Genomic DNA, 72,089 nt, shown 5'->3' with positions numbered 1-72,089 from the left:
CTTTAGAGTTTTATCCTTTTAAACCATACAAAACCCACATTTTCCTTCCCTTTAGGACTAGTAATCCCAAATGCCTCCGGGACTGAATGGATTGGGGTGGGTACTAGCATGCAATAAGTAACGAAACCATTCCTCGTTTAAATACCTCAACAGAGTGGGAAAGGGTAGATATGGATATGATGACCGGTGCGCTAATACCACGTGTAACCCCTCTTCTGAGGAGTGATTACCGGGTATTGCATTGATGTGATCCATATTATTTATAAACCTAGGACCCCCTTCCCTTTACTTGTTTATTTTATTACTTTCAAAATTTCAAACTCCTTTTTTCTCAAATTTCAAACTCCTTTTTTCTCAAATTTCAACTTCCTTGTTTCTTCAAACTTTAATTTATTTGCAATCACCATGTGACAACCCCTCATATTTGAAAGCCTTAATTGCTTATTTATTGTTTGTACTTAAGTCACCATTGTAGCATGACCGGGAACCACACTAGTGGATCTTGAGGGGTGCCTAACACCTTCCCTTCGAGATAATTTCTAGCCCTTACCCAAACTCTGGTTTTTCTAAACAAGTTCTTCCTAGTGTCCTAATGCACTTAATCATTAGGTGGCGACTCTTCAAATAAAAAAACCCAATTCCCAAAAGGGAACGAGTTGTCCTCCCAAATGTCATAAACCCGATTTCGCGAGAAAAAGGGGGCGCGACAATGTGGCGACTCTGCTGGGGATTTCTTTAAGGCTTTTACCATTTCATGTTATTTGTGACGTTATGCTTCCTTGAATGTCTTTAATGCCTTTAAATATTATTTTGCTCTCCTACTTCGAAAACTGACTTGGCTCTTCGTTTCTTCTCTTTATTTCTCTTAATGCTTTCTTTTACCGCTTTCCTTTAATACTGTTATAATTTTGAGCAATTATTGTAATTATTACCTTATGAATGTGCAAATACATGACAATTTGTTTAGTTATTGTAACTGCATATTCAACATCATATTCCACTCGTGCCAAACAAAATATCATAGCAACGCTTATAATGAGTGGTTGCACCCTTCCGATATTATTACCCCTTAAATTAGGCAAAGGCGTATTTGCGGTAAAACTAGTCGATCAACGGTGTAGTCGACAGTTCTGTGTCTTTCCCTCTTGAGTTGTCCACTCAAAGGTACCAGTCTAATACCCCATAGAAACCCTACTCTGTTTAATTGTGCATGCATCACTGTCAAAACCTCGTTGAGTCAGTTATGTTGTCCACATAATGACTCTTTAAGATAGCCTTGTCCAAAGTCCACTGGGTTTCCTTGGAACCCAAACGGACATTACCATGTTCTGTGCATTTATTTGGAGAACTAAATGCTGCTTATACCAATTATTGATAGTTAAATAGTCAAGTCCGGCGGGGGTAAGGGCCTAACCCTTTTGTCTTGCAGAAACATGAGGCACGAGGTCCCCAACTTCGGTATGGTTAACACACCCTCACTCTTGCGGGACTGGTGGAGGAGTCTTCCATCAAATGACCAAATCAACGAGTGAAAATAGAGGGCCGCCAAAGCTAGCGAAAAGTTGGAATATCTGGAGTACAGTCTGCTGGAATTGGAAGGGAAAGTGAGGAAGAGAGTCACTGACTGCCAGAACGCTGAAGGAAAGGAAGGAGAATACATAGCAAATGCATTTCTACTGGTGAACCTACGCGAGCTGGAGGATTTGATTAACGAAAGCATTCAACCTAAGGAAGGTCCTTCTGGGACCAAATAGATAGGAGTTTTCTTTTACTTTATGAAATGTAATAAGACCAATGGCCACTAGTGACATTTTATTCCTTGTTACTTAGTGTCCTTTTAGGATTCGTCTGCTTTTTATCAATAAAATGAGGCATTTGGCATTCTAAGTTCTCCAAATCAATTTGTCTCTAGGCCTACCTCGGGCACAACGAGGCTCCCAAATTAGGACACGATTTATATTCTCGCACTATGTGTTTAAATATCGCAACATCTTTTCCTTATAATCCGCACTAACTTGCTACCTTTTTATTTTTATTTTTGTTTATTTCCCTCCCCAAAGGTTAGTTCGTGCACTCTGGCATCGTCATCATACTCCACAAGATCCAAGGGCCCTCCACCCACTCCTCCTCCTAGTCCTGTCAGAAACAGGAACAAGGGAAAAATGAAAGATTGAGCAACATCAGAAAGGAGAACTCGGTTGAGCGGGTAGAAATCACTCAGGGTACTCATGTCTCCAAAGAAGGTGCATCCCAACTCGAGCAGAAACTGCTAAAATTTCAGGAGGAACTTGATCAAGTCCAGAATCTGGCAAGCTTGTCGTTTTCCCTCACCACCCCATATGTCAACTTTCCTAACACTCAAAACCCCACACTTCCACAAAACATCCCGAAACCACAAAACCATCTCGCTCCCCATCACCACTGTAACACTTGCCACACTTCCAACAACACCCCGCTACTCATCCCTGAACCACTGAACTCCGCAAATAATCATCTCCACACTCACCATAACACTCCATCTATGTGGAAACCATGCTACCCTTCACCCAACCTGTCTCGAGCACACCCGAGTCTGATGATAAAGACTCCCTCATCAGGAACCTGGCCGCAGAACTCAAAAAGTTGACTAGCCGAGTTCAAGGTGTTGAAGGAAGCAAGGGAATTAAGGGATTGAACTATGAAGACCTCTGCATACAACCCGATGTCAAACTGTCCGAGGGATACAAATCTCCTAAGTTCGAAATGTTTGATGGTACAGGGGATCCCAGAGTCCATTTAAGAACATATTGCGACAAGCTGGTCGGAGTAGGGAAGGACGAAAAGATTCGCATGAAGCTTTTTATGAGAAGTCTGAAAGGATATGCTCTGTCTTGGTACATTAACCAAGACCCGAAGAAGTGGTCGAATTGGGTAAGTACGGCATCCGATTTCATGGACAGGTTCAGGTTCAACACGGAGAATGCGCCAGATGTGTTCTACATCCAGAACCTAAAGAAGCAACCCACAAAACCTTTCCGCGAGTATGGCACTCATTGGAGATCAAAGGCTGCTAAGGTCAGACCGACTTTACAAGAAGAACAAATGAACAGGTTTTTCGTCCGAGCTCAAGACCCACAGTACTACGAAAGGTTTATGCTGATTGAAAGACAGAAATTTTCCGACATCATCAAGCTGGGGGAGAGGATCGAGGAAGGTATCAAAAGTGGCATGGTCACAAACCTTAAAGCTTTGTAGGCTACCAACAAGGCTCTACAGTCTGGTGGCACGTCCAAGAAAAGGGATGTAAGTGCCGTGATGGATGCATAGAGAACAAAATCCTCAATCAAATATCAAACCTACCCAATACCTCCACTCGCATATAAACCTACCCCAAATTACCAAGCACCCTCGCTCTCTTACCAAGCTCCACCACCTACTTACCAATCACTTCCACTGCCCACATATCAACCTATTTCACCCAGATACTCCCAACCCGCACACGTCTACCAAGCCTACAACACCCAACAAGCCCACTATCAATCACCTCCCCCCAGCCAAAACTTTCCTAGACCCCGACCAAATTTCGACCGCAGACCTCCCAAACAGTATACTGTCATTGCCGAACCAATTGACCAGCTGTATGAAAGGCTCAAAGCTGCTGGTTATGTTACCCATATCCCTTCCATAACTCCCGAAAACCCCTCCCAATAGGTCAACCCAAACAAAACTTGTGCATACCATTCCTGCATGAAAGGTCATACCATTGATGAGTGCCGCTCTATGAAGGATAAGATCCAAGCTTTGATTGACAACAAGATCATCGTGGCAAAAGAGCCTGCTCCGAACGTCCACAGCAACCCTCTACCAGACCATAAGGGTGGAGGCGTTCACATGATTGAGACAGAGGATGATTGGGACCCCAAAGGATCGATCAGACTAATCGCAGAGGGTGACGAGCCAAAGAAATCAAAAGTCACCCTTAACCTGATTGTGGTCTAGATTCAGCCTTCTAGGGACGCCGAGGTGAATATGTCTGTACCACTTGAGTTTGAAGCACCACCCCCTGTAATGACGCCAACACCAATTGAGGTCAAGTTTGGGTCCCCAAAGGCACCTGTACCATTTGAGGTTGTTGTATTACTTTCCAAAGCAAGGGTGCCCATTCCGGTAGCAATGGCAGCCATAACATCATTCCACACAAAAGCCATACCATGGAATTACATAGCCGAGGCAAGAAGGAAAGGGAAAACTAAGTTCGGAGAAGCAGTTGCGGCACAGGGTATGACAAGGACCGGCAGGGTTTATACTCCAGAACACTTGGCTGAGTCAAGTAAGTAGGCATCTGGACGGCCGGCCATCACTGAAGTTGGGCCCGACAACCTCTGGAGGAAGATACAGGCCAAAGAGTATTTAGTCATTGATTAGTTGAACAAAACGTCAACCCAGATCTCTATCTTAGCTCTGATACAAAGCTCTGACGCACATAAGAATGCCTTATTGAAGGTGCTGAGTGAGGCGTATGTACCAAGCAACATCCCCGGAGGAGAAATGGCAAATATGGTAGGACAGGTATTAGAGAGTCACAAAATCACTTTTCATGAAGATGAGTTGCCACCAGAAGGGCTGAGCCACAACAAGGCATTACACATCACCGTGCAATGCGAGGATTATTTTATCACTAGGGTCCTGATCGATGGAGGGTCCAGCCTCAACATTTGTCCGCTGATAACACTCAGAACATTAAGGAAAGGGCTGCATGAGATCAAAGACGGGGCCATTAACGTCAAAGCCTTCGACGGTTCCCAAAGGTCCACTATTGGGGAAATCAGCCTGTGTTTACAGATGGGGCCTACTTGGTTTGATGTCGACTTTCAAGTAATAGACGTGCCGGCATCTTACAACTTGCTCTTGGGACGACCATGGATTCATGCCGCTGGAGCTATAGTATCAACCCTACATCAGGCAGTGAAATTTGAGTGGAATTACCAAGATGTGATCATCCACGGCGCCGGTAGAAATCCCATATACAGTCGTCAGACCATCCCAACGATCAAAGGAAGAAGGAAGATAGGCGGAGAAACCTATCACCACATCGAGCGATTCAACGTCGTTGACAAGGATAAATGGTGGGAAAACAAAATCGAAAGTATATTGAACTGGTGCGGATATGAGCCAGGCAAAGGACTTGGCAACAACCTACAAGGGATCGTTAAGACTGTCAAGCTAAAGAAACATGGTACCACCTTCGGTCTGGGATACAACTACACCTGGAAAGAGTTCAATGAAGGGTCGCCGCCATGGCGTGGGCTTTATTATCCACTAGAGCACTCGATACCTCGCTTGGAGCAGATTTTCCATCCAGCTGATGTTATATATGGGTCAAAAGAAGAGGAAGCACTGGCAGCGATGAGGGATTTGTTTTTGGACGAGGGTGACATAGATTGCTGTGTCATTTTCGAGGATGAGGGGGAGGAAGGCCCTTCCATACAAGCCGTAAGCCGAGGAGCGCGCCTCAACAATTGGTCCATCAGAACCACCAGAGCCTGGAAAGCCTCGGGGTAGCAAGGCTGAACAAGCATCATGCACTATTTTTTCATTTTTACTAGTTGACTTTCCTTTTGCCTTTTAATTTCGCAATAAGATCTTCAATGTTCAAAACAATTATGGAATTTTTCAAAGCATTTCGATTTTTCTTATGAATCTTACTCTTATTACTTTCTTTCATTCACTTTATTTACAGTATTACTATTACTTATCTTGATGAACCAATGATTGTGGCATGTAACGAGACAACGCGACAAACGGACTCAGAGGAAGATGATATACCAGAAGAGGTTGTTAAAGAGGTTGAGGATTTTGAGAACAGACCTAAGTCCAACCTGGACGAGACCGATCAGTGTTCATTTGTCACCGACAGAAAGGGAAGAATACACAGAATTTCTAAAGCAATATGAGGACATACTTGTCTGGTTGTATGACGACATGACTGGTTTGAGTACATCTATTGTGGGGTACAAGTTGCCAACTGATCTGACATGCCTACCGGTAAAGCAGAAGCTCAGGAAGTTCAAGCCTGACATGAGTTTGAAAATTAAGGAAGAAATCACCAATCAAGTCAAAGCTAAGGTTCTCAGAGTAGTAGAGTATCCAACATGGTTAGCCAACATCATGCCAGTACCAAAGAAGGACGGGAAGGTCAGAGTCTGTGTCGACTACCGGGACCTCAACCGGGCCAGTCCCAAAGACGACTTCCCCTTGCCAAACATACATATTCTAATTAACAATTGCGCCAAGCACGAGCTGCAGTTGTTTGTTGATTGTTTTGCTAGGTATCATCGGATCTAGATGGATGAAGAAGATGTTGAGAAAACGGCATTCATTATGCCGTGGGGAATGTATTGTTACACGATGATGCCGTTTAGATTAAAGAATGTTGGGTCCACCTACATGAGGGCCATGATATGATACACAAGGAGATCGAGGTATATGTAGATGACGTCATCATCAAGTCCAAGAAATCCACTAATCACATGGAAGATTTGAGGAAGTTCTTCAATAGACTAAGAAGGTACAATTTGAAGCTGAATCTCACAAAATGTGCATTCGAGGTTCCTGCCGGAAAACTACTTGGGTTCATTGTGAGTTGCCGAGGAATAGAACTGGACCCGTCAAAGGTCAAAGCCATTCAAGAGTTTCCACCACCAAAGAACAAGAAGGACATAATGAGTTTCTTGGGAAGACTCAACTACATCAGCCGGTTCATAGCTCAATCTATTGTCATCTGTGAGCCAATCTTTAAGATGTTGAAGAAGGACGCCGCTGCCAAATGGACTGATGACTGTCAAAAAGCCTTCAACAGAATCAAGGAGTACCTGTCCACACTGCCAATCTTGGTCCCGCTCGAGCCAGGTAGACCTCTATTGCTCTACCTTGTAGTATTGGATGGAGCATTCGGTTGTGTTCTGGGACAACATGATGAAACGGGAAGGAAGGAGCAGGCCATCTATTATCTCAGCAAGAAGTTCACCCCATACGAGGCCCGGTATTCTCTGTTGGAATGCACCTATTGTGCTCTGACTTGGGTAGCTCAAAAGTTAAGGCATTATTTCTAGGCCTATACTACGTATCTCATATCAAGGATGGATCTGTTGAAGTACATCTTTCAGAAGCCCATGCTCACTGGCAAGCTAGCCAAGTGGCAAATCTTGCTGAGTGAATTCAACATTGTCTACGTGACTCAGAAAGCGGTCAAGGGACAGGCTTTGGCAGATCATCTTGCTGAGAATCCCGTGGACGGAGAATACGAATCCTTAAAGACGTATTTTCCCGACGAGGAGGTATCCTTCATAAGAGAAGACATTGAAGAATCTTATGATGGTTGGAGAATGTTTTTCGATGGAGTAGCAAATTTCAAAGGAGTTGGCATAGGAGCAGTTCTAGTATCAGAAACTGGTTAGCATTATCCGGTGTTTGCCAAACTCAGGTTCCCGTGCACCAACAACATGGCCGAGTACGAAGCCTGCATCTTGGGACTCAAGATGGCCATTGACATGAACATCCAAGAGTTGCTAGTAATCGGGGATTCAGACTTGCTTATACATCAGGTCCGAGAAAAATGGGCAACCAAGAACTCCAAGATACGCCCTTATCTGTATCATGTACAGGAGTTGAGAAAGAGATTCACAAAGACAGAATTCTAGCATGTTCCCAGAGTCCAGAATGAGTTTGTTGATGCATTGGCTACCCTGTCCTCTATGATACAACATCCAGATAAGAACTTCAATGATCATATTCCGGTGAAGATTCATGATCAGCCAGCCTACTTTGCTCATGTCGAGGAAGAAGCGGACAGAAAACCTTGGTTTCATGATATCAAGGAATACCTGGCAAAAGGAGAATACCCAGAGCTTGACAATACCACTCAGAAGCGCACACTTTGGAGGTTATCTAACAGTTCCTTCCACAACGGAGGAATCCTGTATAGGAGGACTCCTGATTTGGGATTATTAAGGTGTGTCAACGCAAGGGAAGCATCCAGGCTACTAGAGGAAATCCATGTTGAGACCTGCGGTCCACATATGAACGGTTTTGTCATAGCTAAGAAGATACTCCGGGTTGGTTATTTTTGGATGACTATGGAAATGGACTGCGTCCAGTATATCCGAAAATGCCATCGCTGTCAGATACATGCAGACATGATAAAGGTGCCCACAAATGAGCTTAATGCAACAAGCTCGCCATGGTCGTTCGCCACTTAGGGACTGGATGTCATCGGACCTATCGAGCCCACCGCATCAAACGGGAACAGGTTCATTCTAGTGGCAATTGATTATTTCACCAAATGGGTTAAAGCAACATCATACAAAGTAGTGACTAAGAAAGTTGTGGCGGAATTTGTCCATGACCGCATCATTTGTCGATTCGGGATCCCAGAATCAATCATTACTGATGATGGTTCCAATCTGAACAGTGACTTGATGAAGACCATGTGTGAAACCTTCAAGATCAAACACAAGAATTCTACAACTTACAGACCTCAGATGAACGGAGCCGTAGAAGCTGCCAACAAGAATATCAAGAAGATACTAAGGAAAATGATAGAGAAGCATAAGCAGTGCCACGAGAAGCTCTCATTTGCTTTATTGGGATACCGCACTACAGTCCGCACATGAACTGGGGCAATTCCCTACATGTTGGTATATGGTATAGAAGCAGTCATACCCTCTGAGGTAGAAATTCCTTCCTTAAGGATCATACAGGAAGTAGAGCTCGATAACGCAGAATAGGTGAAGAGTCGTTACGAGCAACTAGCTCTTATAGACGGAAAGAGAATGAATGCAGTTTGTCATGGTCAGCTCTATCAGAACAGAATGTCCAGAGCCTTCAAAAAAAGAGTCAAGCCGAGACAATTCGCAATGGGGCAGCTGGTGTTAAAGAAAATTTTTCCGCATGAAGAGGAAGCGAAAGGGAAATTCTCTCCCAACTGGCAGGGTCCGTACATGGTTCACCGGGTTCTGACAGTAGGAGCCCTCATTCTTGCAGAAATGGACGGAGAAGTATGGCCAAAGCCGATCAATTCAGACGCAGTCAAGCGATACTATGTGTAACCTTTATGCTTTCTTTATGATGCAATTTGAACTACGCCTGACCCGATTAAGAGGGGATACGTAGGCAGCCCTATGGGTTCGGTCACAATTCAATAAAATTTCCATTTTCCCCGCTATTGGAAACTAGGTCAGAATTTTGAGGAGGACCCTCAAAATTCCGAAGTCGATTCCAGCCATTTATCATTAACAGCCGTCAGGAGCAGCAACCCGGTAAACTGGGGCAGAATTTTGAGGAGGATCCTCAAAATTCCGGAGCAAGCGAAGTTGCAATGTTTTGAACCACGTTGCAGTCATCGGTTCATCTAAAGAAAATTATTCTTAATTATGCACTTATATTATGCTTTTACTAAATCATGCATGTCTGTTACCAAAATTGCTTTGTTTAGCAACGCTACCCCAATGATACACACAGTATCACCGAAACATAGCCGAGCAGGTCAAGCAAAGTCAGCGGGGATACGAACTAACCTTTCCCTTTTACAAAACTCACAATTTTTCTTTGCAGGCACCTGAGTTGGAAAATCATCGAATATACTATACACTCATACTGATCAGGAATACAACTCTCAGAACCGTCACCTACTCACAGTTGTTGTACGCATACAATATCCCCAGCAGCCACAATATCGAAATCAGATATCAGCTAAGAAAACTCTACTGCCACCTGCCTTTTACTTCTTGCATAAGGCTACCATTCTGCCTTCCGAGACTAAGCTTTGTCTCCATCTGCATTATTTGCATTGCATAAGGCTACCATTCTGCCTTCCGAGACTAAGCACTGTCTCAATCTGCATTCTTTGCATTGCATAAGGCTACCATTCTGCCTTCCGAGACTAAGCACTGTCTCCATCTGCATTCTTTGCATTGCATAAGGCTACCATTCTGCCTTCTGAGACTAAGCTCTATCTCCATCTGCATTCTTTGCATTGCATAAGGCTACCATTCTGCCTTCCGAGGTTAAGCTCTACCTCCATCTGCATTTCGCCTGCGTTGCATGAGGCTACCATTCTGCCTTCCGAGGTTAAGCTCTACCTCCATCTGCATTTCGCCACATTGCATAAGGCTATCATTCTGCCTTCCGAGACTAAGCTCTGTCTCCATCTACATTCTCCGCATTGCATAAGGCTACCATTCTGCCTTTCGAGGTTAAGCTCTACCTCCATCTGCATTTCGTTGCATCGCATAAGGCTACCATTTTGCCTTTCGAGACTAAGCCTTGTCTCCACCTACATGGCTGAAATATCGCCACTTTATTTATGTGTTGCATGGCTGAAAGATTGCCACCTTCATCTACATCTTGCACGACTGAAATATCGCCACTTTATTTTTCTTGCATGGCTGAGATATCGCCACTTTCTATCTTGCATCGGCTGAAATACTGCCACCTCATTTACATTTTTTGCATGGCTGAAATATCGCCATTTTCTATTTACATCTTGCATCAGCTGAAATAGCGCCACCGCGTTTACATTTTTTGCATTGGCTGAAAGATCGCCTCCTTCTTCATCTCATGGGCTGAAAGATCGCCAAATTGTCAGAAGGCATCATTGTTCGGAGGCACCATTTTCATAGCCCGAGAACGCCATGCCATGGCCTGAGGATCCCATTTTATCTTCTGCATATCATTATTCAAAGGCATCATAGCTCGGAGGCATCATCTTCATAGCCCGAGAGCATCATTTCATGTCCTGCAAATCTTTTATTATACGCTTCATGGCCCAAGACATCATGGTCTGAGGACATCATCTTAACCGTCCAAAGACAACATTCATAGTCTAACGGAACTTGCATCACGTTTAAAATTATGCACAATATATGTTCGTATTGCTCATTTGCAGGTAAACCGGCTAGCAATGACCGTCTCAGCAGGAGTGATCTCGCTCTAGTTCCCGCAGCCCGGATTAGACCTTAACTATCCTTCCTGACCTGAATACCGCGTCTGTTCTTGTAAAACCTCCGTCAGTATATTCCGCCAATGGATCCTGAACTACATATGGCTTGATTCCTGTAAGACCAGGGATATGTAGACAGCTCAGGAACCAGAGCACGATCAAATTCTTCAAACCATCTCGTACGGTCAAAATTGACCATCACATCATTACCCGACAACTCTTTCATCCTTCCCGGGTAAAGAGGGGCAGCTGTTGATACCCAATTTTTTCCCTATGTATTTTTCATATACAAAATACTTTCAAAATAACATATGTACGCATATATAAGCATGCCCAAGTATTTTAGTATTTTTCACAATTTTTAAAGATTTTTTTAATCAATTTATTGCTCATTTTAGCATTATTAAAACCAATAATTATTCCCAAAATTATCATTTTGGTGGATAATTTATTTTATTTCTCATATTTATACCAAAATATAGTTAAGGTAATTTTTATTTATTTTTAAAAATTTAATTGGTATTTTTAAAGCTAAATTGCATATAATTACAATTCTAGCCTACTTTAAGATTTAATAGCATTTTTATAATTATAAAATTGGTTCCAACATTTTTAAATCAATATTTATATATTATTAACCGATCCAGTACTCTTAATTTACTTTCAAAATCATTTTACTATTTTTTATAAAATAAAAAGGGAAAAACTGGCTATTTAAAATCTTGCCCATTTTTATTTCAATCCTTGCCAAATTGACCCCCCGAATTGACCCAATTTTGAAACTCAATTGGACCGGCCCAATTCTAATCTAACCCGACCCCCGACCCAACCAATTAACCCGCCTGGCCCTTTCTTTCAATCCAGGTCGTTGATCATTTAGATCAACAGCCACGATTACCCCTTACCTTTTTTAATTCACTAACCCTACCCTAATCCGCTCATTTCCATCTCTCAGCCGCCTTTGAATACTCTCCCTCTCTCAAACTCACTCGAAGGTTCCTAAAACCCTAGCGTCTCTCTCCCCTTCAACCGCAATCTCACTGGAACCCATGGCTTCTCAGGACATGGATGACCTGTACTCACCCTCCTCCACCATTAAACCCTGGGTGTTCAAAGTTTCGAGGTCTGACCTCGATGGTGTCCTTTCAGATCTCTACAGATCCAAGGTTCTATGGCCTCTCCGGCCTGGCTCCGGCGTATTCAAGCATCAGAAGCCTATTTCTGACCTCTCTGACTCAAGATCGGACCTTCTTCCAAGCCTTTCTCATTTCTAGGGTTTCTCTGAAACCCTAAGCTATTCGAGGTTTTCTCTAGTTGTTTTCTTATATCTATGCTATGTTTGTGCTCTACTTGAGTTCTTAAACGTTTTCCCTAATTTTCTTTCAAAAATTACTTCTCTTCGATTTAGGGTCTCTAAAAAGGCTTAATATGTTTTCTGACTCCTCTTCTTCTCCTCTTTGTGTGAATCTGTTTATGCTACATTTTTATGTTCTCTTTTCTACCTCGCATGTCCTTCTCCTGTGTTATTATGTTTGCCTTATTTTGCATGTCCTTCTATTGTGCTCTGTTCTTTCTTCTACTGGTTTCTATATCATACTTTCACATGTTTATCTTATGTGTTCGTTTACCCTATGTTCCTTTACTGTATTTTCTACTAAGCTTTTAGGTCTTTAGTTGCCTTCTTCTGGATTTTGTTTGAGTTCTTTGTTAAACATGTTTCCTCTACTATTCACTTAAGTGCTATACTATCTCGTTTCTCTTCTGAAACTTGTTTAAGTTCCAAGCTTTCTTAAAACGTGTTCTTTATGCTTCAAATTAGTTCTTCATTCTGTTTGCCTTGAACCTGCTATTTTATCTGTTTGTTTTCACATGAATCCCTGAAAGAGACCTCTGAGCCTGTTTCAATTATTTGTCTTCTCTTCTCTGTATCTGACTCGAGTTGAAAACCCTGGGATTTGGGGGTGTTTTGGCGAGTTTGATGTTGTGTTTTGGACTAGGGTTCTATTTGGGTCCCTGGACACTCTCAAACTCATTCTGAGTCTATGTACTGGATTTGAGCCTCTTTGTTATAACCCGGAACTCTTCTATACTATGCTTTTTTGCATGATAGTTCTTTCTTGTTCGATATGTCTGTATGCTTTATATATGAGGAATTTTGCCTTCAAAAGGTTTTGTCAATTTGTGATTAATTCGGAATTCCTCTTAATAAGGTTTGATTGATTGTTACTAATTTTCCTTAAGTAAAACCCTTTCCTCATCTTTCCTGACTTGGTTCATTCGAACAAAGCCTGCAATTTTGATTTTACTGGCTGTAGAGTGATAGCCTTTCCTTATTTGCACGAACCATGTACCACTGGATTTTTGCCTTAAATAACTTCTGTGTATTTACCCTTCTTTTGCTACTTTGGAAAAGATTTTGATCAAACTCTTTCCTTAATTATCTTGCCCGTTTGAAATCAGAATCCCTTAATTGAAGGGAGACCTTATGTGATTGATTTCGAAACTATTTTCTTACCTTTTCTTACTTGCTTTCTGCACTATAAAGGGCACGACCCTTCTGCACTTTTACACACTTCCAATTCAATACTCTTTATAACCTTGAGTTCAATACTCTGACAACACTTATTGAACACCTTCAATTTCAATACTCCTACATTCTCAATTTAACACTCTACTCTCTTCTGAAATCTTCTAGGTGTGTGTTTGCAATTTGGCTTTACTACTGCTCTTCTCTTCTTATTTCCCTGAAACTGGTATGTTCTAATTTAACTTTCAGCTTCATCCCTATGTGTTTGCTTTACAGTTTTAACAATCTTGTCTACTTTGTTGTTCATGTTCTGTATCGAATATGTTGTCTCTTTGCATCTGTTGCTGTGTGAATTCCCCATACCCTTATTCCCTTCTATGTGTTTGAGTTAAAGTTCAAAGCATGGCAACATCCAAATTGTTGCTCATGTCTGGACTTGATCCTTTAATGGATCCTAACTCCCAAACAATGTGGCTAACAGGCTGGTTGGGGTGTGCCAGCACTTCCAATTGCTGGGTACGACCACCAGCCTGTCTTGGCTTTCCCCAAAATCTCCTCTATGCACTTGCACTCTCTCTTAGATTCTAAATTCTGCCCCCTTCCTATGAGCCTTGCTTTGGGACCTTGAGCTCCCTCTAAACTTGGACATTTGAGAGCTGGCCCTTCCACACTGCACGATAATCCAATTCTGCAATATATTTGGGTGTAAGCACTGCCCGGAGTCTACTTGATACTCTTAGGGAACTCTGACACATCCCAAATAAGAGAAAGGCTTTGAAATTTGATCTTTGGAGTCGGTTTACTTCATGATTTAGACAGAAGTCTGAATAAGGCTCTCCTTGGTTGGGATTTTTAGCTTTCTGATGTAATTTTATTTTACTTTTCTTTATTCATTATGGGCTGTAATAATTTGTAATAACTTATGGGGTTTTAGTGAAAGGGGAGGGTCACTCATGTATGCATAAGGGTAGATATCATGTTCATAGGTATTTACTGCTACAATCATGTCCTGTTTTCACTTCTGCATTTTTCATATAGAAATCATGTTTACAAGTCCTGCACTTCTGCATTTTTTCATATAGAAACCATGCCTACAGGTTCTGCATTTTATATAAAAATCCTCTTGTCTATAGGTTCTGCATTTCATACGTAGATACCATGTCTATAGCCTCTGCATTTCATACATAGATACCATGTCTATAAGTTTCTGCGCTTCTACCTATCACCTAGAGAACATATCTATAGAGTTTCCTGAATTCTGCATATGCATCTATCACTAGGCAAATGCATTTATAGGCTTAAATAATAAAAATCAGCGTTTTAAACACCATGCCTATAGGATTTCTGCATTTTCGTAAAGGTTAAACTCAATAACGCTTAGAAAGCATGTCTATAGGAGTAACCAGCTGATCTGAATCGTTTACAAGTCTAAAATCAGTAGTAACGTTACTCAATGTCTGTAGAACTTATGTTTTCTATAATCAACAGGCCTTCTTCTTGTAAAAATCAGTACACTTCTGCATTATTAGATGTCATGCCTGTAGGTTTCACTTAGGCAAGCTATAAGGTAAAATTAGCTAATTGAATCAGACTCTGTTAATTCCAATTAGCAGGAAAGTCTGATTCCGATTTCTTATCAGAAATGTGTAATAGACCAGTCTGCCTCCTTATCGTTTAAGTTTAATTTAGACCATAACCAGTATCTGCAAGACATGTTAAACAATCTGTCTTTAAGTGAGGAGGCCCATCTGAGCCTTTTAAATTATTATGTGTTTCCCATAATCCGCCTTATATATTTTTATTTGTCACTTTAGAATTTTATCCTTTTAAACCACACAAAACCCACATTTCCCTTCCCTTTAGGACTAGTAGTCCCAAATGCCTCCAGGACTAATAGGATTGGGGTGGGTACTAGCATGCAATAAGTAACGAAACCATTCCGCGTTTAAATACCTCAACGGGGTGGGAAAGGGTAGATATGGATATGATGGCCGGTGCGCTAATACCACGTGTAACCCCTCTTATGAGGAGTGATTACCAGATATTGCATTGATGTGATTCATATTATTTATAAACCTAGGACCCCACTTCCCTTTACTTGTTTATTTTATTACTTTCAAAATTTAAAACTCCTTTTTCTCAAATTTCAACTTCCTTGTTTCTTCAAACTTTAATTTATTTGCAATCACCATGTGACAACCCCTCATATTTAAAACCCTTAATTGCTTATTTATTGTTTGTACTTAAGTCACAATTGTAGCATGGTCGGGAACCACACTAGTGGATCTTGAGGGGTGCCTAATACCTTCCCCTCGAGATAATTTCTAGACCTTACCCAAACTCTGGTTTTTCTAAACAAGTTCTATCTAGTGTCCTAGTGCACTTAATCATTAGGCGGCGACTCTTCAAATCAAAAAACCCAATTCCCAAAAGGGAACGAGTTGTCCTCCCAAATGTCATAAATCCGATTTCGCGAGAAAGGGGGCGCGACAGGATATTGTGACAGATTCTCTTCAATAATATTCGAAAGATCTTTCTTTGATTGTCTAGCGGGAACACCATATTTTTGGCAAAACGAACTTCTTATTTGATTTGCCAAAGATGTCATTGTTCCAAGATTTGCATATGTCGCACTTGTCTTTATTTTGGGCTTTAAAGGTCTTTCTTGACTCATGTCTATCAGAATCTGATGAAGAATACAAAAACAAATTATCTCTAATAAGTATTATATAAAAGACAACAGTAGGATTTAAAGAAAAATTCTAGGAGTTGATCTTAGAAAGCTGAAATCTGCCTTGTTTACTTATTATATTAAACTGTGTGACTATTGCTAAGGTAAAAAAAACTATCCACTTGATTTACAAAATAACAACATAGAGACTTATAATCTACTTTACCTGAACTTATAGCAGTAAACAACCACAACTTCAAGACTTCTGTAGTAGGAAGAATAATAGTCTGGTTTCCACGTTAACATATCTTACATGATATACATGTTGCCTGTTAGAGAATAAACTATAAGCCTTTATAGTTGTTAGGCATAATGTATCAAACCAAGGCAGGTTTAAATCAGGTAAAGGGAAAAACCTCAAAGCACAGATTTTCAAAGTCATGCAATTTTCAGTCTAGATTAAGTTCAAGATAAATGTTCAAATTATGGATCTGGCAGAAATCAGTGATAGAAGCACTAATTGGATAAGAATAATTTCCGTAATTGAGAAAACTATCATTCACAATCTGGATGAGCGAATTGCTGTTGGTTATTTGTAATTTGATGGTATTACACTTACTATGGATGTCCTGCATCAACTGATAGTATCAGGCTATTACCTCCACAATAGACCTCTTCTTATGAGTTTCCTCTTTTTCTATTCAGCTGCCAAAGATAAATAAGATAGAATACTTATGAGACTACACAGTAGATGTAGATTTATGTGGAGTTCAAACGCCAACGTCATACGCAAGAACAGAAAATTTAAAACAAAAGACGTCACGTATCACGACTTACTGTTCTAGATATATAATATATTACTGAATTTTAAGTCTACTCAATCATTCACTAATCAACCTCTGCTCTTTCTTTGCCTTTTTATATTTCATAAAAACTTGTTGTAAATTGAAATGCTATAGTGGAAGTGGTAAATAGAACTTAAGTGCTTGGATATTATAAAAGCTTGAAAGGAAACAAACTAAACTTGAACTAAAACATATTAAAACAGCTCCATATATCAGACTCAAGTTTCAATTACTTAGCATATTACAAAAGCTTGAAATAGAAACAAACTTAAAAGTCCAAGAGCATATACAAGAACAAAAAATTGTTCGAAAGAAGACAATAAAGTTTAACAATACAAATAAAAATCAGATGTTCCTTCTTCAATCATCAGCCTCCATCCAATCCCAATCCGTGTCATCTAACTCATCCTCCTCATCTGATATTTCCATATATGTATCTTGAGAATGTTGAGCATTAATTGGCATATCAATAACATCAAGAGGTACATCTTCTCTAGACCATCTAATATCAATATCGGCTAATCTATTTGATGGACCGGCATCATCATTAGGCTCCCTCCAAAATGTCTCCCCAACATTAGGAATATGTTCTTCCTCCAAATCATACAAATCAACAGGGACTTTATTCCTTGCATAGTAAACATCTTTCTCAATTGGATCCTCCACATAAAAAACTTGGTGGACTTGAGATACCAATACAAAAGAGTCATCAGTACTACATAATCCGTTAAAGTATACCCGAGTTAACCCATATTCATCAACTTCATTACGAAACCAATCACATCTAAACAATACAACACTAAAGCGACCCTAATAATCAATCTCAATTATATCCTAAATAGCTCCATAGTACTGAACTTCTCCATCAATGGTATTTTGGTCCCTAGCACTAGCAAAACTATCAGTTGTTGCTGACAAAGTCACTCCACTATTTTGTGTCTTCAACGGGGCATCCCACGTCATTGTATGAAATAAGTAGTCATTGATAAAATATCCAGTATATCGTTTGGCCAATGTATTAGGCCCTTTAGCTAGCCATCACAAATGATTGGGAACGTCAATGCTTTTTACTTTCTTTTTAAACCAGTCGGCGAAGTTTCGACTATGATTTCTTGCTCTCACCCATGCATTTGATCTAGTTTGATTATCAATTAAATTCTTATGTTTCCTGCAAGACATATGTTTCAAATTTAATCATTAGGCCTTTATCAATTAAATTTAAAAATCTTAAAATATAAAATAAATAAAGCTTATAATACAAGTGATGGTAGTATATTTTATCTTACATGATAAATGCCTCTACTTGTTCATCTTCAGTATTGAACAGAGCATATCTATGTGCCTCAGAACATAACTGCAAATCCATAGCAAAAATCTTTCCTTTTCTCTTTTTCTTACTTCCAATTGGATGGCCTATTTTAGAAAAAATAGGTGACAAATTTGCTCCTCCAATGTCCCCATCATACTCAGTTTGGTACCTACTGAATCTTGTCTTCATCCCATCATGTAGGTATCTCGAACAAAAGATCAAGCACTCTTCGGCCAGAAACCCCTCTGCAATTGATGCTTCTGGATAAGCTCGATTACGAACAAACGCCTTATATTTGCACAAATTTCTTTCGGTGGAATACATCCAGCGACAATGAGTCGGACCTCCGAGCTTAATTTCATTTACTAAATGAACAGGCAAATAAGGCATTATATCAAAATAGGTTGGAGTGAAAATCATTTTAAGCTCACATGTAATATCATTGATTACAGTCTGCAATCTATCAAGATCCTCTCGCCTTATAACCTTGGCACATATATAGCTTTAAAGAAGTTACCCAACTTAATCAATGCCAAAGAAACATTCTTGGGTAATTATTTTCTAACAGCAACTTGGAGCAAGTAATGCATTATAAAATGTGCATCATGACTCTTGTACCCGAATATTTTCATCTCTTTCTCATGCACACAACGTGATACATTTGAGGCACACCCTTTTGGCAATTTGGCATTTTTAAAGACGGTGCAAAATCGCTTCTTCTCTTCTGGATTCATGTAGAAACAAGCTTTAGCCAAAGATATTGTTCCACTTACAACATCTTGTATTGGTTGAAGCTCTTTTCGTATTCCCATTTCTTGCAAATCGTAACGAGAATTTACATGATCTTTTTACTTTCCATCTATCTCCAATAATGTCCCAAGAATACTATCACAAATATTCTTCTCAATATGCATCGGATCAAGATTGTGCCTCAATTTGTTAGTTTTTCAATATGGTAATTCAAAGAAGATGGATCTTTTTTTCCATGGTGTCACGATCCCGGTTCGCCCTCCGTGAACCATCGTGACAGCACCTAGTCTCTACGACTAGGTAAGCCTAATTTGCGGAAGAAAAACCAAAATTTTGCGGAAGTAAACAATTTAAAACATAAATAAAATAGCAATAGTGTTTAAATGTGCCGCTCGGCTTACACCATGTTTAACTCTCAATACCAAACATAAATCCAAGACCCGAAAACCCATGAATCACAAGCTAAGAAAAAGAAATACTACATAGCTCTAACTCCGGAATTTGTCTAATAAGAACAGAAAGTACAGAAGGGCTAAATACTAAAAGGCAGGAATAGAAAGGGACTCCTCGGTCTGCGAATGCGGCAGATGTACCTCGAAGTCTCTAAGTAGTCGCCTCCATCAAGGATGGTAGACCTAAGTAGAAGTACCTGGATCTGCACATGAAAAACATGCACAGAAGAGGCATGAGTACACCACAGCAGTACTCAGTAAGTGCCAAGCCTAACCTCGGTTGGGTAGTGACGAGGAAGGTCAGGGCCCTACTGAGGTTAAATACAATATAAGGGTTAATAGTGTGGAATAAAATAGTATAAATAAGTGCAACAATAAGAAATAACATAGAATTGACAGAACAACAACAACTAGAACAGAGACAAAACAAACCACGGAAAGAAATACAGCTCAACACAGAGACGACAATCGGGGCACCTTCCAGGATATCGTCCTATAGTCCCAATTACCACTGTCTAGTGGATCTCCCGGGATACCATCTCGTAGTCCATCATATATATGTCCGAAGGATCTCCCGGGATCCCGTCCCATAGTCCAACTATCAATGCGCGGGGATGTACCGAAATTCCGATCCGTAGTCCTAAATGTAAATACCCAGTACTAGGGGAATCTACCGGGTGCATTCCCGTAGTTCCATATAACTGTGCAGTGGAATCCACCGGGAATCTAACCTGTAGTCCCAAAGTAAATGTGCAGGGGGATCTACCGGGAATCTAACCCGTAGTCCCAAAGTAAACAGACAAGGGAGAGCTACCGGAATCCCATATTCGTAGTCCCAAAATAAATACACAGCAGCAGCAGGAAGATAAACAGAAATGACAAAATTTCATATTAAGGAAATAAGTGATTCTAGCCTAGCATGCTGCACAAAATTCAAGTAAGGTAGGTTGAATCAAATAAAGCAATTAAGTCACTTAGACACGCTTTCCTAAGCTAACAACATGCTTAATAGTGCAAGAAATAGAAACAGGAAAGGAAACATACTAGCATTTACTTAAGGAAAATCGGATTTCCAACAATTAGAACAAGTACGCACTCGTCACCTCACGTACAAGGAATTTCAATTACCAAATATACCAATCCTAAGGGGAAGGTACCCCACACAAGGTTAGACAAGCCACTTACCTCGAACCAACTCAAAATCAACCCAACACCACGTCTTTACCACGAGTACTCGACTGTAAACGGCCCAAATCTATTCAATTCAATTGCATAATATAAATAACACTTCAAGTAACTGATTCTACAATTAAATTCTAAGCTAATACGCGTAATTATGTAAAATGACCAAAATGCCCCTCGGGCCCACATCTAGGAATCGGGTAAAATTCACATTTTCAGTATCCTCATACCCTCACGAGTCTAACTATACCAAAATTATCCAATTCCGATATCATTTGGTCCTTCAAATCATCATTTTACATTTTTGAAAGATTTCACAAGTTTTTTTCCCAAATTCCATCCCAAATCACGAATTAAATGATGAATTCAATGGTGGATTCATATACTCTAGCCAAATCTGAGTTAGAATCACTTACCCCGATGAATTTCTTGAAAACCCTTCGAAAAATCGCCAAAATCCGAGCTCTCTAGGTCAAAATATGAAACAAAACCCAAAACCTCGTATTTATAGGGCACCCCCCGGATTTCCACCACTGCGGACCGCACAAAAACAAGTGTTGTTCGCACAAAACAAGTGTTGTCCGCACAGGTTTTGACTGCAGTAATAGGCTTTAGTATTTTGGCCATAACTTTCTCTACAAATGTCCAAATTGTGATTTCGTTACCTTTCTGGAAACTAGGCACAAAGGGCTACAACGTTCGTTTTTGAATCATTCCAAAATTCCTTGTAGATCAAAAGATATAAGCTTCTGAGGTAGGACCAGTGAAATTTTCCTCACCGCGGAACGCACTACATTTTGTGCGGCCGCACAGCCCCCACCGCCGACGCACTGGACTTTGTGCGGACCGCACTGGTGGGTTCCGAGGCCTGTAACTCTTCTGGACCTGCAACAACTATGATTTTTGGCCTAAAACATCCCGGAACCTACCCGGAACTCACCCGAGTCCTCGGGGCTTCAAACCAATTGTACCAACATGTCTCATGACATCGTTCAAACTTGTTGAAAACTTCGGAATGCTCACAACAACATCAATTCACCAATTTAACATAGGATTCAAGCCTAAGAACTCCAAGAACTCTTAACTTATGCTTTCGATCAAAAGGTCTATCAAATCTCGTCCGAATGACCTAAAATTTTTCAAGCACGTCACATTCAACACTATGGAGCTACTCCAATTTTCGGAATTCCATTCCGACCCTTAGATCAAAATCTCACTATCGGACCAGAAACTTCAAAAATTCGACTCTCGCCATTTCAAGCCTAAATTAGATATGAACCTCCAAAACACAATCTGATCACGCCCCTAAGCCCGAAATCACCCAACGGAGCTAACGAAACCGTCAGATTTCCATTCCGAGGCCGTCTTTACACTATTCCGACTACAGTCAACTTTCCAACACTTAAGCTCTCATTTTGGGACTAAGTATCCCAAAACTCTCCGAAACTCAAAACCGAACATCCCGGCAAATCAAAATAGCAGAAATAAACTCTGGAAAGTAATTAATAGGGGATCGGGGCGTTAATTCTTAAGACGACCGGTCAGGTCATCACACATGGACCCTTGTTAACCCGAGACCTTTTCTTTTGGCCCTTTCCAAAGACACTCTTGAATTCGCGCAACTCTTCGAGCACTTCTGTAGCCGACAAAGGAGTGGGTACAAGTCTATGATCCTCCTTACCATCAAATGATTTCTTATCTCTTCGAAATGGATGTTCAGAAGGCAAAAATGCCCGATGACCCATGTAGCACATCTTACGACTATGCTTGAGATATTGAGAGCATGTGCCATTGTTACAAGTGGGGCATGCAAATTTTCCCTTTGTACTCCAACCAGAAAGCATTGATAGTGCAGGAAAATCATTAATTATCCGCATTAAGGCTGCACGCATTTGGAACATCTGGTTAGATTCGGCATCAAATGTTTCTACACTGAATTCCCATAGCTCTTTTAATTCAGCAATTAGTGGTTGTAGATACACATCTATATCATATCCCGGAGATGAAGGACCTGGGATGATCATTGACAACATTATATACTCTGGCTTCATGCAAATCCAAGGCGATAGATTATAGTTCATTAACATAACATGCCACATGCTATAGGAAATACTCATTGTTCGAAACGGGTTGAAACCATCACTTGAAAGACCCAATCTAATATTACAAGGGTCGCTAGAGAATTTAGGGTGCAAGGAGTCGAACTTCTTCTAAGCATCACCATCAGCATGATGTCTTATATTTCTATCATTCGGTCGTTCAGTGGCATGCCATCTCATAGCTGCAGCTATTTCGGGACACATGAATATCCTCTGAAGGCGAGGCTTTAATGGAAAGTACCTTAAAATCTTTGCGGGGGTTTTGGTCTTTTTATTAGTCAATACATTAAGAACATTCTTCCATCTAGAAGACCCACACACAGAACAAGTATCTGCATTTATATTGTCGTTCCAAAATAACATGCAATCATTAGGACATGCATGTATTTTTTCTTAATGAAGACCCAAATCTTTTATCATGCTTGTTGCCTTGTAGAAGGACTCGGGTAGCTGAGCAAATGGAAATTCCTCTTTTAACAACTCCAACAAGTCTGTGAATGCCACATTACTCAACCCGTGAATGCACTTTAACAAGTACAACCGGATCGTAAAACCCAATTTGGAAAAATTCTCACACCCTGGATATAATTCTTCTTTTCCTTCTTCTACTAATTTAAAGAATCTTTTTGCATCTTCGGAAGGTCCATCCCTCACTTTTTCATGTCCCAAATCATCCTCGACATTTTGAAATGTATCATGAAGTAATCCTTCAATATCATCATGCATCTCAGAACCTTCATCATTATTGCTTGGGCATGGAGTCTTTCTCCAGGAAAATCCTTCCCCGTGGAAAACCCATTTGGTGTATCCATGAACAAAGACATTAACAATCAAGTGATCCTCCACCATATTCCTATAATGCCAAAAACAATTAGCGCACTCTTTACAAGGGCATAATATTTCATTTCCCTGGGAAGCTCGTTCAAACGCCTTATCAAGAAAATTACTCACTCCTTGTATGTACTCATCAGTTGACCTTCGGAGGCTCATCCACCTTTTATCTCCGTTATCCATTAAATTAGTTTTATCTTATATAACACCAAAACAACTAGTATAAATTTAGTTTATATACTAATAATCGAAAAAATCAGCTAATAAGAAAGAATAGAAAAAAGCCACATATTCTCAAAATTATATGAGTTTCATTGTTGTGAAATTTAACAATCACCAAAATCATCACATAAACAGCTACGTAAGGCAAATTTCATCAATAACAAATATTTAACAAATAGTGGCTATTAGATTTAACAAGAACAATGAATTTTTTTTAAGTTAATGACGTGCCACAATCTTATTAGTGTGTACCATAAAAAATAACGCAAATACTTGAAAATTAAGATTAGCAGAAGAATGTTAGAAGATCAGCATTATATGATTCTGATATACAGTGAAAGAAAAGGCAACAATGATTCAGTTTCACTTATAACTAGCAACATGTATTCCGAAGTTGAACCTTCTTATGATATTCAGAGGAAGGGCAGTATAACATTCTGTTAAAACTGGGGAGCATAAATAATAAAAGAAGAACTAGACAACATTTCAGCAAATAGGAGAAGACTTAGAAAGAAGAACCGAGGGTAAAAAAAATCGCTAGCATTTCACTGCTATTTGGACGTTGAAACAATGAAGAAGAAGAAGAAGAAGAAGGAAGACATCATCACATACCTGTTGCCGCTGAATCTCTGTTGAAGTTGAAAAGGGAACCCTAGTCGTTGTTGTTACTGGTCGTGTTTTAATAGAAGTACACTGATCCCTTCTTTTTTAATTAAATAGGCTGGGAGCTTTACTCGCTTCTCTTCGCCGCTTCTGCCTTTTTAGTGGGAAGCGCACGCTTTTGTCTATCTGAGTCACTTCATATAGCAGAATTTGCTTCTCGCTTTTCACAACCCAGGCATAAACACACACACATCATACTCTCAGCAGTCGATTTTTGCAGGAATACACACACATCATACTTTCAGCAAAAACTGCAACCACTATCTGCCAATAGTATAAGTAGTATGATCATACTTCAAATTAGAAATTTATGCTTTTTGATGTTGAACAGAATATGTAGACGAGAATCGACTATGTCTCAAAAGAACATAAATGACATGTCCAGACCTGTGAGAGGCCAAAAGGTTCCTGTCTACCTTTCTCAAACTGTTTATTTTTCATATAGAAGAGTTGTATGCTGAGCTAACTGGACCCTTATCAAGTGTATGAAATATAATTTAGTTTAACGTGCTTTATGTTTGGAGTCTGGACTCAGTACTTCCTGCTTGTGCAACACGACTAAAATATAATACCTTCAACTTATGGACTAAAGTGAACTATGAACTCATCATTTTTGCTTAATGTGCTGACTGAAATAAGCAACAGGGATAAACAGTACTTGAGGATACATTTTAAATGGTATCATTTCACTGGACGAATTTTTTTCACGTTCTTAATCCGAGTTTGTGAGATGCTTTTTGTGAATAATATCTACGCAGGCTACATACTTTTAATTTTCAGTGACTGGTCGAGAGTGAGACAAGTATTTATGCATAATCTAGAATAAGTCCCTTTTGACCAAATCACTAAAATTAAAAATTATACTCATGCAACAGGTTGTTGGCTAGGACAGTATTGAAGATGAAGATCAGGGGTCCTAAATTACACAATTTATTCAAGGATACAAAGATGGAAATTTATAAAGAAACTTATTAGCTCTGCTTCTTTCATGGGATTCGTGAACTCAATGATCAGAACTTCAGAGAAGTTACTACAATTGAACAAAGAGGTATTAGAAGAGAACTTCAGAGAACCTGTTATCAACCAGATGTCCTGTGCTTTCCGGTAATTCAGGTTATGGACAGATATAGTCTGGACATATCTTTCGGATGGATTGGTCCTGCAGATTTCATGGAAAAAGTGTGAAATGTTAGTATAAATAACGATTCGTCAAATGAAAAAAAAATTAACTACAAGAATAATGACAAATGAAAACTTATAGACATATTTACCACATATACATATACACATGCTCATTATCTAAATGAACGAACAGTTAACGAATAAGACATGAATACTCAAAAGAAATATGAGCTTAGATTTCCCAGCAAGTAAAGTTGAATTGGCAGGTATTGACAAAGATCTAAACTGCTGTCGCAAGTAAACATCCATGGTTCTAACTGATGGTAATACCTGTTGATATCAAACGAGATACAAATGACACTTAATGCAAATGAGAGAATGGCCATTGAACATTAAAGGAAACAAGGAAAGGTGAGATAGCAGATGTGGACTCTGTGATACACAAGTCATGAGCTAAAACATTGTTTTCCAGTATAGAAACAGCTTCTGCAAGAACTAATTATCCCAAATTTTCCACATCTCAAATACTGTGATTGTAGTTTCTTAACCGAAGTGTCTGTCTTCAAGCTCACTATGGCTATGTATTAACTGAATAAGACTGCTTCCAGTAGTTATCGAGATTCATAGTTTTCTTGATAGAAAAGAAAAATATTGACTTAGTTGAATTTATATAGCTGACTGAAAATTGGCCTAGCCCAAGCACATGATTTTCACCAGGTAGTGAAATGTTAGATATGTACTTCTAGTTCTACGAAACACAACACTCCACAACACTCCCTATAAATTACTAAGAGTTTGTGCCTCATTTAAGCAGTCACAGCTTGAAACTAATCAAGAAATTATCTTACAAAAATTAAATGAAAATAACCAATTCTTAACTTAAAATGGGGAGTAAAAGTATACATGAACTTCCTCTCTTAGCATAGAAAAGATTAGCAAAGGAGCATATTCAATTAATTGATCATCAAATGATGTTAGTGAATTTTCATTGTGCAATCCTCATAGGTAACATCAAATTTTCCTATGTTAGACAAGCTTCAGGCATAATAACAAGTAACAACTAGTTTTACAGGTTATCATATTTTGTTACAGGATTTTTCAAGGCCATTCAATCGTTGCCGAAAAAAGGAAGAAAAGATGCAAGATAAGTAGTAGCAAGTGAAATACAAACTAGCCCTAGACCCTATATGCTGAAAAGTTAAAAGCATATAGACGCGTAACTATTTGGTTCGAACCCACGACACTTCTGAATAAGTTTAGGCGCTACACCATCAAAGTTGCGCCTTCCTTTGTGACAAGTAATGTCATTTTAATATATTTAGTTCGTTTCTTGTATACTAATCAAATATATATAGGTAAATTTTCCGACGAAGTGGTGTCGGATGACACCGCTTAAGCTATGGTGGCTCCGCCCCTGCTTCCGGCTGCATTCCATCCAAAACTAGTTTTACAGGTTCAATCATATTGCTACAGGATTTTCCATGGCCATTCCTTTCCAATTCTGATGCCTTCATGAATGGCATTTGTTCACAAAATTTACTCCATGCATTCCCACATATAATACAGAATAACCATTTTCAGAATAACGAACAAGACATCGAACATCGAACATCGAGAGCAAACATCAAATCTCATGGTTTCTAACACAAAATCAAAACCTAACAAATAAATCCCCCAATTTCGCAAACTAAAAATCACAAAATATAACTCATAATACAAACAAAACAGAAGCAAAATAATGGGTTTATCAGAAATATTATCAAAGAAAGAAAATAGAAGGAGCAATGAAATAATTTTTCAAACTAGGGAAGAAGAAAGCAAAATCGAACAGTAACAAAAAACATCGAACAGGTAAAAACCCGAAATGTTAGCCGATAATGGTCGTCCTTCACCGGAGCTGGTCGACAGAGTTCGTCGGTGGGTTCTAGGTTGATGAACAGAAAGAGAGGTCTTTGAGATTTTGGGGTAATCGCTATTGAGAGTGAAGTCGATGTCTTGTAGGTTGGTTTTGTGTTTTAGAGTTATTAAAATATTAGTGGGGTCCATTATTTTTAACCGCCCCAATAGCTTTTTATTTCACAAAACCGTTCCCACAAACAACCTTATTGTATCGCATATAAAAACCGTCTCCATACATATACTTATGGTGACAGTTAATACACTATTGGAACAGTTATTGTTCCGAAGTATGCCAGAAGCCTTTTGACTCTATTGGGATGGTTAAAACTGTTTCAAAATATGATCTATTGTAACAGTTACAAAACTGTTGCCCAAAAACCGTTCCAATAAATTCGTTTTCTAGTAGTGCGCTTCGTATAGTTCTCTCCCGTACGCAATATTTTTAAGAAAATACATTAAATAACTAATATAATGATCATTTGATAAAATATTCACGTGATTCTGATCCATGCAAATATAGTACACAGAAATATTAGTATTATCTTTGAATAACAAGAAAGGCTTAATCATAGCAGGCTGTACCACATAATCATTATTAACGGATTGGATGTATTCGAAAGGCAAAGTAGGAGGTTTGTAGTTCCCAGAACGCCTATGGGTGTTAATATTTGTGGGAATAGAGCTGTGACTCAACGGTGGTTCAGCTTTTGGACTGGTGGAATTAGCTGTAGAGAGGCCGCAGGCTTTGGCTTTTGATACAAGTGATGCCTTTTCTACTGCTGAAAAAGGAATGACAAGGAGCTGCTGGTCTTATGTAGGTGGCCATCAATAGCATCTCTACTTTGTTCCAATTTAGTGAGTGAGAGAGATTTTTTAATATGTTAATTGGATCCCCAAGCAGTTGGCAGCATACATATAAGGAGTACGGAGAAGTTGTCAAAATTATCCCTATTATTTGGTGAATGCTTTAAAAACTCTTCGTCCCCCTTTTGGTCCAAATATCCCTCATCGTTATTTCCAATGACAAAGTTACCCCTCAATTTAACAGCAGTAGATATGGGCTAACTTTTAATACGTTGGCAGCATTTAATCGGGCCATGTGTCTTCTTGTTGGGACATTTGCATCAATACCTGCTTTTTGTGTCACGTTTTAATTTGTGCCCGCTTTGTAAAAAAGAATTACAAGTGTACCCGCTTTTTCGCATAATTTCAGCATATGGGGCTGAAGTAGCAAAGACAATCACGCAAAACTTCAGCATTCTAGTAGCCGGGCCTGAAGTTCAGCTCTAGAGCTGAAGTTTTTGTTTTGTAATTGTCGCTGAAGTTTTTGTTTTGTAACTGTCGAACTTCAGCTCTAGAGCTGAAGTTTTTGTTTGTAACTAGCAAACTTCAGCTCTTGAACTGAAATATTTGTTTGGAAGCTTCAGCTCTAGAGCTGAAGTTTTTGTTTTGTAGCTGTCAAACTTCAGCTCTAGAGCTGAAGTTTTTGTTTGTAACTGGCTTTTGGTTTGTAAGCTTCAGCTCTAGAGTTGAAGTTTTTGTTTTGTAATTGTCGAACTTCAGCTCTAGAGCTGAAGTTTTTGTTTGTACTAATATTTTACTTGGCTCTCCTCTTCTCGAGTCGGAATTTTTTAATCACTTGACTGCTTTTCCTATACTTAGCAAAGACAGCTATAATCACTGGTGATTTCATATGGATAACTCTTTGTACTTTTTGTAGCCAAGATGAGAGTAGTTAATTTGTCATTTATCATTAATTATGGTGGTTCTTTGTTTAGACGAAAAATTGCTACAAATTACTTGGCCTACTTGTCATAATTGTGTTTGTGTACGTATATCTTCCCTTCAAATATGTTACTCCATTCTACTTCATCACAGGTTGCCGTTTTTGAGCTCAATAGATGACTCCTTCCACTTCATGAAAAATTAGAACAAACAGTTAAGTTAAATCCATAACTATTCTTACGTAAAAGAATATTAATTGAGACAAAACGAAGAAGAAATAATCCGCACCAACAACAACAGAAGAAAGAAGAAGAAAACGAAGGAGGAGAAAGGGTGCTGAAGTTATTCAAAAAATAGGTACAAGTTAAAAAAAAAAAATTGGTATAGGTTAAATGGGGGCGACCAAATAAGACGCCCCGTGCAATTTTTACCTCCTTGTTTTACTTCATATGTAGAAGAATTAACTATACTAGCAGCCCATATTAACAATAAACTTAAATTATCCGCACTTTTTTTAAACTAGCCGTAGTTTTTTAAAAGAGCATATGAATCTTTTTTTGGCCAAACCCTAAACTATCCTTTTCTCTTCCTCTGCCAAGTGTCGATCCTGCCTATCCTATTATTAGGAATTTGCTTTTTATTAATTGTTAGTAATTAGAAATTGTGGATAAGCTTAATATCTCCCAAACGTGGCAACAAGTAGGGGTTCTTAATCAAGCCTAATATTGACTAGATAAGTTATGGGGCTAGGTGGCATATTTAGGGAATTTTTTGGCTAAGTCATCACATAAAGTGAGGCCCACACCCACTATGATAAAGACGCCTCCCTATATCATTAAAGGGAAATGTATATGCTTGCAAGTAACAGATGTAGCTTCAACAAAAATTCTTATGAACCCCTACAATGTAATAGAAACGTGACTTACAATTCTAAGAGAGCCCACTATAACCTTTCTCAAGAATATTATATCAATTTTTCTCTACTTCGATCTCGCCATTATGTGTTTTATCGTAATTGACGTGTGTTAGAGGGATTGTCAAGAGAATCGGCTATGTATGTTAAGGCTATCGCTTTTTTCCTTTTGGCATGACTTCTATGATACAAATAAAATGAGCAAACGCACAACTTTTATAAATGCCTCTATTCATAGAAGCACTAGGGGTGCCTATGCTCTTGATTTCCCATGTGTCTTATTATATCTTCTGTTTATGGGTCTCAGAAAAATACATAGTTGATAAAGTTTATTCGAAGGCATATTGATCTTATGACATTCTGAGAAAACTTATTAGCTTACTTCTTATGCATTTCATTCATTTATACATGTACATTGACCCATGACCAGATGACATTATATACACATATATTATATGTATATGGGATATGGGAAAATGTTACGACGTTATATACGCACCACCACCTGATCAGTTGGTATACATTGATAATTTTGCCCACAGAGGTCGAGATGATATGTCAGGATGCTCTTAGAGGCTTGATGATGTTATTACACATATATATATGCATGATATTACATACATGCACGACTTTATAAATATTTCAGGATTCACAAAGTTATTTAGACGTACAGGCGGATTCCTTTACTCGATGTTTCTTTTATGTTTTTTTCTGTACTGATTTTCATGCCTTACATACTCGGTACATTATTCGTACTAAAAGCCAATAGAGATAGAAGCTCTAGCAAAAATCTGAGATTTATAGGCGACTAGAGAGAGAAACCTTCTCATAGATGCGTCGGCCAACAACCAGCCTATTTCGACAACTAGTCAGCCTACTCCCAATCCCATAGCACCTTTTAATCCTATTCCCCAGCCTTTAGATTACTCAAAAATCCTTAAACCTAATGCATTGAATGCTGCCATGCATACGTCGACGTCCAGTTCAAAAGTTGTCAAGCCAATTCCCCTGAAAACAGTTACTTACCTTCATGGGTAGCCATTGATCAAGTGGACTGAAGCAGAAGTGGAAAGAATGAGCATTATTGAGGGACTTCAATATGCAGTACTTGGAAAATTTTCATATGGTTGGCCAGACTTGCAAGAGATACGTTGCATTCTTCCTACTCAATGTGGTATAAAAGGTGACTATAATATTGGTTTGCTTAGAGATCGTCATGTGTTAATCAGGTTAACATTGCTTAAGGATGATGCTAATCTTACTTCTAAAGGTGCATATTATTTGAAAGATAAGGATGGTTATGAATATCAAATGTGACCTTTAATCTATGATACTAAGTTTAAACCTGGTGAAGAGGCTCCTAAGGTAATGGCATGGATTTCTTTTCCAAATTTGCTGCCTACTTTTTTTGTGAAGGAATGTTTGTTCTCATTAGCATCAGTTGTGCGTGTTCTATTAAACTTAGATATGGCTACTGTAAATAAGACGGGGCCAAGTTGTGCAAGGGTTAAGGTCTAGGTGGACCTGTTAGATGAGCTGCCCAAAAGAGTTAGAATGGATATCGAAGATATATATAATGGTATTGTTAGAACTGAATGGGTTACGGTCAAATATGACTATACACCAAAGTACTACAAGGAGTGCAAGCTGCAAGGTCATGACGAGGAAACATGCTGGAGGTTGCATCCAGAATTATTTGTGAAAGTTGATAGAGAGAAACAAGCTCCTACTGTTGATGGTAAAGATCAGAACTTTCAGAAGAATTTATGATCCTATCTAGTGGGAAAGTAGTTGGGAATGTTGGAGAACAATGGAAATAACTTAGGGATAATCGAGTGAGGAATGGTACAAAGAAACCTTTGGTGCAAGGTCCAACTGGAAAAGAAATTGTTCCAGTTGGTGCTAGTAATACTCAACAAGGTCAAGGTGCCTCAGGGATGGAGATGGTTCCACCTACTGCTACTCCTGTTAGTACTACTCCTACTCAACAAATTCTTACTACAAATAAGTTTGCTGCATTGGAGAATAATGAAGGTGAGACATATAAGAATAATCAACTAGCATTAGTAAATACCAACAATGTTCAAAACAGTCCAAATCCTACTTCTAAGGAAACTAGGAGAAGTTTAGACCCTGCAGAACCTACATTTACTCCTAGTTCACCAGGGATTCAGGTAGCTAAGGAGGCTACTATTACAAAGGAAGGCAATCATATGTGGATAAGGGACAGAAAACAGTGAAAGAAACCACAACTCAATGGGTTAGTAGATTTTTTGCAGCTAACAATGTCACTACGAATCAATCATGCCAAGAAGTACCATCACAGGAAACTGATTCTGAGGCACTAGCTGAGCAGGAACTGTTGAAGCAAAAAATCAACTTTTCAGGTGGAAGGTTATGGTGTGATCAAACAGAGGAGGATTCAGATGAGGGAGATTTATCTAAAGGATATGAGGAGGAAAATAATGCTACATTGGAAACTGATGATGGGCCACAAGGTGAAGAAATCAGTGTGAATGGAAAGTCTAACAAGGATGATGTACATGCAGATGAGAAGATTACAAAAATGATTGGTGCTTCAGTTGAGGTGGAAGGTTCAAGTACTAAAATTCAGAAATTAACCAACCCAAATTACTCTTCTATACATAAAACACCAATGAATAAATCAATTGATCCTGGAGATCCTGGTGGAGGTAAGAAGCAGCAAATTGCAGATAAGGAGAACAAAAATCCAACTCAGGAGCAGTTGGATCTGATAGAGCATAATCAACTCATTACAAGTCCAAATGTTTCTAAACAAATGATCAAGGAAACTATAGCCAGACCTGCAACAAAAACATTGATTCCTAAGCCAAATAAGAATCAGATTGTGGCACCTAAAAAGCAGAAAGAAATGGAGGACAGTTCTGGAGGTAGGGGAAGAGATTTAGATGCAGAATCAACATATCAAAATTTGAGGAATGTCGCTATACAAGGGGATTTATCACCTAAACACATGGAGAAAGGTGTAAAAAAGGAGGTAAATCAGCTGGTAGAGGCAGAAAAAAGCAGGCTAGAGAGGTTGCGAGTGTGCAGTCACTGGGGTCCAAACAAGGAGAATTATTTCTAAATCCATCAATTAGGGATGAATGATCTTATATGGAATATTAGATCAGTTAATACTCAAGGAGCTTTTGAAAGGCTCGTCACAATGCAAAGGAAATATCATTTTCATTTTATTGGGATCATGGAACCAATGCAACGGTCAAGGAAATTAAAGAAGTACAGAAGGCAGATTGGATTTGCACAGGCAATTGTGAATACCTCTAACAAGATTTGGGCTTTTATTGATGAAATATTTGATGTAACAGTGGTGACTGATATGGTGCAACATTTAACTTTGAAGTTATATGATACTGAAGATCACAAAGAGTTCATTCTTACCCTTGTTTATGTTAAGTGTGATCACATTGAAAGAATTGAGCTTTGGTATTCTTTATATTATTTGGCTCGAGATATGACTACACCATGGCTAGTGGGGGTGATTTCAATGTTATTTGGGATGAAGAAGAGAAATTTAGAGGGCTGCCAGTCTCATTAAATGAAGTAGATGACTTTAGGCACTGTATGAACACTTGTAATCTTACTGATATGGTCTTTAAAGGAAGTATATATACTTGGTGGAATAGGAGAGCTGAAGAAGATTGCATTTTAAAGAGATTAGATTGAGTGTTTGCAAATATGGAGCTACGACAGTTATGGACAGGATTGGAAATCACTCATTTATCTAAGATTGGGTTGGACCACTGTTATTTGTTACTTACATATAATCCAGATTCAGTTCCAATTAAGAAGAGCTTCAGATTTTTTAAGTTCTGGACAGAACATGAGTCGCATAAGGTAGTGGTGAAGGATAAGTGGCAAGCTGATTTTCATGCAAATCCATTCATTCTTTTCAACCACAAGATTAGGAGATTGAAGAAGGCATTATCCACATGGAGTAAGTGTTTAACCAAAAATCTGAGTCTTTGGTCAAAACTAGAAAGAAATTCGGGTTATTGATAATCAGGAGACGAAAATAAAATATTTTTGAGAATGATGGTAAAACAGTAAATAGTTTTGTATTTCAGTAAGATCTCAATTGTATTTTGTGTCCTTACAGATGTTGAGTCCTTCTCCTTTTATATTTGATTCTAAGAGAAGGTGTTATGCCTTTGTCTTAATGAGACAATTATGAGCAATAAATAACATTAAATAAGACGTTACACAATCATTCTTATTTAATACCAATTCTCTAACGTATTGGGTATTTAATATTGAATTTGAACTCCTTTTCGTCATCATATCCATGTATTAAATTTCTTCTGATATTTAATCTTTAAACGACTCGAATAGGTACGAGACTCGTACCTATTTTAGTAACGGTCCACACCTATGTTGCTTTCTTTTCCCCTATCTGTTGTCACTCGTGCCTCTTAACTGATCATCATGTTTTGACCATTTGACCAGTCCACGTGTCATGCCACGTCACCTTCAATGTAAATTCAGTTTTTTCCTAATACAGATAGTCCCCCCACTTTCCATTTATTTATCAATTAAATATCTGGGAAGTGGATCTTTATAAAAAGGGAATTTTTGTCGTAATTAATACCATGATAGTACTGACGCTTCAATCGTCCCTTCTAATTGATGCTTTACATACGTGTCACCCTTTTTTTTAATGCTACACACATATGTCACTTTCTGATTGGTTATGCAATTTTGTGTCCTTTTTTCAAGGCTTCTTCATTCCCACTATTCACGAAGTGATCGTTGCCTTTATTATTGGCTTTCCATCATTACACTTCTAAGTTCGACGGTTGTCATTATAAACATATTTAACCCTCTTTATTTTGTCTTCTTCTTATTCATAGATCTTCCACAAGCAATTTATTATTCACCTTTGCTTTTTCTTCAGTTCATCCTTCTTTAACAATGTCATCTCCAAACCCTAACCCTAGAAAAGTTCCAATTCTAGATCACTTCCCTAATGCCCCCGTAAGACATAGGAGAGGTAGAGGAGGTAGGCTTCGGAGCTTGAGCCTAGGATCCACTCGTGGTAGTTCATCTGGTTCTGCTTCTAAAGGTAAAGAACTTTCTGAACCTACTCAGGAACCTTTAGTTGAAGAAATCGTACCCAATGATTTATCTTTTGGGAATGATAGAAGATCTCTCCTAGAACAAATTAACAATTTAGAAAAAGTTGACACCTATCCCTCTTTAATAACTGAACTTGTGATTCCCACTGTTAGGAAAGATTGTAATTGGAGAGATAATCTTCGTATGATGATTCCTGCCCCAAACCAGAGAATTTCTTCTTTCAGAATTGGATTCTCTTTCATTTATACTTATCCCTTTACTTTGGGATTTAATCCTGCCATTGACCTAGTTATACTTGAATTTTGCCGTTTTTTCAAAATTTGCTTAGCACAAGTAGGTCCTCTTGTTTAGAGAGCTGTGGCTTGCTTAAGGTATTTGTCTACCAAAGCCAATGTTAATTTTACCTTTTCCCATCTTATTCACCTATACCACCCCAAATTATTCTACCATGGAGTTTTTACCTTGACTGCAAGAGGCAAGAAGGTTTTGGTAAACCCCGAAGATGACAAGGATCGAGGGTGGTATTGTCGTTACGTTGTTGTACGTACGGTGGATTTGTTGGGTGAAACAAACATTCCCTTCCCTGAGAAGTGGAATTTTGCACGTAAGTTTTTCTTTTTCTTACCGTATCTATTTTTTAAGAATTTTGATTTCTTTTCTAATCTCGTCTCTTTTTGGCTTTTTGTAGCAACCATGGGAGATGTGGAACACGTTCCTAACTTCCGTGGTTGGGTAGATTCAATTTTAAGATTGCGCATATGGAGTCGAGAACTTGGAAATCAATTTCTCTTTTGAATGGTTGGAAAGTGAAGACCCATGGTATGTATTTCCTTATGCTTTGCCGTATATTGAATTCTTTCTTATTTTAATTCTTTATCCCTCTTTTTATCAGGATTTGGTATCAGGGGTATGACAGCTGAGGTAGCCATTGCCATTCGAGCATCTTCAACCGCTTCTCTTGATTTGGAAAAGACTCGGGCCACGCTACCAAAAAGAAAAATTGTAGAACAAAGTTTTGAGAATGAGGAAGAAGAGAATACCTCTTTGACAACTAGGCCAAGAGCCAGGAGACGCATCATTGATGGAGATGAAGTTGAAGATACTCCTGCTCGAGCCTCTATCTCCGAGCCTGTTCAAATCCTTTTTGATGAGGATACCACCCCAAGAGGCTCTAATGAATCAATTCAACGTCTCTTCGTTAGTGGTTTTGAGAGTGAAGAGTTTGGACCAGTTCTTGATGAAACTCCCCTCTCTTCTTCTATTCCCATTTCTTCTATTCCTTTGACAACCACGAGTATTTCTTTGCCTATTTTATCGACTCATGTTTCCTTACCTATTTTGGTTCCCATATCTGCTCCTACTATCCCTGCTTTGACTCCCACAGCACCCATTATTTTTACCTCTTCTAGTACTCCTCCTTCCATTGTTCCCCTTCCCTCTGTTCAGCATACATAGGCGGGTCCTAGCAGCATAGGTATGGCTATGAGAAGTGTTACTCTGGAAGTTCCTGCCAATCATAGCCTTTTGAGAAAGACTGGTGGAGCTGATGTTTGGCTCGAGCCTCTAATCGGAGATATTGAGAAGAAGGAGTTGGAGAGCCACAGTTGCTTGACTCTGATGAATGACATAGTTCATTCTACCTTGAAGGTACTTCTATTTTAACTTACAAGTTTTTTTTATATCTCTCTATATTCTCACATTTGATGCCTTTTCCTTGTAGGCTAATCTTATTGGTACTGAGTTAATGGGAAGAATGTCCACTTTAGAGAAGAAGGATCGAGAGTCTGCGAAGGCTATCTCTGAGGCTAGAAGAATAGCCAATGAAACCCAGCTTGAGGCAGCAAACTGGAAGGAGCAGTTTGAGAATGCTCAGGGGACCATAGAGGAGTTGCAAGAAAGTAGAAATCACCTGGAGCAGCAAAAGCGTGGTTTGACTTCTGAGCTAGCAATTGCCAAGGCTTCTTCAAGCCAATTTGAAAAAGATAAGGAGCTTTTGGAGTGCTCATTTTCAAAACAATTATCAAAGCCTAGTGAAGAAATCAGAGAGCTTAAAGCACTTGTGGAGAAGAAAGAAGAATATGCGGGGGAGTTAGTGCAAAGCTTGACTCAAGCTCAGGCTGACTTAAGGATCTACTCTGACGAGATATGTGCTTTGAAGAGTTCTCATGCCTCCCTTGAAGCTTCCCTTGACTCCCACTTAGCTGAGTACCAGATATTGAAGAACGATCTTGCTATGTGGGAAAGGGGGTATGGACTTCTTGAGGAGAACTTCAACATAGAGGTAAGTTGGGCTTTTCTAAAATCTCGCCGTGATGCTTTGATGGAAGCTACTCAAGAAAACTTTGATTTGCAATCTGAATTAGCCAAAGTCTTAGACACTATTGAAAAAAGCCAACAACCAGTTGATACTCCTTCTCCTGCACTTGGAACTCCTGGGGCAGAAAAGCTTTTAAATGAAGAAGTGGCTACTACGGCAATTGGAGTTGCAATTCTGGCTCCCGAGGGTGAAACTTCTATGACACAGTCCATGGAAGCTGAAGCTCCCGTGACTCTTGCTTCCCTCGGTGATTTTAACATTCCAGGCCCAATTGAAATCGCTCCTATTTCTGCTCCCTCAGAAGTTGTTACCGTGCCTGTGACTGCCCCAGAAAATGAGATTGCAACTTCTGATGTTCCAACCCCTTCAGTGACTAGTTGAATGTATTTCAAACTTTACTGTTGTTTTTTTTTTAATTAAATGATGGTTTTATCCCTTAGTTTTTAAGGGATTTTTTGGTGAAAGTCCCCAGTTATCATAATGGGGCACTTGTATAAACTTTTATTGACTAAGTTTCTACTTAGTCTTTTTAATTATATTAAGAAGTTTTGTTAGTACTTCAATGTGTTCTATTCTTGCCTTTTCCTTACTTATTTAGGACTTATAGAATAGTTTAGCATTTTTATCCTTTGAAAATGCTTTATGATTCTTCTCATGACTTATTAACATGAGGCTTATAAAAGAGGGCCCTTTTATTTTATCGACACTTAATGAAGAAGACGTCTCAACTTCATAATGGTGTTATAATACGATGAAAGAAATAGGAATACACATGTTTTGTATGAAACAACTTTGACAAGTTTTTATTCATGAACTTTAACAAGTTTTTTGACTATTACATGTATTAAAATACATCTATAACTTTCTCGTAACTGTTTTTCTTGTAACAGATTTTTTCATAACATAAAATAAACAAGGTTTTTCTTCATAACCTGTTTCAGTACATAGTCATGACCCTATCTTTATATATTAGGAAGGGTTTGATAGGTGACTTTGTTTATGAGTTTGAGAGATTACTCTGTTGTTCTCATGGGAAAAACATTATGATGCATGTCTTGTGTTTGTTGAACACGATGATGAAGAATGTCTTGTTCTCATGAATGTTGAAGACTTCGTAACTTTTTCTCAACACTTGTCTCTTTGTGGCCGACTTTTGTTCGATATTCGTATCTGTTTTTCTACACATATTTGTGTATAATATGTAGTCCCCCAAGTGTTTGAGCGGTGAAGTATGAATCCTCGAGCACTTGTTTATTTCTTTCAATTTGGTCCTTTTCCTGAAACAGAAAAATATACGGGACTCGGAGGTGCGATTATAGATGAAGACTGCCTAACTCGTGTGTATTTCCATCAGATTAATTGTAACCCTGGGCTGGGAATTTTAGAATAGTCCATTTTGCCTTGCAGGTCGTGACTCATCATTTGGCATGAGTTAGGGTTTTTGCCTAGCATCTAAAATCGTTAGTAAAACATTAATAATTCAAAAGAAAAATTTTAACATGGCGATACCTGACCGTGGGTACTTTCTCAGAAGTAATACCTCTTTAAATGGACGACATTCCAATGTGAGGGTAAAACTTTGTCGTCCATTGTCTCCAACTCGTATGCTCATTTTCCCGCAATGTCACGAACTTTGTATGGTCCTTCCCACGTTGGACTTAGCTTTCCTGAATTAGCAGCCTTTGCAGATTGGAACACCTTTTTAAGCACGAAGTCCCCAATTTTGAAAAATCTGAGGCGTGCTTTCCTATTGTAATATCGTTCAATTACTTGCTTTTGTGCTGCCATTCTTATCAATGCAGCTTCTCTTCTTCCTTCAAGCAAATCAAGGTTGACCCGCATATCTTCATCATTAAATTCCTCCGTTGCCCGAACGTGCCGTGTGCTTGGTTCACCTATTTCAACTGGAATTAAGGCTTCCGCACCATAAACTATTGAAAATGGTGTTTCTCCAGTGCTTGTTTTTGTCGTTGTACGATAAGCCCATAATACTCCGGGTAATACCTCAGGCCAATTACCTTTTGAATCCTGTAACCTCTTCTTCAAGTTGTTGATAATGACTTTGTTAGTGGATTCCGCTTGTCCATTACCCACTGGATGGTATGGCGTAGACGTTATCCTTTTAATCTGCCAACTTTGAAGAAATTCTGTGATTTGAGCTCCTATGAATTGTGGTCCATTGTCACACACGATCTCCTTTGGTGCTCCAAAACGGCATATTATATTTCGCCATATGAAGTCTTTAACTTCCTTCTCTCGTACCTGTTTAAATGCTCCTGCTTCTACCCATTTAGTGAAATAATCTGTGAGTACAAGTAGAAACTTTACCTGACCTTTTGCTTGTGGAAGTGGACCTACAATATCCATTCCCCATTTCATAAAGGGCCACGGGGCTATAACAAGGTGTAGTAACTCAGCTGGTCTGTGCATATTATTGCCGTATCTTTGACATTTATCACATTTGGACACGAAACTGTTTGCCTCGTCTTCCATCTTAGGCCAATAATATCCTGCTCGAATCAATGTTCTTACCAGCGGCCTTCCCCCTGCGTGATTTCCACAATGTCCTTCGTGCACTTCCCTCATCACATATTCTGTTTAAGAGGGTCTGAGACACCATGCTAGTGGTCCACCGAACATCTTTCGATAAAGATTTCCTTGATACAAACAATATCAAACGGCTTTTTTGCAAAGCGCGTGAGCCTTTCCTTTGTCAATAGGCACGGTTCCGTGCTGTAAAAAAGCAATAATTTCGTTTCTCCAATCCCATGTTAGATGATTAAAATTTACCTCATTCTTATCAGGTTTGAGAACGGAATGAAATAAATGTATGACTGAAGCATTTGCGTCGTTTGCTACGTCAGCTTGCAGATGCGAGATTAGCTAAAGCATCTGTCTCCACATTCTCATCTCTTGGGATCTGCATTACCTTCCAAGTTTGGAATTGCTTAATTAGTTCCCGTACCTTTTCGAGATATTCTTGCATTCGAGTTTCCCTGGCTGTATAAGTCCCCAACATTTGATTGACCACGAGTTGAGAATCACTCTTGATTATAATTTGTGTTATGCCGAGTTCTCTTGCCAATTCCAAACCTGCAATTATAGCTTCGTACTCTGCTTCATTGTTAGTTATATAATGACATTTTATAGCTTGCCTAATAATTTCACCCGTAGGTGGTATGAGAACTATACCCAGACCTTCTCCTTTTATATTAGATGAACCATTAGTGAATAAAACCCAAGTCCCCGGGTTTGCACCATTAAAAACTTATAATTCTTTTTCTACTTCTAAATGCATCTCCTAACTAAAATCAACCACGAAATCAGCTAGTACTTGAGATTTTATAGCGGTCCTGGGTTGATAAATGATTTCGTATTCACTTAGTTCTATAGACCATTTTGCTAATCTTCCTGACAGTTCATGTTTATGCAAAATATTTCAAAGCGGAAAAGCAGTAACTACAATAATGGGATGACATTGAAAATAAGGTCTTAATTTTCTAGATGCCATGATAAAAGCTAATGCTAACTTTTCTAGTTGTGGGTATCGTGTCTCAGCATGTAATAAGGACTTACTCACATAATAAATGGGAGATTGTTTACCTTGGTCTTCACGGACTAAAACACCACTTACCGCAACTTCAGATACAACCAGATAGATGAGAAGCTTTTCTCCCACCTTTGGTTTTGCCAATAACGGTGGTTTTGACAAATAAGCTTTCAAATTTCTAAGGGCTTGTTGACAATCTTCATTCCATTCAAAATGATCTTGCTTTTTGAGTGCAGAGAAAAACTTAAAACACTTTTCTGAAGATTTAGAAATAAATCTCCCCAAAGCTGCAATTCTTCCCGTTAATCGTTGAACTTCCTTTTTATTAGTAAGGATATCAGAGATTTCTTCTATTGCTTTGATCTGAGAAGGATTTACCTCAATACCACGATTAGAGACAAGAAAACCCAAAAATTTACCTGATGCAACTCCAAATGCACATTTTTCTGGGTTGAGTTTCATATTAAATTTTCGCAAAATTTCAAATGTAACAGATAGATGAGAAATATGATCATGAGATTGCTGGGTTTTGACGAGCATATCGTCTATATATACCTCCATTGTTTTCCCTAAATGTTCTTGGAACATTTTGGTGACCAACCTTTGATAGGTTGCCCCAGCATTTTTGAGACCAAAGGGCATTACTTTATAACAGTAAGTCCCCCTGTCTGTGATGAAAGAAGTTTTTTCTTCATCACTAGGGTCCATTTTAATTTGGTTGTACCCTGAATATGCATCTAAAAAACTTAAAAGTTCATGTCATGTAGTTGCATCAATTAATTGATCTATATGTGGTAAAGGGAAAAAATCTTTTGGGCAGGCTTTGTTAAGATCTGTATAATCCACGCAAACCAGCAACTTACCGTTTTTCTTAGGTACAACAACTGTGTTTGCTAACCAATTAGGATACTTTACCTCGCGTATTGACCCAATTTTTAATAGCTTTTGGACCTCATCTTGAATCACCTAATTTTTGAAAGCTCCTTGCTTTCTTTTCTTTTACTTTATTGGTGTAAAAGATGGGTCTTCGTTTAATTTGTGAGTAGTCACATCCGGTGGTATCCCTGTCATGTCAGCATGGGACCAAGCAAAATAGTCCACATTAGATTTTAGAAATTCAATTAACATACCTCGCATGATTGAGTTTGAATTAGCTCCAACATAGACTTTCCGTTCACGCCATCACTCAAATAATATCACAGCCTCGAGTTCTTCGATTGTTGTTTTGATATTTTCATTCTCCTCAGGTTCTTGAATTGTATCAGGTCTCGAGTCTAAATCTGTTTTCTCTCGCTCAGTTGAGGTTTGATTGCTAACACCCTCAACTTTTTCCTGTAATTGCTATTTTTCTTTGTTTACGATGCTCGTATCTGTTACAACGTTGATACTCCTGGCTGTTTGCTGATCCCCTCAAATTTGACAAATCCCCCACGGTGATGGAAATTTAATAACTTGATGTAGAGTTGATGGAACAGCATCAATATCATGGATCCAAGGCCTCCCCATGATCATATTGTATGCCATTTCCATATCAACTACCTGAAATTTAGTTTCTTTAACAACACCTGCAGCAAAAGTTGTTAGAATTACCTCTCTTTTTGTTACCACACTTGAATTGTCGAAGCTTGACAAGGTACGCGCCTTGGGTATCATTTTGTCTTCAGCTTGCATTTCACGTAATACCCTTAGTAGTATATTATTTACGGAACTCCCTGGATCAATCAAAACTCGTTTTACATTAGTATCATGTACAAGTAAAGATATTACCAGTGCATCATTATGTGGGGTTATCACTCCTTCGGTATCTGCATCATCGAATGAAATACTTTCATTTTCTAGAACCTGCCGTACCCGTTTCCCATGTGTAATTGTTACTTTAAAAACCTTGTTGGAAGCTGTGTAGGTTATGCCGTGAATATCTTCTCCCCTACTTATCACATTCACTGTTCTCTTGGGTGAAGGAGGCTTTGGTAACTCTTGCCTATTTTTCATATAGGCTTGTTTACCTTTTTCACTAAATAACTCAATGAGGTATCCTTGCTTCAATAGATGATTCACTTCACTCTGCAAGATTCTACATTCTGAAGTTTTGTGCCCGTGATCATTGTGGAATTCGCACCAGTGATCTGGATTGCGTCTATTTGGATTTGACCGCATCTCTTTTGGCCATCGTACCTTATCTCCCATGCTTCTCAAAGCAGCCACGAGCTCGGAGGTAGTGACATTAAAGTTATACCCGCCGAACCGTGCCTCTAAACTTCTGTCATCATCTCGTGACTCTTGTCTATTCTGATCATTTCTGAATTTTGATGAAGAACCAGAGTCCCTATTCCTCGATTTTTGATCATATTGCTGGCTATCTTGTTTTGACCGTGGGTCTTTTCCTATAGGACCCATATATGGATCGTACCTGTTTTTACCTGATCTTTTTTCGGTTTCTGATCTTCTGGAACCACCTCTTTCTTCATGATGAAACTTAGGTACGGTATCTTCTTCAATTCGTAGCTTCGTACTATACCTGTTGTAAACATCATTCCACGTGGTTGCAGGGAATTCTCGAAGGCTTTCTTTGAGTCTTCTCGTGGCTTCAGAACTTTTGCCATTTAAATTACTTGCAAAAGCTATTGCAGCCCAGTTGTCAGGCACACGGGGTAGAGTCATTCTATCACGCTGGAATCTATCAACAAAGTCTCTGAGCAACTCTGAATCTCCCTGTTTGATTTTGAAAATATCTTCCATTCTTTTCTCAACCTTTTGTGCTCCCGAATGTGCTTTAATAAAAGAATCTGCAAGCTCAGCAAAAGAATTTATTGGATTTTCAGATAAAAGAGAATACCAGGTTAATGCACCCTTGGTGAGTGTTTCTCCAAATTTCTTGACCAGTACTGATTCAATTTCTTGTTTGGTCAAGTCGTTGCCTTTTACGCCTGTTGTAAATGCAGTCATGTGGGTCTGTAGTACCATCATATTTCGGGATGTCAGGCATTTTGAACTTTTTCGGAATTGGAAGGGGAGCAGCACTTGGCTTCCAAGGTTGTTGTGAGTACTTTGTCCATGTCAACTCCTTTTATTACAGGCGGAACTCCAGGGATTTGCTCAATACGTTCATTTTGTTCCTTAATCTGTTTCTGCAAGGTTAGTACTAAATTTTGCAAATAGGAATTATTTGAATTACCTGGTTCCCCTTCCTGTGGCTCACTGGTGGTTCCTCCATTTCCAGAATTAACAAGACCAGAACGGGGATTCTCCAATGTATTATTATTAGGAGTTGGTGTGGGTGGTGCGACAGGCAATCGACTAACTAGAGCCTGAAGAGCTTTGCCGACCTGTGCATCAATTAGCTTTTGTAAAACTTCATTTGTACCACCTTCAAAGTGTACAGATTGTTCTTGTTGATCAGCACGAGATTCAGGAGTGCCTTCCCGAGATTGACGTGGTGAATTTTGAGGGGAGGGAACCACTTCAATGTTATGTAAATCTCCTTGATTTTGATGGATTTGATTTTCAGGGTTTCCCAAAATATTTTCATTGTTATTGTTGGTGTTGTTGTTTGACATGGTGATAATAATGGACAAGATGTAGCTTAAAAGAAAAGATTATCAGATTCCCGGTAACGGAACCAATTTGTTTAACCAAAAATCTGAGTCTTTGGTCAAAGCTAGAAAGAAATTCGGGTTACTGATAATCAGGAGACGAAAATAAAATATTTTTGAGAATGATGGTAAAGCAGTAAATAGTTTTGTATTTCAGTAAGATCTCAATAGTATTTTGTGTCCTTACAGATGTTGAGTCCTTCTCCTTTTATATTTGATTCTAGGAGAAGGTGTTATGCCTTTGTCTTAATGAGACAATTATGAGCAATAAATGACATTAAATAAGACGTTACACAATCATTCCTATTTAATACCAATTCTCTAACGTATTGGGTATTTAATATTGAATTTGAACTCCTTTTCGTCATCATATCCATGTCTTCAATTTCTTCTAATCTTTAATCTTTAAACAACTCGAATAGGTACGAGACTCGTACCTATTTTAGTAATGGTCCACACCTATGTTGCTTTCTTTTCCCCCTATCTGTTGTCACTCGTGCCTCTTAACTGATCATCTTGTTTTGACCATTTGACCAGTCCACGTGTCATGCCACGTCACCTTCAATGTAAATTCAATTTTTTCCCAATAGAGTAGGGCAACATTTGGTGATATTTTTCAGAATATAGATAGCTTGGAGGAAGTGGTTAGAGTGCATAAAGCACATTTTGAACTAAATCCTACGTTGCAAAATAGGGAGATGCTTCAAAAGGTCTAGGCAGAGTTGATCAAATATCTGGCGTTAGAGGAGAAGTTGTGAAAACAGAAATCTGGAATGACCTGGTTAAATAATGGAGATAGAAATACCAAGTTCTTTCATGCACACGTAAATGGGAAGAGAAAGTGATTACAATTGAAAAGAATCCAAAACAATGATGGTGACTGGATTGAAGATAGGGAAGCAGTGGCTGATGAGGCTGTAAAGTTTTTTCAAGCACAATTTTATGAAGATGTTTTCCTTCAGCATTTGGAATCATTGATCATGTACCTCACATGGTGGATATGGAGCAGAATGAAGAACTATTAAGGCAGCCTACAAGAGAAGAGTTGAAACAGGCAGTGTATGGGCTAAATGATGACAATGCTAGAGGGCCAGATGGATTCAATGGTAGCTTCTTTCACTCTTACTGGGACATTGTTGGACATGATGTGCTGGAGATTGTGAAGGCCTTTTTAATGGGCAGGAACTACCTAGGTTTATCACTCATACAAACCTAGTTCTATTACCTAAGAAGAAGGAAGTGTACACCTTTTCTGATATGCGACCAATAAGTCTCAGTAACTTCATAAATAAGATAGTCTCTAGAGTCATGCATGACACGTTAGTTGGCCTTCTACCTAATCAAATCTCAGATGAGCAGGCTGGATTTGTGAAGGGTAGAAGCATTATGGAGAATGTTCTATTGACTCAGGAAATTATCACTAATATCATATTGAGAATTAAGGCAGGTCCTAATGTTGTAATCAAGATGGATATGACTAAGGCATATGATAGACTTTCATGGATATTTCTGACCTAAGTGTTGAGGAAGATGGGCTTTGCTGAGAGGTTCATTGGTTGGGTATTTGGAATCATATCAAACAATTGGTACCCAATGCTTATCAATGGGCAACCACATAGATTTTTCAAGACTACAAGAGGAGTTAAGCAGGGAGATCATATATCTCCTGCACTTTTCATCTTAGCAGCTGAGGCAATGTCAAGGGGATCGAATGCTCTCCATTTGAATCTATACTTTTGTGGATTTGGTTTGCCAAAGCGGAGTCCTAAGATCAATCATTTGGCATATGCAGATGACACTATAATATTCTCTTCTTCATGTGCAATTTCATTAAGATTAATCACAGAATTTTTGACAGCTTATGAAGCAGCATCAGGTAAGTTAATTAACAAAACCAAATCTTTCGTGTATATGCATCATCTGACAAATGAAGAAGTAGTGAGGAAGGTGGAAAGGTTTACTGGGATTACTAGGCACGATTTTCCATTCACTTACTTGGGATGTCCAATCTTTTATTCTAGAAGAAAGATGGAATTTTATCAAGGACTCATGAACAAGGTGTTGAATAAAATGTAGTCATGGAAGAGCAAGCTTTTATCTATAGGAGGCAGGGCAACATTGATATCACATATGTTACAAAACATGCCTATTCACCTGTTGTCAGCAGTCAATGCACCAACATCTGTGATCAACAAACTTCATAAACTCATGGCAAGACTTTTTTGGAGTAATTCGATTGAGGGTGGAAGCAGACATTGGGCTTCTTGGGACATATTATATTTGCCACATGAAGAAGGGGGAATAGGATTTAGATTACTCCATGATGTGTCTAAAGCATTATATTGCAAGCTATGGTGGAATTTTCGTACTAAACCAGCCTTTTGGAGCTCATTCATGAGCCAAAAATATTGCAAGAAGATGAATTCTATTGTAGTTCCTTGGAGAAAAAATGGTTCTCATGTTTGGAGAAAAATGGTAGAATGCAGGGATCATATTGAGAACCAAATAGCATGGCAACCAAAGATGGGATCATCCTTATTTTGGTTTGAGAATTGGACTGGATTGGGGGCCCTCTATTTCATCACTCCACCAGATTTCTTATGCGATGAATCTGTCCAGAATATTTGGGAAGTAGTTCGAAGTGGAGCATGGGATGATCATAGGTTAAGGATGTTACTGCCTGAAGATTTGGCTAATCATATTATTCCAAACATCTAGCCTCCTGTTGATAATATGGTACTAGAAAAGCCATATTGGATGCTCAAAACAAGGGGAGAGTTTAGTATTAAATCTGCATGGGAATATGTCAGGAAGAGGAAGGAACCCTGCAATGCATATAGGATGATTTGGGTGAAGGGACTGCCTTTTAAAGTGTCATTTTTTATATGGAAAGTGTGAAAGAACAACCTGCCCCTAGATGATTATTTTAAAAGGCTGGGATATTTAATGGCTTCTAAGTGTTGGTGTTATATGCAACCTCAAGAGAAAATACTACCACAATTGTTTTCAAGTCATATGCTGCCAGGAAAGTGTGGTACTATTCTCTCTCTTGCGAAGGTATAAATGTTGAAGGACTGACTTTGCACCAAGTTGTGGTGAAGTGTTGGACAACACAGGTGATTCCAAGACTACAACCAATAATGCAGGCTCTACCATCGATCATTGTGTAGGAATTATGGAAGAGGAGAAACTGCTACAAGTGTGGAGATGCAGTATCAGTGAATAGGGTCATCCATCAGGTATCAACCACTCTTTTAAAGGTCAGAAAGCCTCACCTTCAAAATGTCCCACATAAATGGCCAGATATGATTCATATGATAGAGCAATATACCCCTAAACTGAAGTACACTAAGGTACAGTGGGAGTTTTCTGAGCATGGATGGATAAAAGTCAACACAAATGGAGCATCGAGGGGCAATCCAGGTAGGAGTTCTATTGGATTTGTGTTGAGGAATGAAGATGGAAATGTGGTGTATGCATGCGGAAAAGAAATAACTGAAGGTAAAAATATAGAAGCAGAGGTGAGAGCCGTCTTAGAAGCATTGAAATATTGTATGGAGCAGATTATGTGCTAATTGATTTACATACTTATTCAATGCTTGTGAAGAATGTACAATGAGAGTGGAGTGCACCATGGTCTGTGGCAGTAAACATTGAGGAGATACAGGAGCTGATAGGGTGATGTCATTTTAAAATCTCACACACACTTAGAGAAGGAAATCAGTTGGCAGATCACATTGCCAATTTTGCTCTAGATATTGGTCATATGGAATGCAATAGTTTTGGAGAGTTGGATGTCAAAGGGAGAAAGATTGTGAATAGTGATAAGTCACAATGCCCATACTTAAGAGTGAAAGTTGCAAGAATCTAGGAAGAGAGGAGGAAAGAAGTAGCAGGAGCAAGAGGAATTCTAGGAACCCACTCGATCATCATGCTCAAGTCTAGATGGAGGAAAGTATGGTGGTAATTTTTATTGCTAACCTAGTTATTTTTGTAGGGAATGCTACTGTGGTCATGCCCTATCCCTTGAACAAATCCCATTTGGTGGTATTAGTACTATGTACTCATTCTAATGGGAGGAAAGTAGGGGTAGGCACAAGCATGGCATTGGAGATACTCAACAAAAAACTAAGTTATTACGTGATTTTGGGGGAACTTTGCCATGAGAAGTTCCAAGTTCATGGTTCCATTTTGATAAGGAATGTAATCAACTCAGGAAAAGCTAGAAAAATACAAGCTGCCAATGAGACAAAAAAACACAAGACACAGTCACTGCCTAGATGGATGAGGCAGTGTATTTCAAGGGATTCCACAAGGTGCATAAGCTGGATAACATGTAACTGCTCTATATCAACAACATTAATCATGTGAAAGGAAGGTATGCTATAAGAGGAGTCACACACATGGGCAAAGATCGAGCTGCAATTCTGGGCACAAGAGGTCATGGTCATAACACTACCCAGTCTTCTATGGGCGATGCAGTACTTTTCAAGGGATTATATGGGGTTCAAGAGCTGTACAGTAATAAAGTGTCTATTACCAACAACATCTATGACATATGAGAAAGAAATTCTGGGAGGATATTCACACTCAAAGGCATGGATCATGAGTAAAATCTGGATGCAAAATGGCATACACCATGCACACCAATTACTGGGCAGCTGAGAAAGTGCAATTTTCGATCACATTTTTTGATTTGTTAGCTGTTTGCAGGTTCCCAATGCATAATAGTATAATCTATTAGCCAAAGGATATAATCTCCACAAGGTTTCAAATCATCATGAAGAAGGGCCAACATGGCAAACTCAGATGCTATGTCGTGAATTGTGGCTATTTTTGTAATATCATTCGTTACAGTGTTAGCCATTCTATAGTACATAATGTGATATCAATTTTGAGTAATGTACTCAAGATTGATAATAGGGGTGATGTAATTACGCTAGATAAGCAACGACATTTCTTAGACTCATTGACATTATGTTTTACTTATTTTACATATATATAAAAACAAGCCCTAGGCCCGCCTAGTGGATTTATCTAAAAAAAATATTATCCGTACTGACACCCTTATTTTCCGGGTCCTGCGTTTAGTGCCCACAGGTGCAGGAAGATAGGCTGACAGTCCCCCTTTTTAGGATCCTTGATCAGCAAGAGTTAGTGTGCTCCACTTGATCCGGAGCTGTTATTAGTTTTGGTACGTTATTTGTGTACGTAGATATGGGTACGACGGGACCCTGTCCTGTACTTTATACAGTTGTACACTCTATTGGAGGTCTGTAGACAGTCATGTATAGTTGGATAGTATGTGGCCGTGTCGGCTTCTAGTTTTGGATATATAGTTGTCTAAATGTCACGACCCAGAATTTCCACCGCCAAGACCGCAATGACGCCTAACATTTCACTTGCTAGGCAGGACAACATGAGAGATAATTAAGCCAAATTCTTAAACCTTTTCTGATGAACAACAATTAAGCTATAACAAGTTAAAAAGAGCACGAAAATCCATAATAATCTTAATATTTATACACAACTACCTAGAATTTGGAGTCACATTCACGAACTTCTAAAATTTAACTACAAGTAATTGTTCGAAGGAAATACAATTGTTTTCGATACCTCAGGTCTCCGATCAGATGAAGCCAGCAACGTAACTCAGGATCAACTCGATCAGGTACCAAAATCTACACAGAAAGTGCAAAGTGTAGTATCAGTACAACTGTCCCCATGTACTGATAAGTGTCGAGCCTAACCTCGGCGAAGTAGTGACGAGGTAAGACAAGACATCCACAAAACCAACCTGTGCAGTATAACGATATATATACCAATAACAATAATAAAAGAAACAAGACAAGTAATATTGGGAAGGGGGCATGCTTAGGAGATCACAAGAAAAGGGATCACAGTAGAATTATGGACTTTGATAAATCGATATAATTAGATCAGATAAGGACAAGTAACCACAGCAAAAGAAAGTACACGACATCACCCTTCGTGCTTTTTCTCTCAACCTCACCATATGAACCAAATAGAAATAGCACGACATCACCTTTCATGCATTAACTCTCTCATAACATGGCACGACATCACCCTTCGTGCATTAACACTCACAATATGGCATGGCATCACCTTTCGTGCATTAACAGTCATAAAACATGGCACGACATCACCCTTCGTGCATTAACACTCTCCCTCACCAAAACAAGGAATAATAACATTAGGGAGATAGAAATATCTAGAACAAACCTTACTTCAACATTTGGTTCCACAATACCAACCTCAACTTTAAATCAATACTCAATCAATACAAAAATCCGTAAATATGATAAGAACGATCAACAATACGATAAATTAGTCTAAGCATGAATAACATGATCACGAAAAGCTACAATTTCATGAATAAGACTCACTCGCATGCTATGACTCGACAACAATGCATAGGTACTTGTTACTTTACCTATACGTTGTACTCAACATTCAAACACGTAGCAAATAGGCAAATAAGACCTAAACCCTCAAGCTAAGGTTAACCATGACACTTACCTCGCTTTAACAGCCAAGCTCAAAGTTCAACCACAGCTTTTCTCTTCACACAAGCCTCCGAACCAATATAATCTAGCAAGTTATCAACCAAACGATTCAATTTAAACCTTAGGAACTACCCACGATAAGAGAGGATTCAATTTAGGATATTTTTGGAAAAAGTCAACAAAAATCAACACCCAAACCCACTTGGTCAAAGCCCAAAATTCGGATCAAAACCCGATTACCCATTCACCTCCGAGCCCGGATATATAATTGATTTTGGAATCCGACCTTAATTTGAGGTCTAAATCCCCAATTTTCGAAATCCATAGTTTCTACCCAAAAATTCCCAATTCCACCGTGAAATCCTTAGATTCTAGGTTGAAATCTTGTAAAATGTAGTGAAAGATTGAATGAAACTAGTTTAGAATCACTTACCTATGATTTGGGGAAGAAACGTTCTTTGGAAAATCGCCTATTGTGTTTTGGGTTTTGAAAATTTAAAGAATGGGAGAAAAATCCCATCAAAGTAGCTTTTACACAGCTGCAGATGTTTTGGGCACGACATCACCCTTCGTGCATTAACACTTTCCCTCACCAAAACAAGGAACAATAACAATAGGGAGATAGAAATATCAAGAACAAGTCTTACGTAAATATTTGGTTCCACAATACCAACCTCAACTTGGAATCAATACCAAAATCCGTAAATATGATAAGAACGATCAACACAACGATAAACTAGTCATGAATAATATGATGACGGAAAGCTATAATTTCATGAATAAGACTCACTCGCATGCTATGTGTCACGATCCAAACCGATGGGCCGCGACGGACACCCGGTACCTTACTCGACCGAGTACCAACGTAACGTATCTTTCTTATTACATCATCATATACACATGACATACGGGCCTAATAGGCCAACATAATCATTTATAAACTCAAAACATAGGCCGACAAGGCCGTACAATCTTTCACATACAAGACATATGTCTACAAGCCTCTAAGAGTACATGAATGTCATAAAGGTCGGGACAGAGTCTCGCCATACCAAACAATACACGTCTAAATCATACTAACAAAACACGCAACTCCAAAGCAAATGGAGCGCACCAACACCTTTCGCTGAGTTGACAACCTACTTGGAGGGCTCTCGACCCGTCTATCTGGACCTGCGGGCATGAAACGCAGCGTCCCCAGGCAAAAAAGGACGTCAGTACGAATAATGTACTGAGTATGTAAGGCACATAAATAAATACATAAAAGACATGGAAGACATATAGAGTACATGACTCAACCTGTAAGTATGAATAACTTTGTAGAACATAAATTACTTTTAGCGTCATGCATGTGCGTATGAATGTCATGTCGTGCATAGGTACATGTTTCATAACATCATCGGCCTCTGAGGGCATTCCATTATATCATACCGGCCACTGTGGGCAAAATCATCATCGTATACCAGCTGATCAGGTGGTGGTGCGTATATAACGCTATAACCTTTTCCATATCCCATATACATATATTTACATATATACGCGTATATAATGCCGTTTGAGTACATATATATATATATATATATATATATATATATATATATATATATATATATATATATATATATATATATATATGCGTATATAACGCCGTTTGAATCATATTTCTGCCTCTGTGGGCAACATCATAATCATATACCAGCTGATCAGGTGGTGATGCGTATATAACGCCGTAACCTTTTTCCATATCCCAAATACATATATTTACATATATACGCATATATAACGCCATCTGGTCATGGGTCAGTGCACATGAATGCATTGCATAAAAATTACGTCAATAAAATCATTCGGAATGTCATAAGACCATTTTGCCTCTGAGTAATATCATAAAGTAAACTCTTTTCAACTTTCGTATTTTTTTGAGACCCATGAACAGATGATAAGACATTATAACACACGGAAATTTAGGAACACAGATATCTCTAATACTTCTATGAATAGAGTCATTCATGGAATTTGTACATTTGCACGTTCCGTTCGTATCGTATGGATCATGCCAAAAGAAAGAAGGGATAGCCTTAACATACCTAGAGTAGGGAAAACTCTGTATAATATTTCATTGGAAAACCTTTGTTGATTGAACGAAATCTGCCTCTGCTCCTTAAAGATTTACGGACGAAATTTGCTTCTGGTTCTTAAAATTTTGGAACGAAATCAGTGTTCCCTTGAAATTTTTGAGAGGGAACGTTTCTGTTCTTTGCAATTTTGGAAAGAAATCTTAAAACCAACGTTCCTTTTGGTTGGATACTTTAAAAGGAACATATTTCGAATTTCTCTTTAAGATTTGAAAGAATCCTTTGGATTCATTTTGAAATTTCAAGAAATCGTTTTCTGTTCCTTAAGAGTCTTGAAAGACTAGCTCTTTTTGGAGTCACTTTTTTTGATTCATAAGAATTTTTTGGCAGAAAACCTTAATCCTCAATCTTGTTTATGCCTAGGTGGCATACTAAGGGACTACTTAGTCACTCTTATTTAGGTGGCTTCTTTCCACGTATGTTTGAGGATAATTATTAAGTTTTTATCTGCTTATTAGTTAACTAGGTAATGTTCTATTACTCAATAATTAATCAATTACCCGTAAAATTGAGAATTATTCCCACTTACTTGAAATATTACTCACTTTTCACATACCTTATACGCCTTACTATTATGGTCATGTGGTACCTTGTATGGTACTAGTCCATAAATACCGAGTATTTTAATTTTAGCCGTATTTTATCCCAAAATACCAAATTTCAACGAAATTTATTTTCTTCGACTTGCTTCCCCTCTTACCTTCACGAATTTATTCATCACTTACAATCCTTATAATCTCCAAATAATCTTTTTCTTGGACTGATGTCAATTACCTTACGACAAATTCAACGTAAAATACTGCAGGGTGCAACATCGTCGTAACTTATTACTGCGAGGCATAACATCATCATAATATATTACTGTAGAGGGTTACATCATCGTAACATATTACTGCAGAGCATAACATTGTTGTAATATAATACTGCGGGACGTAATATTGACGTAATATTGCGGGGTATAACATCATTCCCCCCTTTGGAACATTCGTCCTCGAATGTTGACTAATGTTCTTATCATTTTCTTAACTTATATCTTCTGAATACTTTAGAACTTCCCTTGCCATCACGGTTACTATTCTGTGAATAAGTTCAAAGTCCAGGGCATTCCTCCCTTAGGCCTTCCTTCTCATACCACAAGTTGTAGTCGGAATCCTTCCAATCTCGTAACTGTTGCTACCTTTCATCATGCAGCCTATACGATTTTGACCTTGTAAGTGTGTCTAATCTCTAGGCTTCATATGTAGAGCTTGATAAGATGTCCCTTTGGGCATCTATGAATATACTGAAGTTCTTCACTCGGTACTTTGTTGAATTCACGAATATTGCTATACCGTATCGCATAGGTCTGTTTAGCCATCTGTATGAATTTACTACCATAACTCTTACTTTAGTTTATCGTTGCTGAGGTCTGCTACGAAATCCCAGCTTACTCTCGTTGCTTATTCCACATGTATAAATTTAAGTCCTTTAATGCTTTCTCATTACTGCTCGTCTCTAGAATGACGACCTAATCTCATCTCACACTTTGTGACTTTTATCCATCCATTGTTTATTCACTTCAATATTGATCTACAATATACCACTGATAACTTTAAACTTCTTACGCAATACTCTGCCACTAGGGCTTACATTACATCAAGGAATATTCGAAGCAATTTTCCTGATCCACTTAGCGATGATATTGTACTTCAATAATCGTATTTTGTAGCATCCCAAGGTGATTCTCTTACGTGGGTATTTTAATCCCGTACAATTCATAAATCCCCTTTCTCTTTTTTTTCTTTTTTTTCAAATCATTACTCAATCGAAGGCCCAAACGCCATCCTTTATCTATTACAATTACACATTTATTCTACTATTAGGGCATCATTCCATCTCTTCTAAATGCTACTTATGAAGAGTAACTTCGTTGAGTCTATTCAGGCTATACCGAGCTTACTATAACATAGAGAAGCCATTAGCTCCCTTGTTTTCATGGGCCTAATCCTGAGGACTAATCCATTCTCGTCACCTTCTCACTTGCCTTTTCTCGTTCTTACATCATGTCATAAAACTTTGTCGCTTTACTATACTTTAGCTTGCAACCTATACATATCTATTTACACTACTCGTAATCTTCCTTCAACTTGCTTGAATTTCCTTGTGTTATTTTAGAACATCAAGAGAGACATCACATCGTCTCTAACTCTTCTTTACTTTCTTAAATAGACCTCTCGATACCTAGAAATCATTAACTAGAAGATATGCCACTGACGATGCCGCTGTCATTATTGGATATTGAATCCTCATGCTTCTGGCCCTTTTATTCGAAGTATGGACTATTTACGATCTTCCGCCTTTGAGTATCTCATACGTTGTTCACCTTTACCTTACTTTCCTTAAATCCTCACATCATATCTTCTATCTCTTTTGTACCTCTGATTTTAAGGGAGATCCTGCAATGTTCTCGATCACGATATTTCTATTTTTCTGGGTCCAATAATCAAACTCCTGATTTACTTGGGTGATGCAACTCTTTAGTTTCCTCCTTTTTCTGTTCGGCCTTTATGTCGGCTTAAGCTATCTTCCGATCTATAGTTCATGGTATTATTTATTTTGTTTAGCCTTTCATGGGCTCTGAGGAATATGCATGATACAATCCTTTAACAATTTAATCCTTTGTTTATGACCTGGGCTCAATTCTTTCTTTTAACGTATACCAGAATCTTCTACGGATGTATATGCTGCATATATAAAACTCCAAACCCTTAAGTGAGTTCTTAACGCAACCAACTCTGGATCATTGATCGAGTAATTCCCTTTTTTCCATCTTAGCTTTCTTTAAACGTAAGCTATTACTTTTCCTGATCCTTCTGCCCCCTTGCTATGTGCATACTTAGCTTATCCTAGTTCCCACGCATGCTAGAGTTTTCGTGCAACTCATAAGACATTCGAATATTACTTTTAATTTTTCTTCCCGTTCATCATCCACAGTAGGGGCCACTTTCCTTTGGAGTGCTTACAGTGTTGTTGTGAGACTGTTGTTACATGACCCGTTCCTCTTTAGGTCGTTGTGCTTAGGTTGAAACCTTCTTCCTTATTTCCTCAGCTAGTCTTTCATTATAGTACTTAGGGAGAACCCTCGATCCCTATAAAGTTGTAAGCTTATTATGGACCTTTTGATGTCCTTCTTTGCCTATAATTATCCGTAGTTGCTTACCTCCATGCCCTTGTGCTTGTAGGGTTGCTTCTGAACTGATATTTTGACTGTCTCCCTAGTGGCACTCTCTTTTATTCCCGTAACATTCATACGGTACCTTTAACTACCCTGACTCCTAGCTGAATATATTTCAAGTGTTACAATAATATTATTGCAAAGCTGAATTCACTATATTGGGTTTTACTATGTTTATCTTGCACGATCTATTGATTCGTCTGTAACCTACTGTCTAGCCGTAACTAGACTCTTCCTTAATCAACTGCTAACTACTAGTTGGCCCATTCTCATATAAATATTCCACATAATCTTTCTTGAGTTATTTACTTTGTCTTAACTTACGTCTCGCACTGGCTCCTTATTTATCCATAACATTCCAGGCAGGAACGCCTCACTTCTTCTCCTTGACATCGTGTTTGCATAATGTTCTGGGATCGTAGCCTATCTGTAGGCTTTGAATAGTGCAATCTCATCCCTTTCTTATTTTTATTGCATTCTTCATTTACCATTTTATAGCTACTAGAACCACTTAATTCTAACTTAACACCACATCACTCCATATTCCCCCCTTTAGGGGAGTACTAAGAGTTGAAGCCACGAGGATCTACCTATAGATGTGTTACCTCTTAATCTTTGGCATCTTTTCACATCATCGATGACCCTTACTCGCCTTGCAGCCATCCTTCTGTACCAAGGATAACAAAATTCCTCACTCACGAGGGTGATACTTAGTGTAACTGGCACATACAATCCCTTAAGCTTAACTTTGCTCACATTGCTTGCTTTAGGGAAGCGTCTTCCTGAATAACCATTCTCTGAGTTTCTTATGAATCTTCCTCTGTGGTCCATTTTATTATCACCGGAACACAATATGAAGTTCTCATGATGCCGACCACCATCAAATCACTCCGTCCCTAATTCATGTTTAGTTTATCTTTTTTCACCAGCCCATGCTGATTTCTATTACCCTGGGGTCTAACTTTTTCTTCTAAATCACGTTAGCGTCGCGAACTTGTTTCTCGAAGTGAGGATATGACTTTATGGCCTATACTCTTTTGTTATCTCAAGGCCTGTCACTTCTCGTCTTTCCTTTATTTGGATATCGACTCTGGAATACTATCATCTTTTTGGCCTACTGTTGTCATCCATGTATCACATCTTACTCTTAATGCTTCATTAGCTCTCTTCTTATTTCCTGCAAATATTTCTGTCTATCACTTTATTCTAAAAACTTCAATAAGATATTCTTTTGCTTTTAGTTCCCCTTTGCACCATCCAATGGCTCTTTGGGTTTCCTAGTATTATCTCTCTACTAGGGACGGGAACCATACTAAGATAATATTTATCCTTTTCAGGCTTTCAGTGCATGTCTCATGTCTAGCTGTACTATTTTAGAGTGCACCATCTAGGTATTTCATAAGGAGATCTATTATCACCTTTTTAATATTTTTCCGAAATGTAAATTAGCGCAAACCATCCATCCATCATTTTGGGTTACTCTAACCCCAGCCGGATCCTGCTATCCCATCCTTCTCTTAAACCATATCCGTTAACTCCCATAGGGCATGACTGAGATAGGTGTGGCCGATTGTACGTATATCTGTTACTGTTGAAGGTAACTCAAAATGCTGATATCTCCCTTCCTGGATGGTAAATAATGATAATTTTTATTAACTGGGTACCTTGTACCCTTCTTCACCTTGCTTATTTTACTTGCTGAAATTTGTGTCTAACTTCCGATTGCGTTAGTCCTTTTTACCGTAAGAGTGGATAAGTATTCTTTCCTTAAAGCTCCTTATCAAGAACCTTACACCTTTTAATACACGCATGATATGCCGAAGACCTCACATTTACTCATCATAAGCAAGCTGCAAAATCGAGTTCCTCTAACTCAACACTTCCACAGCTATATCCCTTATCGACCGTCTTTCTGAATATAGGCATCATCTTATTACGAATAAAATAGAATTTCAAAATTTGAATTCTTATAAGTGAGCTCTACCACATGATTTAGAGTAAAAAGAAAGAGTGACAATTCTAAATGCCCTGTAGCCTCCTGCTTATAAGTGTGGTGCAACACACCCATAAACAAGACTCTACTAGACACAGCTTGTAGACTCCCTAGGACAGAACTGCTCTGATACCACTTTTGTCACGATCCAAACCGATGGGCCGCGACGGACACTCGGTACCTTACTCGATCGAGTACCAACGTAATGTATCTTTCTTATTACATCATCATATACACATGACATACAAGCCTAATAGGCCAACATAATCATTTATAAACTCAAAAAATAGGCCGACAAGGCCGTACAATCTTTCACATATAAGACATATGTCTACAAGCCTCTAAGAGTAGATGAATGTCATAAAGGTCGGGACAGAGTCTCGCCATACCAAACAATACATGTCTAAATCATACTAACAAAACACGCAACTCCAAAGCAAATGGAGCGCACCAACACCTTCCGCTGAGCTGATAACCTACTTGGAGGGCTCTCGACCCGTCTATCTGGACCTGCGGGCATAAAACGCAGCGTCCCCAGGCAAAAAAGGACATCAGTACGAATAATGTACTGAGTATGTAAGACACATAAATAAATACATAAGAGACATGGAAGACATATAGAGTACATGACTCAACCTGTAAGTATGAATAACTTTGTAGAACATAAATTACTTTTAGCGTCATGCATGTGCGTATGAATGTCATGTCGTGCATAGGTACATGTTTCATAACATCATCGGCCTCTGAGGGCATTCCATTATATCATACCGGCCACTGTGGGCAAAATCATCATCGTATACCAGCTGATCAGGTGGTGGTGCGTATATAACGCTATAACCTTTCCCATATCCCATATACATATATTTACATATATACGCGTATATAACGCCATTTGAGTACATACATATATATCCGTATATAACACCATTTGAATCATATTTCTGCCACTATGGGAAACATCATAATCATATACCAGCTGATCAGGTGGTGATGCGTATATAACACCGTAACCTTTTCCCATATCCCAAATACATATATTTACATATATACGCGTATATAACGCCATCTGGTCATGGGTCAGTGCACATGAATGCAGTGCATAAAAATTACGTCAATAAAATCATTCGGAATGTCATAAGACCATTTTGCCTCTGAGTAATATCATAAAGTAAACTCTTTTCAACTTTCGTATTTTTTTGAGACCCATGAACAGATGATAAGACATTATAACACACGGAAATTCAGGAACACAGATATCTCTAATACTTCTATGAATAGAGTCATTCATGGAATTTGTGCATTTGCACGTTCCGTTCGTATCGTATGGATCATGCCAAAAGAAAGAAGGGATAGCCTTAACATACCCGGAGTAGGGAAAACTCCGTATAATATTTCGTTGGAAAACCTTTGTTGATTGAACGTAATCTGCCTCTGCTCCTTAAAGATTCACGGACGAAATTTGCTTCTGGTTTTTAAGATTTTGGAACGAAATCAGTGTTCCCTTGAAATTTTTGAGAGGGAACGTTTCTGTTCTTTGCAATTTTGGAAAGAAATCTTAAAACCAACGTTCCTTTTGGTTGGATACTTTAAAAGGAACATATTTCGAATTTCTCTTTAAGATTTGAAAGAATCCTTTGGATTCATTTTAAAATTTCAAGAAATCGTTTTCTGTTCCTTAAGAGTCTTGAAAGACTAGCTCTTTTTGGAGTCACTTTTTTTGATTCATAAGAATTTTTTGGCAAAAAACCTTAGTCCTCAATCTTGTTTATGCCTAGGTGGCATACTAAGTGACTACTTAGTCACTATTATTTAGGTGACTTCTTTACACGTATGTTTGGGGATAATTATTAAGTTTTTATCTGCTTATTAGTTAATTAGGTAATGTTCTATTACTCGATAATTAATCAATTACCCGTAAAATTGAGAATTATTCCCACTTACTTGAAATATTACTCACTTTTCACATACCTTATACGCCTTACTATTATGGTCATGTGGTACCTTGTATGGTACTAGTCCATAAATACCGAGTATTTTAACTTTAGCTGTATTTTATCCCAAAATACCAAATTTCAACGAAATTCATTTTCTTCGACTTGCTTCCCCTCTCACCTTCACGAATTTATTCATCACTTACAATCCTTATAATCTCCAAATAATCTTTTTCTTGGACTGATGTCAATTACCTTACGACAAATTCAACGTAAAATACTGCAGGGTGCAACATCGTCGTAACTTATTACTGCGAGGCATAACATTATCGTAATATATTACTGTAGAGGGTGATATCATCGTAACATATTACTGCAGAGCATAACATTGTTGTAATATAATACTGTGGGACGTAATATTGACGTAATATTACGGGGTATAACACTATGACTCGACAACTATGCATAGGTACTCGTTACCTTACCTATACATTATACTCAACATCCAAACACTTAGAAAATAGGCAAATAGTACCTAATCCCTGAAGACAAAGTTAACCACGACACTTGCCTCGCTCTAACGGCCAAATTCAAAGCTCAACCACAACTTTTCCCTTCAAACAAGCCTCCGTACCAATAGAATCTAACAAATTACCAACCAAACGATTCAATTTAAGCCTTAGGAACTACCCATAATTCTAAGAGATTCAATTTAGGTCATTTTTTAATAAGTCAAAAAAAGTCAACACCTGGGCCGGCTTGGTCCAAACCCGAAATTCGGACCAAAACCCGATTATCTATTCACCCCCGAGCTCGAATATAAAATTAGTTCTGGAATCAGACCTCAATTTGAGGTCTAAATCCCCAATTTTTGAAATCCATAGTTTCTACAAAAAAAACCCAATTCCACCATGAAAACCTTAGATTCAAAAAAAAAACCTCACCAAAAAATCCTCCTCCTTCTCTCTAGGAAGAAGGTGAATAGTAATTCCGTCACTATTCACCGGGCCATAACTCCGGCATCCGGTGGTGGATTGTCGCAAACTTGGTGTCAAAAGAAGCATCTTCTCATTGCGCACAAACCCCTATTGATTTCATCCTCTAATCTATAACCAATTGGTAAAGATCTTAATTCTTATTTCGCAAAACTACTGTAGCACGCAAATTTCTTCATTTACAATTTCCCGCTTCTACACGACAATGGAGATTTAAAGTAATTCATGGCTGCTGCAACCTCTCCCCAGCCTTTGGCTATGGGAGAGGATATCTAAAACACTACTAAACATCAAACAAATTACATTCACAAACCATCGTATGCAGCCCAGCTTCAACCAAAACAACCTGCCCCGTCCAAGATCGATTTAGTTCCTTTAGTAGTCGTTCATGGGGAGCCAACGATCGAGTTCACCAGGGACCAGGTCAATGAATTTATTAGAGAAGAAGGATTGCATCAGGCAGTAGTGGTGAAGTTTTCATATGGAAAACCAGAATTACAAGAGATTAGAAAGAATCTCCCAGTGCAATTCGAAATTCAAGGTCGATGTAATATTGGCCTGTTGGAATATCGTCATCTGCTTGTTCGTTTTGATTTATATGATGATTTTGTTAAGTTCTTGTCAAGGACAAATGGTTATATGAAATCAAAAGGAGAGGAATTCATTTTTAGAATGTTTCCATGGACACTAAGCTACAATCCTAAGGAAGAAACGTCCATGGCAGTCGCGTGGATCTCCTTTCCAAGTTTTCCGCCTAACTTCTTCGCTAAGAGGTCGTTAATGTCTATTTCTTCTGCTGTTGGTAAGGCTATTGTTGTGGATAAGGTAACGCAAGAAAGAATGCGACCTAGTGCTGCTAGGGTCAAGGTTATTCTTGATCTATTAGATAAACATCCTAAAAAGGTCAGGCTGCAGATTTTAGATCGAGTTACAGGTAAATATGTCGTGTTCTATCAAGAGATAGTATATGACAACCTTCCTAAGTATTGTTCGTATTGCAAGTATCAAGTACATGATGGAAAGGCGTGTAGAATTAAGAAAGAAAAAGCTGGAACAGAGGTGGTGGCAGAGGAGAATTTTTTACACAGTAATCTGCCTGGTAAAGAGGTGTTTGCTGTTGACAAGCTACAAAGGGATGCAAGGGACTACTTAAACGCTAAAAGAGCTGGGCAAATAACCAAGGATGTACCAGAAAAAGATGGAAAGCAAGGAGTTGAAGCAGCAAAAGAAGCAGTAGTTGGTCAGCAGGTGTTGCAAATTGAAGAAGGAAAACACATTGTTAATGAAAACAATGAGAATGTAATGCAAACTGTAGTTGATGCCTCAATGATTGATAAAGGTCCTCCTAAGCCTCCACGTGATGTCCCTGCTAAAACAACATTGGCAAGGATTTTCAATGCTGTGAATCCAATTGTGAAAGCATACGACAATTTGGCTTTTTCTAATGCCACAACTGTTTTGTCAACTAATAAAGGCCCAAATGATGTTGTTCAACCTGGGCTGATGGATGACACTGATTTAGCTACAGCTGTTCGAGCACTCTATGCCAAGAATAATCCAGCAGTAACAATTGCATCAAAAGATGCAAATTTAATGGAAGCTGCTGATCGAGATGCTATACCAGGTCAAACTGGTGCAGCTTCTACTATTTCGAAGTTGGATGACAATGTTGGAGATAATCGTGGAGCTGCAGAAGTTAAAACTTTGAAGGCTACTGTTGCATTGAAGGGAGCTTGGGATCGAGATGCTGCTGGGGTTGTTGAACCAACAGCCGATCGAGCAACCAATGCCAAGAATCATGAAACAAATGTGTTTGTAGGACAGAAATCTGGAATTGAAGCAGCTATTACATGTTCAACTGTGGGGGCTACTATTGCATTGAGGGGCAGGTGTCGAATAATCCAAGGCAAAATGCTACAGTTCCATGCAACTCAGATACAAAGAGCAAAAAGTGGGCAGTGGTGAATAAATCGACTAACAAGAAGCAAGCTACAGGTGCGCGAAATCATATTGTTCCATCAAATGTTATTGGGGTCTCGAACTCTTTTGATGCTTTGGTGAATGAGGGTGAGCATGTTACGAAGGAGGCTGAAAATACGGAGCAACAGATGGATGATGACACACGATCAATAGTTGGAAAAACCAGCTCTACAGGTAGTGGGAAACAACAGATAAATGCAAAGGACATAGGTGCTCGAATTGAGATTGCAAATGTTGATAATCACTCTGAGCTAACTAAAATGGTAGAGAATGCCCTGGCAACTATGCTGACGAACACAACTTCAAAAAATGGGCAACCACAAGCTCCAGGCAGTAACTCACAGCAGCAAACTTCCACAAACACAGGTGATCAGATAATTATTTCGAAGGACATTGTTCCTGTTGATTCGCAAAAGGCAGAAGCACATAGTTCCAATGCTCATAAGTTGCTTTTTTCCAATCCTAATGTAGAAAAAATAATCAAAGATGCCCAGAATGAAATGATGATGAAGCATACTTTGCTGAAACAACCGTTGGTAACTTTGAACACTTCCGTATTTGATATCCCTCCTCAATCCATGGAGTCGTTTGGGGAATTTGAAGGTGAATCTGGGCAGCTTGTGCTGTCAACTGGGAACAATAATGAGGTTATCCAGTCAAAGGTAAAGGAAATGGATATCAATTCTAAGTTGTGGCATCACCAACGAGAATATGATGATGAAGAAGATTGGGGTGATGGATTTGCTGGCTATTCATCTGAAGAAGGAGAGCAGGAGTTTGATCAGGAGAGTGCAAGAGAGGACCTTGATGCTACAATCAAGATACAGTCCCATGGGAAAACTACAGCACCTCCAACGAGCAATTTGAACTATCATGCACCTGCTTTCATTCCCAGGAATTCTCCAACTGGTGCTAAGCCAAATGCTGCAACAGGAATTTTACCTCAAGACATAGCAACATCTTCCAAACAGGTCACTCCAGGTGCTACTACCAATTCTCCAACAAGAAGTTTAAATCAAGCTGCTGCAACAGGCGAGGGGAAGATTAATACAGCTGATCGAGGAAAATCTGGGCAGGAGCTAATGGTGACCACTGAAAGATTGGAGTACAATGCAACAACAAATGTTGAGAAGCCTTCTTCAATTGATATCTCAAGCCAACATGCAGAACCATATACAACTATGACGCAGCAGCAACAGCTCACTTCAAATACTTCAGCTGTTATGCAACTTGGAGATCGAAAAGCAGCAGCAACAATACAAGCTGAGCAGCAGCAAATTGTCACAACCAATCCAGTCATTTCAGCAGAGGAAAGAAAATTATTGGATGCAATGGTGAGTCCACATCTAGTAAAACCTTTAAATGCTGTTACTTGTAGCACTAGTCACATGAGTAGAAGAAAGAACAAATTGCAAAACACAGAACAAAGCAAGACAATGGTGACAAATACACAAGGTCAATATGCATTGGAGACAATTGTTATCGACCAAAATGTTCCACAACCAGTGCACCTGGGGAGAGACTTGTATGAAGACGGAGAGGAAGAAGCAATGTTACAACAGTGTAGAGCAGAGGCAGCAAGAAAATGAGATCTATCACCAATGCATAGCGGCAAAGGTAAGAAGACCCATACAAGAAAAAATAGTTGGGATGACAAAGTTAGTGATTTTTTAAATGTTAGGCGACCTCCAATGAGAGTTGCCAAACAAAAGATGGCCGCCCCAACTACATCTACAAAGTCCAATCGTTCAAAAATGAAATCTTGAATTTTGAATACATCTTGAAGAATTGGGATTGTGATGAAAAAGAGTTACAAATTGAAGAAATTACAAGCTCGGACAAGAAGGGACAATATTTTAATTCCTTCATCATTTTATTCTACCATTATATTAGAATTCTCATTTGTAATATCATCACAGAGTATGTTATAAACTCTGTGATGATCATTGAATATTTGGTACTTTCCAGTTCTTATTTTTTACATGCATGTTAGAAGGTGAGGCTATTTAAAGCCTCAATAGGAATAGTAAGGTAAGGTTTAGCCGGGTTGGTGTTACCTTGGTCCTATGCCTTTGGAAAATATCCATACGGCTATGAGATTATATGCTCTCATGAGACTATGCCGGCAGCTACCCCATGAATCCTCTACATGAGGCTGCCATCATAAGGCAATGTGAGGCGCAGAGGAGTGATTATATAGCCAAGGCATATGGGTAACAAAACCGGTGTTATTGTCCTCCTTATTTGTACTTATCTGAATTGTTGTATTTTCTTTTCTTTTTATGAATAAAAAACTAGCCCTAGGCGCTTTCCTAGCGGATTGCCAAAAAAAACCCTTAGATTCTAGGTTGAAATCTTGAAAAATATAGTGAAAGATTGAAAGAAACTAGTTTAGAATTACTTACCTATGATTTGGGGTAGAGAAGTTGTTTACCGTGAAAATGGTAATAACAATTAAATCTGTAAATGGGATTCTAAAAATACGTGATCTATTTTTATGCTAGTTGTTAGAGTAGTTGATGCTAAGAATATGAAGTTTAACGATAAGATACGAGCTAAAACGAGGCAGTAATCAAACTGAGAGGCTTGCCACCCAGGCTTCGAACTGGTCGATGGAGGAGCCTCGGGGTCGATATCCAGCTCGAGCTCGAGCTATCGGGGGTAGTCGGGAATGGGATAACAATTAAGATATGATCAAACAAGGCTCTTTATGGCCAATGCCAAGCAATAAATGAAGAACAAGTATGAAACTACTAAATGCTAAGAGTGGCCTCGAGGGAGTAATAACGAGTAAGTTAGAGAGAAAAGATAGAGAGAGAGAGAGAGATATTATTGATCTTTTGGAGAATAGTTGGAGCAACATCATCCGAGCTCTACGAAGTGATGTGGATCCCCTTTATATAGGAGGGAAATCCATTATAGTACAAAACGTGTTAACTGTAAAGGCGTGGAGATAGGATGAGTGGATATGAAATCTTGAAATAGGCCACGGATAGGTCAGCCTTGCCAGATTAAACCGCATGCCTTGGGAACTCCCCTCTCGCCTGTTGTAGCTTGCTATAGCCGTTGGAACGCAATGCCCTCCGGACCGGTACCTGACAACCTCCGAGGGTGAGTCTCGACCTTGGCTTCGAGGAGCATGATCACGAGACGACCCTATGACGGGGAAATCGGGCCCCTGGATTTGCCGTATATAGATTGACCCCGCATTTCATAAAGTGAAAGCGACAAGGAATGATAAGAAATGGTCCTAAACTCCTGCTCCCTCTGATGTTCTTGCGAATGGCTACGAGATTTCAAGGTGCACCATGTACGCTGTCTCTGCAGGTTTTCGCATTGACTGCGGTAATTGTCTTCCATCAATGTACACATGGTGCTTTTATAAATACTCCCCTCTTCCTTTCTAGTTTCCATCTCGTCCCATAAAACCCCTAGTAAGGTCTGTTTTTCCCCCGTTCTCGCTCTTTTTTAGGAATGCAACCCCTTTTATTTTTCATGCTTTAGATTCTTTCAAGGATGGCGAAAATTTCCACTTCTGCTTCCTAGGAGGTTGCGGGCTCATCTTCTTCATTTTTCTCTCAAGGCGAAGTGGCCACTTTCCCCTGTGTTGAGGAGTGCGTCCCAGGATCCTTTGTGATGACTTCTGATTTCAGGGTCGAGAGACCTTCCTCAAAGTCAGGGTGCCGCGAGCCTGTAACTTGGTATATCAGCTCTATAACGGACATCGAAAGAGTGAGGACCGACTGTCGCTGGGGGGGGGTGTACCGTGCTCGTGGAGATTCCCACTCTGGAGGAAGATATTACGGCTCAAAAAGCTGACTTTCTGAGTGTGTATACCTACCCATTCACCTTGGGGCCGGTGGGGCCATCCTCGCCCTCGATCGACCCTGTGATTCTCGACTTCTACCGGAGTTATCAAGTAACTTTGGGTCAAGTTCATCCTTCATTCTGGCGCATGGTTTATATGATTAGGCATTACTCGAACATGATAAAGGGAATGCCCTTAACCCTGAACTATATGATCCGGATGTATAGTCCCCGTCTTCTTCGTGAGGGCTTAATCAAGCTTCACGGTCGAGCCCCGAGATCCCTTTTTGCTGCACTGAGGGGTTCGGGGACGAGGGATGGTTATGTCGATTTGTCTGAGTGAGGATGTCTGAACTAATTCCAGTGGAAAAGATGTCGTTCCCTAAGAAGTGGAACGTCGAGCGTAAGTAAACGTGATGTCTTTGCTATTTCTTGACGATATCTCCCTATGCGTCTAACTCTGATCTTCTTGTCTTTTTAGCCATAGCAATCTATCCTGATGCGGTGTCAGATCTCCAGGGTTGCGTTGACCGTTTACACTCGATTTGCTCGTATACCGAACGATCGTGGCAAGATTTGTCCCGAGCTTGGTAGGAAGCCAAAGACCACGGTGAGCCTCGAGCCTTGTTGCATCCGCGTATTTTGACGCAGTTTGTTGTTAGTAGCTTTCTCCATCCTTTGCATTTAACCTTCGCATTTATGTAGGTCTGGGAGAAATCCCATCGATGAGGGAGGCACCGTCTAATGGAGGGGATGTTCGTGTACTTGGCAAGGAGAAGAAAGGCATGGGAGTCTATCTGTTGGGCCACCAGTGCCTAAGATGGTCAAGGCAGAGGATTCCAAGGGTGACCCAATAGTTTTGACTTCCAAGGCGACGGGAAACCCCCATGTTGAAGGTGAGGGAGAAAGCAGCTTCTCGGCAGCCCCCGAAGAACGTATGGACTTGATTGATCCTCGGGCTGTGGGGATGGATGCTACCGGACAGGAGTCTGATGCCGTCGTGGCCCAACTTCGTGTAGGTGAGGCAATGGATAGGGTATCGATCACTGCCCCCAAATTGGCAGGTGGCCGGAGTCCTTCTCGAGCCGGGACACCCTTGGCAGGCAGTTCAGAGGGGCGTCGATCTGCGACCCAAGGTGAACAAGGGATGGAGATTTTGGTTGATACTGTTAACCCGTTGATTGTTGTTGATTCTCCTCAGGGGGAGATCCTTACATCTTACGAAGTGCAAGATGTCCCTCGCGACGGGCCTTCCGAGGCAGGAGCACTGATCAAAGGCGTAGATGTACTTGAGAGGTTGACGACCATTCTCAAGGGTAGTTCCAAGGTCGATGCTTCATTCATTTTCAGCCAGATGGGCAGACTTTGTGAGTGGGTAACTTCCGCTAACCTTGACCGCCGCTCTAGGCCGTTCCAGCCTTCGTTCTCCTGACTTGTCTCTTTATATGGTTTTAGGTCAAAGTGCTTCATAACCAGGCTCTCGCCCAGTATCAGGATGAGGTGAGCCACTGCGAACGCGAGAAAGCCTATTTTACCGAGCAAGTTATTCATCCCCTGCTTTTACTGTCATTTGAGCCCTTGCGAGATTCCACTGCTTTTAACTTCTCGGGCCTTAATTTGTGCAGTTTGAGAAGGAGAATGCCTTGCTGAGAGGGGAGCTTCAGGCCAGAGATGTTGAAATCTTCGAGCTTAGTTGGCACGTGAGTGAGATGGCTTTTTAGAGGGACAACCTTTAGAGGAAAATAACCTTGATTAAGCGTCAGCTCCAGGATACGAAGGTGGATAGTGACAAGTACAAGAGCCTCCATTCCGAGCTGGTGGCTACATTGGTTCGGATCAAAGTTGAGGTCGAGGCGTTGGTATCTTTGCATGGGGGAGGAGCAGTCATCGTAGATTCTTGCGTTGAGAGGACATTTGAGGGAGCTGGCTCGGTTTTACCTTGAGTTGCAGATCGTGCCTGACCGAATTTCGAAAAGCAAAACGTTGGGGGCGCATTGGAAGGCAGCTCGAGTGGGGTCAAAAATGGGGGTGGATCCCCGTAGAGAGAGGACGCTATTGAGAAGGGGCCATCGGGGGACTCGTAATCGCCTGGGTGCAACCCTTGGAGAGCCGTTGAGGCCGCCGGTATGGCAATAGATTAGGATCTTTGTTGTTTTTTCCTGTCGATTTCCCTATTTGTACATAGTACTTTCATTTTGGCATATGTATAAAGAGGATACTGCGGCTTTGTGTCCCTTATTCCCCCTTCTGCCCTGAATTCAGCAAGAATTGGCGAAAGAACCTTAGATCCGCAATATAGTATTGTGGCTTGTTTAGGCCGGCTCGGGAGTTGTCACACGGCTGGTCGATGCGACCTTCAGTGTGATCTGCTGTGAGAGCCCTTACACTTTTGCCCAATTGTTTTGTGTTAAGTCTCCGGGTCGAGTTTTGACTCGAGCCTACTTGATCTTTAATCTCCTGTGCTCTCATAGTCGGGCGATGATGGTTCTTATTCCTTGCTGTTGGGCATTTGTATTTCACCTCTTTTTGGGTTCAGTCTTTGAGTCGTGTTACGACTTGAGCTTTATTTGACCCTCAAGTTTTTTCATGCCTGCATGGGCGAATGACGATGGCTCTTTAGCCTTGGGTTGAAGCGACCTTTTAAGTGTGTGGCCCTGAGGCTCGTTTGGCTGGCGACAATAGCACTTACGTAGTGCCCTTAGGCATGTGTAGTTAACTATTTTGGATCCTGTCTCCGAATCGGGTTACGACTCGAGCTCATTTTAATCCTCAAGTTTTCAATTTTCAAGCTGGCGACAATGGTTCTTAAGCTGTTTGGTCGTTGCGACCTTTTATTGAGTGGCCTGGAGGCTTGTTTGGATGGCAATAATGGCTCTTACACTTTTGCCCGTGGGCATGTTGTAGGTTTTGTTTTCCTCTCGTTAAGGTCTTTTTGAAATAATTTTTCCTGACCCATCGTCGGTTCGAGAAGAATCTCAATTTCAAGTCGTTAGCGGTGATTTTTGAGTACCTCAAAAGGTTTTTAGCTCATTGGCTGAGTAGCTCAAAGCCTTGTGATTTGGAGCTGACAAGGTCGAAGCTCGTTTGCCTGTTGAGGAAAGCCTATTTTAACCGGTTCTTTTCGAAGTATATTCGAAGTAATGGCCTGTGATTTTGTTAGCAACGGTCGAGCGTCCCCGAGTCACGTTAATTTGGATGGAGCAGCCGTTTTGACCGTAGTCATATGTGTTTGGCCGGAGCCATTTTTGATCCCGAATGATAGTTTAGGCGTCTATACTGAGGGTATGCCCTTTCAGGATTCTTACAAATGCGATGTATAGCCTAAACTTTGGGATTGAGTATTATGCATGTAGTAAGGTCTTACAAAATTTTTATGCCTGTTGAGGTCTTACAGTTTTGTCATGCTTGTTGAGGTCTTACAATTTGCCATGCCTTTTGAGGTCTTACATTTTGCCATGCCTGTTGAGGTCTTACAATTTGGTCATGCCTGTAGAGGTCTTACAGTTTGCCATGCCTGTTGAGGTCTTACAGTTTGTCATGCCTGTTGAGGTCTTATAGTTTTTGGTTGTTATATAAAATAGATCTGGTTAGACCGAGTCTGTGCGCTCGGGGTCTTATGGCCTCGGGTTTTCCAGTGTATGGCGATTGATGATAGTCTTCGAGTCATCGAGTTTACTTAGGCTCGAAGGCCGTTATTCATGAGCTCGGAATTGCCTTGTTGGGGTCTTATGAGCCCAGAATTATGACCCTGGGGTCGTGCGGGTCCCAAATTGTTGACGCTAAGTCTCCGAGTATTTAAGGATGTATTTGAAGGAGGGACCCCAGCCGTGATCATGTTGAATTCTTCTTTTTTGGAGTACGATATGTTGAAAAGGTATTCTTTAATTGCTTGGCGTAAATACATGTTGCTGGGTTGCCGTAAGCCCGGCTCAGGGGGACATGGTTCGCTTGACTGTTTGGCCCGGTACATCATTTCCTGTTTGAACCTTATTTGTCATTTCTTGGGAAATACGTGGACGTTGCCTCGTTAAAAACCTTGCCGGTAAACACCCGTTTTGAGATAAAAAACGCGGTGGAAGGAAAAGAGTGCGACGTTTGCTCGATGATATTTGTATGATTTTGCAATCGGACGCCCTAGCAGTAATACCGCTTAAGCATCGATACATTTCAGTTACTCAGAAGCTGTTCGCCCTCCATAGTGCCAAGCTTATAGTATCATTTGCCAACTATCCCAAGGACACAGTATGGCCCTTCCCAATTCTGGCTCAGCTTCCCTTCGTTAGGGTTTCGGGTGTTGAGAGTAACCTTCCTTATGACCAAGTCCCCGATCCCGAAATATCGGAGATTTGTTCTTCTGTTGTAGTATCTTTTGATTTTTTGCTTCTGGGCAGCCATCTGAACCAGTGAGGCTTCCCGTCTTTCGTCGAGCAGCTCGACGGGCATTGTCATGGCTTCATTGTTCGAGCCCTCATTAGTGTGCTGGAATCTGGAACTTGGTTCTCCGACTTGCACTGGTATCAGTGCTTCAGCGCCATATATTAGAGAGAAGGGTGTTTCCCCAGTGCTCCATTTTGAAGTTGTCCGATATGCCCACAACACCTCGGGCAGCGTTTCTCTCCATTTTCCCTTGGCGCTCTCCAATTTCTTTTTCAAGTTCTAAATGATGGTTTTATTCATAGATTCGGCCGGGCCGTTTGTACACGGGTGGTATGGCGTCGACAAGATTCTCTTGATTTTGTTG

At 39.4% G+C, this 72,089-nt stretch overlaps 3 protein-coding genes and 1 long non-coding RNA gene across 5 annotated transcripts; 3 read left to right on the top strand and 1 right to left on the bottom strand.

The window, feature by feature from the left end:
* The first annotated feature begins 7,118 nt into the window (after positions 1-7,118).
* Positions 7,119-8,178, top strand: LOC138871524 (uncharacterized). Its single transcript, XM_070149405.1, has 3 exons — positions 7,119-7,418; positions 7,698-7,990; positions 8,136-8,178. The coding sequence occupies exons 1-3, from the start codon at positions 7,119-7,121 to the stop codon at positions 8,176-8,178; spliced, it is 636 nt and encodes a 211-aa protein (XP_070005506.1).
* A 7,079-nt stretch (positions 8,179-15,257) lies between these two features.
* LOC104235995 (uncharacterized) lies at positions 15,258-27,650 on the bottom strand. Of its 2 annotated transcripts, XR_713325.2 has the most exons (7): positions 27,511-27,650; positions 25,603-25,688; positions 24,479-24,793; positions 19,674-19,735; positions 16,796-16,881; positions 16,403-16,505; positions 15,258-16,191 (listed from the first exon to the last, which is right to left on the bottom strand). It is a non-coding gene; the product is annotated as an uncharacterized lncRNA (long non-coding RNA). The 2 variants fall into 2 exon arrangements; XR_713324.2 differs by lacking the exons at positions 15,258-16,191; positions 16,403-16,505; positions 16,796-16,881 and having other exon boundaries at positions 19,412-19,735.
* Positions 27,651-36,782: 9,132 nt separating this feature from the next.
* On the top strand, positions 36,783-38,004 carry LOC138871523 (COP1-interactive protein 1-like). The gene is made up of 4 exons (XM_070149404.1): positions 36,783-36,953; positions 37,027-37,204; positions 37,289-37,779; positions 37,831-38,004. The coding sequence occupies exons 1-4, from the start codon at positions 36,783-36,785 to the stop codon at positions 38,002-38,004; spliced, it is 1,014 nt and encodes a 337-aa protein (XP_070005505.1).
* Positions 38,005-45,766: 7,762 nt separating this feature from the next.
* Positions 45,767-46,284, top strand: LOC138871522 (uncharacterized). The gene is made up of 2 exons (XM_070149403.1): positions 45,767-45,959; positions 46,118-46,284. Exons 1-2 carry the CDS (start codon positions 45,767-45,769, stop codon positions 46,282-46,284), a joined length of 360 nt encoding a protein of 119 aa, XP_070005504.1.
* Positions 46,285-72,089: the final 25,805 nt, after the last annotated feature.

Source organism: Nicotiana sylvestris, chromosome 6 (assembly GCF_000393655.2).
Source record: "Nicotiana sylvestris chromosome 6, ASM39365v2, whole genome shotgun sequence".
NCBI classification, from domain to species: Eukaryota; Viridiplantae; Streptophyta; class Magnoliopsida; order Solanales; family Solanaceae; genus Nicotiana; species Nicotiana sylvestris.
Note: the sequence above shows the minus strand (reverse complement) of the source record. Positions and strands in the feature narration are given on the sequence as shown.

Coding starts and splice junctions, on each gene's coding strand:
- LOC138871524 (XM_070149405.1), top strand. CDS start 7,119: ATGGATCTGTTGAAGTACATCTTTCAGAAGCCCATGCTCACTGGCAAG. Junction 7,419..7,697: donor TTGGCATAGGAGCAGTTCTA/GTATCAGAAACT, acceptor CCCAGAGTCCAG/AATGAGTTTGTTGATGCATT. Junction 7,991..8,135: donor CCTGATTTGGGATTATTAAG/GTGTGTCAACGC, acceptor GACTGCGTCCAG/TATATCCGAAAATGCCATCG.
- LOC138871523 (XM_070149404.1), top strand. CDS start 36,783: ATGGCTATGAGAAGTGTTACTCTGGAAGTTCCTGCCAATCATAGCCTT. Junction 36,954..37,026: donor TAGTTCATTCTACCTTGAAG/GTACTTCTATTT, acceptor TTTTCCTTGTAG/GCTAATCTTATTGGTACTGA. Junction 37,780..37,830: donor ATGAAGAAGTGGCTACTACG/GCAATTGGAGTT, acceptor TCTATGACACAG/TCCATGGAAGCTGAAGCTCC.
- LOC138871522 (XM_070149403.1), top strand. CDS start 45,767: ATGGAGCAGAATGAAGAACTATTAAGGCAGCCTACAAGAGAAGAGTTG. Junction 45,960..46,117: donor AATGGGCAGGAACTACCTAG/GTTTATCACTCA, acceptor ATCAAATCTCAG/ATGAGCAGGCTGGATTTGTG.